The 72,089-nt window shown below is 41.4% G+C and overlaps 1 pseudogene; it reads left to right on the plus strand.

The window, feature by feature from the left end:
- Positions 1-32,686: 32,686 nt before the first annotated feature.
- LOC114389809 lies at positions 32,687-60,079 on the plus strand (annotated as a pseudogene).
- The last annotated feature ends 12,010 nt before the right edge of the window (positions 60,080-72,089 follow it).

The following is a 72,089-nucleotide window of genomic DNA, read 5'->3' on the forward strand; positions in this document are numbered from 1 at the left end:
CGGTGAGGGTAACTAGTACCCAAGGTGAGGGCGTGTAGCCCTCTCAAGGCGAGGACATGTAGTCCTCTAAAGGTGAGGGCGTGCAGCCCTCTGACGGTGAGGACGTGTAGTCCTCTCAAGGCGAGGAGGTGTAGTCCTCTCAACGGTGAGGGTAACTAGTACCCAAGGTGAGGGCGTGTAGCCCTCTCAAGGCGAGGACAGGTAGTCCTCTGGAGGTGAGGGCGTGCAGCCCTCTGATGGCGAGGACATGTAGTCCTCTCAATGGTGAGGGTAACTAGTACCCAAGGTGAGGGCGTGTAGCCCTCTCAAGGCGAGGACGTGTAGTCCTCTGAAGGTGAGGGCGTGCAGCCCTCTGATGGCGAGGACATGTAGTCCTCTCAATGGTGAGGGTAACTAGTACCCAAGGTGAGGGCGTGTAGCCCTCTCAAGGCGAGGACGTGTAGTCCTCTGAAGGTGAGGGCGTGCAGCCCTCTGATGGCGAGGACGTGTAGTCCTCTCACTGGTGAGGGTAACTAGTACCCAAGGTGAGGGCGTGTAGCCCTCTCAAGGCGAGGACATGTAGTCCTCTAGAGGTGAGGGCGTGCAGCCCTCTGATGGTGAGGACGTGTAGTCCTCTCAAGGCGAGGACGTGTAGTCCTCTCAACGGTGAGGGTAACTAGTACCCAAGGTGAGGGCGTGTAGCCCTCTCAAGGCGAGGACATGTAGTCCTCTAAAGGTGAGGGCGTGCAGCCCTCTGATGGTGAGGACGTGTAGCCCTCTCAAGGCGAGGACATGTAGTCCTCTGATGGTGAGGGTAATTAGTACCCAAGGTGAGGACGTGTAGCCCTCTCAAGGCGAGGACATGTAGTCCTCTGATGGTGAGGGCGTGCAGCCCTCTGATGGTGAGGACGTGTAGTCCTCTCAAGGCGAGGACGTGTAGTCCTCTCAACGGTGAGGGTAACTAGTACCCAAGGTGAGGGCGTGTAGCCCTCTCAAGGCGAGGACATGTAGTCCTCTAAAGGTGAGGGCGTGCAGCCCTCTGATGGTGAGGACATGTAGTCCTCTCAAGGCGAGGACGTGTAGTCCTCTCAACGGTGAGGGTAACTAGTACCCAAGGTGAGGGCGTGTAGCCCTCTCAAGGCGAGGACAGGTAGTCCTCTGGAGGTGAGGGCGTGCAGCCCTCTGATGGCGAGGACATGTAGTCCTCTCAATGGTGAGGGTAACTAGTACCCAAGGTGAGGGCGTGTAGCCCTCTCAAGGCGAGGACGTGTAGTCCTCTGAAGGTGAGGGCGTGCAGCCCTCTGATGGCGAGGACGTGTAGTCCTCTCAACGGTGAAGGTAACTAGTACCCAAGGTGAGGGCGTGTAGCCCTCTCAAGGCGAGGACAGGTAGTCCTCTGGAGGTGAGGGCGTGCAGCCCTCTGATGGCGAGGACATGTAGTCCTCTCAATGGTGAGGGTAACTAGTACCCAAGGTGAGGGCGTGTAGCCCTCTCAAGGCGAGGACGTGTAGTCCTCTGAAGGTGAGGGCGTGCAGCCCTCTGATGGCGAGGACGTGTAGTCCTCTCACTGGTGAGGGTAACTAGTACCCAAGGTGAGGGCGTGTAGCCCTCTCAAGGCGAGGACATGTAGTCCTCTAGAGGTGAGGGCGTGCAGCCCTCTGATGGTGAGGACGTGTAGTCCTCTCAAGGCGAGGACGTGTAGTCCTCTCAACGGTGAGGGTAACTAGTACCCAAGGTGAGGGCGTGTAGCCCTCTCAAGGCGAGGACATGTAGTCCTCTGGAGGTGAGGGCGTGCAGCCCTCTGATGGCGAGGACATGAAGTCCTCTGATGGCGAGGACATGTAGCCCTCTGAAGGTGAGGACATGTAGTCCTCTCAAGGCGAGGACGTGTAGTCCTCTAAAGGTGATAGGTACAAGTACCCAAGGGTCCACCCTTATGAGAAAGCAAGAGATCGACTCATCGAGAGGGCCGGTCATCCCAAATCCACAAGATTTGGACATTAGATGTAGGAAATCTATGCAGTTAACATAATTTTTGGGGATGCAGATGCATGCAACCTTTGTCGTGAAATTTTGGTAAATGCAGACTTCATATGAAACAATGCAATGTAATGGAAAGTTGTACAATGTTCATGACATTCTTTCCCTATTTTGTGATTTTGATTTTGATTTAATTTTTTTGGAAAACACAGATTGACTGTCCTTTTGAAAGAGGTGATAATTCATGCAACCTCATCCTATCTTTTTGCAAATCTCTCCGGGAACTCCCTCAGAGTGTATGTTCTTTTTGATTTAGTCACTTGACCATTTTGGAGTGACGGCAATGGAGTCGTTTGATGTTTAATCAATCCATTGAAATCCTAGGGTTTGTCCCCTTTTTTTTGTTAAAAACATCGATGGGTGAGAACTTTTGATCGGCCCCTATGTTCACTTGAGGCTCATGCACGGTGCCCCTCATTGCCCCAGTGTAAGGCTTTGAGGTACCAATCGTTGTCTTTCGTCATGACCTTGTAGCTGGGAACCTATTAAGTGAGAACTTCTAATCTGCCCCTAGGTTCGTTTGAGGTTTATGCATGGGGCCTTTCATTGCCCCAGTGTAGGGCTTAGAGGTACCAATTGTTTTCTTGTTTTCACAACCTCGTAGTGAGGAAGAATGAAAGACGCAATTGATTCTTGCAAAAAGAATTTTCCAAGGACGAGAAATAGTTGAAGGATTTTTCAGCTGATGGATTAAGTCAAATGACTCCTATGTAGAAGCAAGATGTTTTGATGTCTTGATGATGCTAAAGGATCAAGTGCTTCTAAGTTTTATTCAAGACAAGAATCCAAGAAAGTCAAGATATATGATCAAGTTGATTTCTAGAATCTTTTGGAAGAAGTTTCCAAATTGAAAAAACAAAAGGTTTGACCAAAGAATTCTATCATTTCAAATTGAGATTTGCTCTCTGGTAATCGATTACCAGTAGTTGAAAATGTTTTAATACAAATTTTTAAAACCTGTAATCGATTACATAAGTCTTGTAATTGATTACCAGAGGGGATTTTCAGAAAATAATTTCCAAGAGACATATCTATTCAAATGTTTTATGAACGGCCATTCAAATGTTTTAAAGAGAGTTTTCATTGCCCAAACAGTTTTATCCTCTCGAAAGATCAAGAGTTTTTCTGAACTGAAATGTCTTATCCTCTCAAAAAGATTCCTTGGTCAACCACTTGCTTATTCAATAAGGAATTTTTGATTGATCTTCATTTTACAATCTACCTCTTTTACGAGAGACCTCTTCTTCTCTTCTTCTTATTTCTGAAAAGGGATTAAGAGACCGTGGGTCTCTTGTTGTAGAGGATTCCTGAACACAAGGGAAGGGTTATCCCTGTGTGCATTGTTAATCCGAAAAGAGAGATTGATAGTTCAATTGGGGAATAGTCTTTGCATCTTAATTCAACCCCCCTTTTTCTTAAGGTAACTGAGGCCATTTGTCCAACATCCTATTCTTGATAACTCACTTCTCTCTAAAAAGACAAAATGAGGTCACATGAACGTCTATATTTTTACTTGAAAACACAGTCAATCAAATGCCTTTTTATTTTTTATTTTGAAACTTATTTGTTTTGAACTTTGCTCGTTGTTTTACGGCACCCCCACCAACGTGCAAGATGAGTAATCTCTGATTGAACGGTCTTGGAAGTCAACACTCAGGAGCGCAGGTTGCTTGAGCAAACAGACCAATGGCTTACACCCACATTCCGGTGAAAGTTGAATAAGCAAACATGCGTTTGTGAGAGGATGAGGGACAAAGATATCAACTTTATCCATTTCATTTAACATTGTAGCTGTGGTTTACAATAATGGCATAAACTTGGAAACCCTGATGAGTCATTAGGGACACCTAACAACAGCTTTCAAAATTGCCCCATGTGTGGCATCTCTTGTCAATGTCAGGATTTACACGCAATTCTCCTCAAATTTCAGCCAGCCCGTATCAATTAGACTTCACACTTTATGCTTCGGGGTCATACAATGCTCAATGGAATGCCCCAGGGCTCCTCCACGATAAGCACACGTTGCGTTCGAGTCGTATCCTCAGAAAAGTGGAGGTTGATGAACCTTGGCTAGGGTTATGGCTACCATTGAATTATCAAGTAGATATGGGAGCAAGTCAGCATAGGACACTGGAATTGGGGTGAATTCTACAGGCTTTCTCGCTGCAAAATTCACTTCTTGGTTGGTGTTTTTGGTTTGTGCTAAAGGTGGTGTTCGTCATTGGAAGTGCGGTAGACAGACTTTGTGGTAGATTTAGGGATGGCCTTTGTGGATACCTGGGTGGTGGGTAAGGAGAAGGTTTGTTATTGGCTGAGTAAAGATATTGTCGGGTTGGTGGGAAACTTGGTCGTACAGGAATGGCAGTCACAGCATGGGTTTCTCCTTTATCCTCACCCTCTTTATTTGCCCCAGTTTTCTCAGTCGTCCTAGTAGGATGATCAAATTTGCCTTTTTTTTCAGACCCACATCGATCCTTTCACTGGCGAAGACCAAATCTGCAAAGCTTTGAGGGTGCGCAGCCCACCATCTTTTCATAGTGGAGTACCGATAATGTGTCTACCATCACGATTATCGTCTCCATTTCCATTATTGGGGGTACCACCTGGGCCGCCAGATCCCTCCACCTTTTGGGCGTGTTCTTTGAAAGATCCGTCCCCCTTTTTGCACATGTTCTGTAGTTGCATCCTATTCAGAACCATATCAAAATTGTACTGATACTGCCTAACACAGGCAACCATTAGGTCCTTCCAAGAATGGACTCGGGAAGGTTCCAAGTTAGTGTACCAGGTAACAGCTACCCCAGTAAGACTTTCTTGGAAGGAATGTATCAGCAATTCCTCATCTTTTGCGTATTCCCCCATCTTCTGACAATACATCTTTAGATGGTTCTTGAGACAAGTAGTCCCCTTGTACTTGTCAAAGTCCAGCACCTTGAACTTGGGAATGACCATGTTTGGGTATTAGGAACAACTTTCCTAGGTTAGCAAAGGCATAATCTTCACCTCCTTCAATGGCCCTGAGCCTTTCCTTTAGATGATCCAACTTTCCCATTCCTGCCATAGTCATGAGGGTTTTTAACCGCTGTGGAATGCAAGAGGTGCAGTTGTGGGTGATACTGAGGGCCCTCCAAAGGGTTTTATAGGGTATACCACCAACTGCTTGCCCTTCAGTGGTATATCCGAGCCAAGGCTCGAAGTCGGCTAGATTGTGATGGGGAATTTCATGGGTCTCTTCCACGGTTTAAGAGACATGTGCATGATCAGTTTGGGGTTGCTGGCTTTCAATGGGTATAGGAGTGGAGTTATTGACATTCTTATTGGGAGTGTACGCCACATTGGGTGGTGTATAGTTGAGAGGCAAGCCATATGACGGGAAGGCGTGCTCGTTTTGAATTTGCACATCATGGGGGCCGCCCGTACTTCCTAAATCTTTGCCTACCATATTTGAGGTTGGATGATTCATTTGCTTGAGGCCGGATGGGGACGTCGGGTTCACCTTAGCAACAACGCTGGTAGCGGCAATTGCAACCGCATTGGCTTCCATTATCTTCTTCACGCTCATCATGGCCTCCATCATTGTGGCCATTTTCTCTTTAATGGCCTCCATGTCGGCCTTCATCTTCTCTTGTATCTCCTCTACTTCACCCATTACTCTAGCTCTAGCACGAGTTCGGTAAGGGCGTCGTAAAGCGTGTCCCTTTCTTTTTTATAACAATGATTAAGTTCATTTTATTTTATTTTTCAAGGAAAGAATGCAACGAGCAATGCAACCAATGAAAAGCATGGATGCATGCGAATGATGTACAGTTGAAGTATTGCGAATTTTTACGCAAGATATGGGGTTGAATCAATTTAGATTTTCAACATGGTCCATGACATCTTTGTCAAGGTGAAACTGGAAGTAACAAGGACATCAATAATCCTAAATATGTTTGGCAGTAGACGAAGCAGTGATGTGACTCGATTCATCTTTTGCCCCAATTTTGCAAGACGGTTACTTCCATATTTCAACTTGACTTGATGAACCTTTTTGTAAAAGCATGAGCTTGGTTCAACCCTATAATCCAAGGAATGGCAATTCTGATCGCCAATACTTCAACAACATCTCATAGGGATGAATGACTCGGGCATACTTTAAGCTTATGCATGGAAAATGTAATTATGAAATTGAGATGCCCGAAGAAACACCATTTCCTAGTTAACCATGCATTAGGTACCATGTTCAATTATTTTGTTTTTAAGTGAAACGGGTTTATGATCCCAACATAGTTGGCTCGTGGTGCCTAACACATGAAACTAAGAATGTAGTGTGAAGTTTCACGCTTCCCCCTTTTTTGTTTTTGTTTTGTAGAGGAAAACGCAAGGATGAGCAAACATGAAAACAAATGGTATGCAATTTTGCAGATCAAAAAGTTTGTTGAACGCATATGCATGATGATGCCATGACTCATGCAAAATGTGAGGCTGGAATATGATAACGGACAAATGCAGGATATGTCCATTATGATGTTATGAAGAGATGCTTATGCGATGCATGATATGAATGCATTTTACGGACACGAGAGCCCGGAAAATTATCTCTTCTTACTTGTGCATTTGGGGGCGCAGTGCCCCATGCGTACAATTAAGAAGGTGATATGGACTTTCCGGCTTCCCGTGACAAAGGACGAGACCAACATACAATGCATGCTAGAGATAAAATGCGGGAGTGACTTGATTCGCACTGATTTTTGGAGTAAAAACGTGGGATAAACTCATTTTATTCAAAAAGTTATAACTAGTCAAGATCTGAGCGACAATACAAACTTCCTAGCGGTTTCTAATCATATGGTCCATTAAGTCTATCATATGTTGACAATAGCTGAGAAGTCCGTGGATCTTCTTGGGGGCGGAGTAGGTGTCCGCCATTGCTTTGGCCTTGGCTAGCAATCGGGGAAGTTCTTGACTCCTGTTCAAAGTAAGAGCAAATCGGTCCGTCCACATTGTTGCCTCTTGGTGCCATGAATCAATTACCCTCTCCCTTGCTTCGCTTTCTGCTGATATCTTGGCGTACTCATCCTCTAGCCTTTGCTCGTGAGTCGCCGCTAGATTTAGCTTCTCTTTGCACTCATCGATGACGGCCCACATATTCCCTTCAGTCTCGCTTAACTGTTGGGACAAATTTCTTTTCGACCTAAGGCAAACCTTTAGCTCGTCCTTCAAGATCATGCCTTTGACCCGTGATGATTCCTTTCACCTCTTCGGAGCTTGAGCTCACTATTGCTGCCCTATAAAGCCCCTCAAAACTTTGCTTTGGTCGTGTTCTTCCTTTCGGGCCTTCTTGGTTTCTCATTCCAAGGCTTCATCGGTGGCCATATTGACATCCCTTAGTTCATCATACTCTTTTCAGACTTTGATGGCTATGGACTTGAACTTCTCTTCGACTACCCAGGCTCTTTCAAGCTCTGCCTTTAGGGCTTGTACCTCATCACTTTCTTCCGAAGCTTTAACCTAATCGTCTCTCACAGTCTTTAGATTTGGGAGCCAATCCAATCCTTGTGTCCGGACTCTCAGCCACTTATGATAGCCACCGATGATCCCATTACTGCTTCCCCTAAGCTCTCTGTCCTTTCTTCACGCCGCATCCCATGCCTTGCAAACTCCTTGGAGTACCCTCGCGTTGTGGTCACTAAAACCCCATGCGATGAAAGGCGTGATGCTTTCGTCTAATGGCGCTCCTCTCATGGGGTAGCCAAGCTGTCTTATGGCGAGAACGGGATTATAATTAATACAACCCCTTGTTCCCATCAAGGGAACATTTGGACATCCTTCGCATGAAGATAGAATCTTGATTCTTCCTTCCTTCTAGCGAGGGAACCAATTAACAGACGCCCCCCCATGCTAGCCAAGAGTTGGTCCCAATTCGCCTTTCCTTTTTCGACGCACGAGCGGTAACCTTGTAGCGGATAGACGGGCCTACCTTCTCGGAGAAAAAGGTGTGAAACCAGCCCCACATAGAGAGCTGGAGTACAGCAAACAATCCTTGCATTGCTTTCTTCACATCTTCGGTCGAAGGTGTCATATAGGTCGGCCAGCATAGCGACAACCGGACTTTCCTTGTGGTTATGATAGGTGAGAAAAACGTCGATCGCTTCCAGGTCCACCAACCCATCCACATTTGGAAAGAGGACTCCCTCGAAAATCAACAGTGTGAGAATATCTATGAATGGGGTCAACTCGCCTTTATCTGCCAAGATTCTTGCTTTTACCTCCAAATATTTTCTCGGTATTCCGACCACCCCATTTTCGACTTGCCTTTGGCGGTCTAATTCCTGCGCCGAGATTTGGATTTTTTAGAAATTCTGGCCAATGAGGGGTAGAACCCTGAGAAGAGGTATGGTTTCCTTCCCCCTAGAGGACATCCTAGGATCTCTTCAAATTCTTCCACCATTGGTGATAGCTGGAAGTCCCCAAAGATGAAGCACCTCAACGGCTGATCATAATACTGGGCGAGGGAGGCAATTGGTTCCATGGAGACTTCTACCCTAGCTAGGTCCCAAATGCTTACCATAGGCTTTGCGGAAGGCTTGCCGTTGAAGTTGACCCATTAATTGCCCCAACCTTCGTAAACTGGTGACCTCTAAGCTCTTGATTTTGACTTGATAAAACCTCTTTTTAAGCGAAGGCTTTTGACTTGATCCCATGTTTTACTAAAGTGAAATAAAATCTAGTGCGAATCAAAACTCTGACATCTATCATGGGTGGAATGGATGAATGCATGAAGGAATGCATATGACACGGATGCAATTTATGAATACGGGAGCTCGGGCAATTGTCTCCTTCTTAGATACAACGTCTTGGGGTAGCAAAGTGCCCAACGTATGTATTTAAGAAGGTGACACGGACCCTCCGTTGGTTTGCCCGAGAGAGGGGATTAAGACGGAACCCGCACATGATGCACATGTGAAAGGTACAATACGGGGATGTACATAGTATGATAATATTCACTGAACATAAGCAAACGGGTATATGATACTTATGCATGGCAGTGAGAAAAATGGCACGCAGCGTGTTTGCTCCGTGCCCCTATTTAAGGGACCTATAAGGGAGAGAACTAACTAGGCTTTTAGCAATAATCCCCAAGGTAGTCATATCTCTCTTGATGGTTTCTAGAGGTATCATCCCCTTCGAAGAACATATTGTAGCAGTAGGGACTACTAGCAACAATAAGTTTTTAAAGAGAAAAGCTCTAGATGAGGGTTCACTGTAATCAAGCAAGTCGGAGACCTAGCATGATCACAGATTCACCTCCACTCCTTATGTTCCCATGAACCCGGGTATAGGGCCCTTTTTCACTCACAGTGTGTGCAAATAGTGTTAGTGTTTGTGTGCATCAAATGAATAAATATTTACCTCATGCATACATTCTAAAACACACTAAAAGCAACAAAAAGTTTATATACACAAGAACATAAGACAAATAAAGGGAAACCAACAAAGGAGAAAGTCATGATAAAACATTGCACAAGATTAAATGGCCTAACTCTCTAAAAAACAGTCCCCAGTGGAGTCGCCAACTGTCGCAACCTACCCTTCGGCGGGAGGGCGACGCGTGACTCGCGGGATGCGTGTTCCACGAAAGGAATACGCGCGGAGTCGCCACCAACGTTTATTTGAGGAAAACGTCGGAAAAACCGGAAAAGACGCGATCTACGAACTTTTTAGTGAAAGGTTCGGGAGTTGTATTTACGCACGGGGAAGGTATTAGCACCCCACACGTCCGTCCCAAGGGACGGCAGCCTTTTTGAATGTGCAAACATGACTTTGATTTTTACGTTCCCTTTTATGTCCTTATATCCTTTTTATATTTTTTTCTTTTTTGTGGTCGACAAGGGTGTTTCCCTTTGCTCCTACGTATTCCTCAATTTGGGATGAGAAAATCAGACCTACGTAGTTCTTTTTTATCAAGTGATTCTTTTTTACTTTAAGAGGTGATCATTTTAAGGCGTTGGACCTTAAAAATGATCCATTTTACTTAGTGAGGAAATGAAATGACAAACTTCAAAAGCCTATTTTTTATGGACGAGCTTGACTAGGCGAATTGATTTTAGCCTTTAGTTTCACTTTAGTTATTAATCAATTCGATTAAGAATGAGAAATCCCAAAGAGAAAATGTCCACTTGATTTTTCGCTTTATTTTACTAAAAGATGTTTTTTTGATTATTATATTATTTTTTTACCTCTTTTTGATTTCCAATGTGGTTACGGCACGACCGAACGGTCGGAATTTATTTTAACCGAAGTTAATGGATAATACAATTCAAACGTTCGGTGGAAATTTATTTTATTTTTAAGTTAAGCGAGAAATGACTTAAGTAAAATGGCTTAAGCACGTCAACAGGGGGTATAAAAAGTAAACAAAACGAGAATAAAAATGCACGAAACACAATGTGGACCACTACGGGTACATAGAATGAATCGAAAAGCTTGGTTCGAGGTACTTACCCGTTGAAGATCGAAGAACGATGAAGAACGAATGAAGAACGTCGAAGAACGGTTGAAACCTTTGCGAAATTCTTCACGGAAAACGTTACGGAAACGTTTCGGAAGCGCTTCGGCTTAGATTTTCTTCACGGAAACGATTTTTCCAAGCAAATTCGAAAGAGAGAGAAGTGCCAAAGGGGCTGCACCCTTTCCTTCTTGCTTTCCTCCCCTATTTATAGCAAAATAGGGGAGGTGGTTGCCGCCCAGCTCGCCCAGGCGAGCTCAGCTCGCCCAGGCGAGCAGGGTTGCTTCCTCCAGAAGCAACCGCCTTCTGGAGGAATATTCCAGAGGGCCCAAGTGGGCCTGGGTGCTATTTGCACCCCCATTTTTACTAAGTACACCCCCCTCTGCTGTTTTTTGGTGATTCTTTTTTCGTAAAGTTACGGAAACTTACGAATTTCGTAACGATACTTGTTTTCTTTCCGTAATGTTACGGAACCTTGCGGATTACATAATCATCCCCTTTTTGACTTACGGAATGTTACGGAACCTCACTTAATTATGCAACGATGCTTCCATTTGATTTCCGGTGTGTCACGGAAACTTACGGATTGTGCATCAATATTTTTTTGGTTTTTCGGCATGTCCTGGAATTTCACAAATTGCCTAATGATGGGTGCCAAGCACCTCACGAGGACCAAAGAATGGTCGCACGTCATCGAGCAAAGGTCCCCGGACGAAATTAGGGTATGACAACTTGTTTTTATCCTGACCAAACAAAATAACCATAAATGCATACATATTAAATATAATTGAACCACGACGGCAACATCTTACCAACCTAACCATTGACTCAACCCTGTGTAAAAAATGGAAGACCATAGCAGGTGGCAAACTCAGCTGGAACTGAAAATAGGAAAAATTGAAAAAGGAAAGCAAACCGAGGAAACCATAAATGCATAGATATCCAAGTTAAATATAATTGAACCACGACAGTAACATCTTACCAACCTAACCATTGGCTCAACCCTGCGTATAAATGGAAGACCATAGCAGCTGGAAAACTCAGCTGGAACTGAAAACAAGAAAAATTAAGAGAAAAAAAAAAAGCAAACCGAGGAAGCAAAATAAGGAAAACAGAATTCAGCAGGTGGAGCAACCAACAAAAAATAAAGGCAACACAATAGTAAAATTACCAAAATAAAACTTCATTTAGGCATTTGGCCAAACACATAACTTAGAACCCATTTCACCAACAATCTACATGGCAGAAAACAAAAGCAAGCTAGCAAGCCAGTTGCAACATCATTTTCAGCCTCATTCAAGTACTCTAAGAATTGCAACCAATAATCATCCTACAGAGTGTGTCACAACCTACCCTTCGACGGGAGGGCGACGCGTGACTCGCGAGATGCGTGTTCCACGAAAGGAATACGCGCGGAGTCGCCACCAACGTTTATTTGAGGAAAACGTCGGAAAAACCGGAAAAGACGTGATCTACGAACTTGAAAGGTTCGGGAGTTGTATTTACGCACGGGGAAGGTATTAGCACCCTACACGCCCGTCCCAAGGGACGACAGCCTTTAATCGAATGTGCAAACATGACCTTGATTTTTATGTTCCCTTTTTATGTCTTTATATCCTTTATACCTTTTTTATATTTTTTTCTCTTTTTGTGGTCGACAAGGGTGTTTCCCTTTGCTCCTACGTATTCCTCAATTGCGATGAGGAAATCAGACCTACGTAGTTCTTTCTTATCAAGTGATTCCTTTTTTACTTAAAAGGTGATCATTTTAAGGCGTTGGACCTTGAAAATGATCCATTTTACTTAGTAAGAAATTGAAATGATAAACTTCAAAAACCTATTTTTTATGGACGAGCTTGACTAGGCGAGTTGATTTTAGCCTTAGTTTCACTTTAGTTATTAGTCAATTCAATTAAGAATGAGAAATCCCAAAGAGAAAACGTCCGATTGATTTTCCGCTTTATTTTACTAAAAGACGTTTTTTGATTATTATATTATTATTTTACCACTTTTTTGATTTCCAACGTGGTTACGGCACGACCGAAAGGTCGGAATTCATTTTAACCGAAGTTAACGGATAATACAATTCAAACGATCGGTGGAAATTTATTTTATTTTTAGGTTAAGCGAGAAATGACTTAAATAAAATGGCTTAAGCACGTCAAAAGGGGGTATAAAAAGTAAATGAAACGAGAATAAAAATACACGAAACACAATGTGGACCACCACGGGTACATAGAATGAATCGAAAAGCTTGGTTCGAGGTACTTACCCGTTGAAGATTGAAGAACGATGAAGAACGAATGAAGAACGTCGAAGAACGGTCAAAACCTTCGCGAAATTCCTCACGGAAACGTTACGGAAACATTTCGGAAGCGCCTCGGCTTGGATTTTCTTCACGGAAACAATTTTTCCAAGCAAATTCGAAAGAGAGAGAAGTGCCTAAGGGGCTGAACCCTTTTTCACTTCACTTCTCCCCCTATTTATAGAAAATTGGGGGAGAAGCTTGCCACCCAGCTCGCCTAGGTGTGCAGGGTTGCTTCCTCCAGAAGCAACAGCCTTCTGGAGGAATCTTCTGGAGGGCCCAAGTGGGCCTGGTTGCTATTTGCACTCCCATTTTTACTAAGTACACCCCCTGCCTTTTTTTTGTGATTCTTTTTTCGTAAAGTTACGGAAACTTACGAATTTCATAACGATACTTGTTTTCTTTCCGTAATGTTACGGAACCTTGTGGATTACATAATCATCCCCTTTTTGACTTACGGAATGTTACGGAACCTCACTAATTGTGCAACGATGCTTCCATTTGATTTCCGGTGTGTCACGGAACCTTACGGATTGTGCATCAATATTTTCTTTGGCTTTCCGGCATGTCCCGGAATTTCACAAATTGCCTAATGATGGGTGCCAAGCACCTCACAAGGACCAAACAAAAGTTGCATGTCATCAAGCAAAGGTCCCCGGACGAAATTAGGGTATGACAGTTGCCCCTCTTTACTTGTCTTTTATTGGAGATAAAAGGAAAGTAAAGATAAGACACTAATTTCGTTCCTCTCGGTTGACGAGAGTCGCGGGTGACCATAAAATTTCCGCATGCAAATGACTTGTTGTTCCCGGGGGAACAAAAGGTGCAGAAGACGATGTCAGTCTCTGCATGCTATCAAGCGTTCTGTCTTACAGATAGCAAAAGAATGTTTATACGGATAACCACTCGGGTATTTCCGCCCGTCAGCGTGACTCAAAAGTCAGTATGACAGATCTTGTAAGTGCGGAAGATGATGTAAATCTCCGCGTGTCAACGGGCTTGTCGGCCGCGATTGACGAAGGGTGCAGAATGACCATAATTTGTCTCTGCGTGCCATTGGACACGACTGTGTCTGAATGGCAAAAGGTGTGCGGAATGACCATAATTTGTCTCCGCATGTCATCGGGCCCGCCGCCTCTGGATGACAAAAGGGTGCAGAATGACCATAATTTGTCTCTGCGTGCCATTGGACACGACTGTGTCTGAATGGCAAAAGGTGTGCGGAATGACCATAATTTGTCTCCGCATGTCATCGGGCCCGCCGCCTCTGGATGACAAAAGGGTGCAGAATGACCATAATTTGTCTCTGCGTGCCATCGGACACGACTGTGTCTGAATGGCAAAAGGTGTGCGGAATGACCATAATTTGTCTCCGCATGTCATCGGGCCCGCCGCCTCTGGATGACAAAAGGGTGCAGAATGACCATAATTTGTCTCTGCGTGCCATCGGACACGACTGTGCCTGAATGGCAAAAGGTGTGCGGAATGACCATAATTTGTCTCCGCATGTCATCGGGCCCGCCGCCTCTGGATGACAAAAGGGTGCAGAATGACCATAATTTGTCTCTGCGTGCCATTGGACACGACTGTGTCTGAATGGCAAAAGGTGTGCGGAATGACCATAATTTGTCTCCGCATGTCATCGGGCCCACCGCCTCTGGATGACAAAAGGGTGCAGAATGACCATAATTTGTCTCTGCGTGCTATCGGACACGACTGTGTCTGAATGGCAAAAGGTGTGCGGAATGACCATAATTTGTCTCCGCATGTCATCGGGCCCGCCGCCTCTGGATGACAAAAGGGTGCAGAATGACCATAATTTGTCTCTGCGTGCCATCGGACACGACTGTGCCTGAATGGCAAAAGGTGTGCGGAATGACCATAATTTGTCTCCGCATGTCACATGACCTCAGGGTCAGTATGACAGAGATTGTGGGGTGGCCGACAAAAGCAAGGCTCTTGCTCCTACGTATCCTCCAATGAGGAACTCAGACCTACGTAGTTCTAGATAACTTGTGAGACTTGTAAAAGTCTCCACCGGAAGATGCTGACATCTCCGGAAAGGGCGCAGATGACCACATTGGCCTCTGCTCACCAATCACACTTGGGGTCACTGAATGACAAGATGCGGATAACCGTAAGGTGTCTCCGCGGGCTACCAGCTCTTGGGTCATGGTAACAAAAAGCGGTGTGGTCGACAAAAGCGAGGCTTTTGCTCCTACGTATCCTCAAATGAGGAACTCAGACCTACGTAGTTCTTGATAACTTGTGAGACTAGAAATAGTCTCGGTGTTTTCTTCGCTAAAATGCGAACGTGCTTTAGTAAAGAGATAAAACTTCCAACTAATCAGATCAACATATGCTTTTCAGACAAAAAACAATGTGTCTATCGGGGAAGGAGAATTTGCTGATGAAATTTTCTCATAACCACAAATGAGATTTTGGATGTTTAGCATTTCGTTTCTAAATGACCATTTAGAAGAAACACTGGGTTCGACAAAAATAGAAGAAAATCACTCAAAGTGTATCAATCTCGCACAGGTAAGTGTTTCATCCTAATTCCGAACCATAGATATGTCACGACTTGACTTTGCGAATTATTTCCTATCAAATCAAAAATTACATGTATGATCATGGATCAATAAGACTTCCCTTGGGAATGGTTTTTTTTTGGTGGGTTTTTTTCGGCTTTTGTGTGTTTTTGGCCTTTTCCTTTTCTGTTTCTGTTTTGCGTGAGGCGAACAAGTCACCAACGCACAAGATTTTGGTTGGTAATCAAAGGGAGAAGACCACTTTAGGTCATGGTTTCCTTTCCTTCTTTTCGTTCATTTGGTGACAATTCTGTATTGTTCAGATATTGTCCGGTCCAAAGACCTTTCTGCACATTTCTTCTATTTTCTTTCGATCCTTGATCTGGAGCTTTCTTTCCTTCTTCTTCTTCCCTTTTTTTTTTCTTTCTCCCATTCTTTGATTGGGAATTTCCTCTCTTTTCTTTTTGCTTTCTCCCACTCTTTGATTGGGAATTCCTTCTTTTCTTTCTCTTTGATTGGAAATTTTCCTTCTTTCCTTTTTTTTGCTTTCTCTTTGATTGGAAATTTTCTTCTTTCCTTTTTTTTTGCTTTCTTTGATTGGAAATTTTCCTTCTTTCCTTTTTTTTTTCCGAGGGTAAGGATTGACATTCTCACCCTGGGTCAAGGTTTATGGTGAGTCAGGATTTCGGCTCAAGACTTGTAGAATGGCTAGACATGATACATGTCAGGGTTTGGTTTGGTTCAAGGATAAAAGGGATGCCCCACATTATTTCCATGACACAAATGCAAAGATGATGATTTGGAAATTTTATGCAAAACTGGTCATGCATGCACCTATGTGGACACTCAAGTGTCAAATTTTTATGGTCATGTGATGCTAGGGCTCAGGATTCATTTCCTCTATTTTAGTCAACCCAATGTTTCCAAAATATGTTCTTTTATCAATTTGTGCATTCATTCGAGTCCATTTCGGGCGTCCGGGAAAATTTTCACAGCATTCACCCTTCAGGTGTACACACATTTTTTCAAAAACTAGTTATGATCAGTGATTTTTTTCAAAGAAAAGTTGGAAGTCATCTCTTTTCAAAAGCATGTCGGTTTTTCAGCTAAACAACTTATTTTCCTTTTCCTTTTTCCTCTCTTTTTTCTTACTTGCTCTCTTTTCCCTTACTTGCTCTCTTCTTTTCTTATTTGCTCTTTTTTTTTTATTTTTTTTTTTATTTTTTGTTTTTTGTTTGTTTTATTATTATTTTTTTTGGACGATGTTCCTAAACGAAGAACTCTACACGGTTCCAGAATTTCAAACATCATTGATAGTAATGATATAAACAATAACGCAACAATCCAAACAAAAATGTATGCGCTGTACAAATGACAATCGAAACAACAAAAACAAACATTAGTCTCTCAAGTCAAAACATAACATAAAAATGATAAAAGAAATATGAAAGAAAACATGAATCTGGGGATCTCCCAGTCATGTAGCTCCACTCCCTCCCAAGAAGTCAAGCAAATCGGCCATCTCCTCGTCCTCGTGGGCCTCCTCTCCATCGCCGGGAGCTTCTGGGGGCGCCTCTCCTGCTTGGGCCTCGGGCCAATCCCCGGGCCATGCGACCTCTGCCCTGAACTGGTCTGGAGTAGGGCATGAAAAAAAAGCGAAGCCCTGGCTCTGCATGCTGAGGCTCAGCTAGTACAGACAATCATGGGTCTGTACATGTGCCCGGTGGTTGGCCGCCTGCTGGCGAACCAAATGCCGTAAATACTGCTCCGTGTCAAATGACCCAGCCGGGCCAGCCTGATGAGGTGGTGGTGGCGCGCCCGCGGCCTGTGGAGCATCCCCCTGAGCCTGTCTCTGGGTGCAGTACTTCTCAATAAAAGCCCGGGTGATGGGCGGCCGAATCACCTTGGTAGGTGCCACGGGGACTCCGAACGACTGGCAGAGTCCTGTGATCAGCGCGGGAAATCCCAAGGCCCTGTTGGACTTATCTGGATCCAAAGGGTGCCTGGTAGGTGCCATACCTGCAAAAATATAGATGGCATCAGCGATTAACTGAGCCACATGGATGCTCATCCGCGTCAGGATGGCGTACACCAGCTGACACTTCGGCAGGGGGAGGTCAGAATTATGGTCGGTGGGCAGGATGTTGCTGAGCAGCAAAGTCATCCATATCTGAGTCAGGGTGGTCATGTTGGTGCGCATAATTCGCACTCGCCTCCCTGCAGCAGTCCGGGCAAAATCCTGCCTCGGTATACATAGCAACTGGGTGATGGCCTCCTCATCGAACCCATCAGACCGGTTCCTCCTCTGGCCATACTCGCACTCCTGGCCCTCTTCCAGCACCAACGGATATCCCAGGAGCAGGCCGATAGCATCTGCATCAAACGGGATCCACTAACCCCTCACCCAGGACCTCATGTCACGCACGCCCTCCTCTGTTGGCCAAGCATTGGCATAAAACTCAAGGACTACTTCTGGATCGAACTTGGCCATGGGGGTAACCAGTGATGCCCACCGCCGGCGACCTGTCTCCTCCTGGAAATCAGTATACTCGTCATCCCTGATGATATGAACCCTGATGGCACAAGGGCTGACTTAGGATCGTCTAGGATTAAACCTTGATGGAAAATGCGGAAATTGATTAAGGAAAGGATGGAAAATAAGGTGGTTAATTTCGTGGGTCTTAATAAGGTGGTTCTTGGAATAAAATGAATGAATGGGATGGTAAAACGTAGGTTAAGTGGTGGCTGGACAGAAATATAGAAATGGCAATAACTGAAGCTACAGGGATCCAAATGAGGTGATTCCAAAACGAGGTGAAAGGTCTCGTTTTGAAATTCAATTTAGCCTCAAGAATCACTTAATTTGAGTGCGTAAAATGGGAGTTATGGCCACTAGATAATTCTGGGCAGAGGTGGATTTTCTGGAATTGTGGTTTGAAAGAACAAGGGTGAAGATGAAAGGAAGGAAAGAATCACTCTTTCCAGCCTCAAGTTTCACTCTTCTTTTTTTCACTCTTTTTCCTCTCAAGTGTTTCCCTCTTTTTCTCACTCTCAAGTGTTTTGCTCACTTTTTCTTTTTCTCTTTTCTCTTGAAGAAGTTTTTCTCTCATTTTCTTTTGATCCTCACACACTTCTTGTGGACTCAATGGCTTGAGCACAATCTTTTTGTCTTGGTGCATGAAAGAGATCTTGTTGGTGTAACCGTCATGATTGGCTCTTTTATCAAATTGCCATGGTCTCCCCAAAAGTAAGTGACTGGCCTCCATAGGAACAACATCACAAAGTACCTTATCATTGTATTTCCCAATGGAAACGTCCACTTCCACTTGCTGCCTCACTTGCACCTCCCCATCCTTACTAAGCCATTGAAGTTTGTATGGCCTAGGATGTGGTTTAGTAGCTAAATATAGCTTTGACACTAATCTAGCACTAGCCACATTGGTGCAACTACCTCCATCAATGATCACCATGCACACCTTGCCATTGATTAAACATCTAGTGTGAAAGATGTTTTCTCTTTGGCTCTCCTCCTCATGCTTCAATTGACCACCAAGTAACCGCCTAATCATCAACAAATCTCCCTCCGGAGTCTCCTCTTCCTCTACGTACTCACTCTCCTCTTCCTCTTCAACATCAGATTCACTTATATATTCTCCATCTCTAAGAACCATGGACCTTTTGTTAGGGCACTCATAAGCATAGTGTCCTAGGCCTTGGCACTTGAAACACTTCACATCTCTACTCCTTTTAGAGGGTTCCTCTTGGGACTTTGAGCGAGTTTTTGATGGGATAGGTGTGGAACTACTAGAAGTAGCAGCCCCATCTTTCTTACCTTTATCTTTCCAACTAGAAGAACCAAAGTTGGTAAAACTCCTCTTAGCCACTCCTTTCCTTTTTAATTGTTGCTCTACTTGGATTGCTTTGTGAAGCAAATCATCCATTTCAACAAACTCCTGCAGCTCAACAATATCACGGATATCATTAGTCAAACCATTAAGAAATCGAGCCATAGTTACCTCCTCATCTTCTTCAATATTTGCTTGAATCATGAGCACATCCATTTCCTTGAAATACTCCTCAACCCCCTTGTTGCCTTGGGTTAGTTTTTGGAGCTTGAATTTCAAGTCCCTTGAGTAACTAGCCGGCACATATTGCTTCCTCATGATCTTTTTCATCTCCGTCCATGTATCAACCATTGGCTCTTCATTTCTTGCTCTCTCCTTTTGTAGCTTGTTCCACCACACAAGGGCATAGTCGGAAAATTCCGTGGCGGCAAGCTTCACCTTTTTGTCCTCCTCATAGTTGTTGCATGAGAATACATGCTCTATTTTCATCTCCCACTCCAAGTAGGCCTCCGGATCATTCTTTCCTTTAAATGGAGGAATGTTGAGTTTAATACCATCAATTCGGTTTTGTCTAGGAACACCATCATTCCCTCTTCTCCTCCTTTCTTCTTCATTATGATCTCTATTCTCCATTTGATCCAACCTCTCATGGAGTGCATCATCTCGTTGTTTCATTAACCTCTCCAAATGTTGCATCAAAGCTTGCATTTGGAATTGCGAAAGCCCCACTCCATCATTAGGATTAGTACCTGACATCTCAAACAAACAAATCAAACGTAACAAGACAATTATAGTTGCTGTTTGAATACCTCACCCACTCAAGTGTATCACACAATTATGGCTTTTCTCTAATGAAACACTCTTGCCTTTTACCACTCTAATTCCCCTTGAGTTCTTAGGCAATTCAAGAGATTATGGCCACAACAAAGAACAATTCACCAATATGTGTAAGGTAAGGCTAGAGAGACAAGGAAAAGGTTAACCAAGAAAAAGGCTAACAATGTTTTTAGGCACAAATGAAGGAAATAAAATTCAGAATTTAGGAATTCAAGTAACAATCCTTCATGCAACCAATATATTACCTTAAAGAGGTTTTTTGTTTTAAAGTTCTTCAAGCATGAACCATTCAGCCCAATTTTTTTTTTTAATTTTGCTTATACGAAATTCTGCTTCTTTTTTTTTTTTTTTTTTACAACAAAGAGATCAAAAGGCTTAACTTTTGCAATGGTTCAGCCTAAAAATATGAATAAGAAGGTAATATAAATGGCAAAGAGAATAAAGAAGGATGTTACCCAATATTTCCAGCAAAGGAAGTGTTGATCCTAGAACCGGAGCTCTGATACCAAATGATATGAACCCTGATGGCACAAGAGCTGACTTAGGATCGTCTAGGATTAAACCTTGATGGAAAATGCGGAAATTGATTAAGGAAAGGATGGAAAATAAGGTGGTTAATTTCGTGGGTCTTAATAAGGTGGTTCTTGGAATAAAATGAATGAATGGGATGGTAAAACGTAGGTTAAGTGGTGGCTGGACAGAAATATAGAAATGGCAATAACTGAAGCTACAGGGATCCAAATGAGGTGATTCCAAAACAAGGTGAAAGGTCTCGTTTTGAAATTCAATTTAGCCTCAAGAATCACTTAATTTGAGTGCGTAAAATGGGAGTTATGGCCACTAGATAATTCGGGGCAGAGGTGGATTTTCTGGAATTGTGGTTTGAAAGAACAAGGGTGAAGATGAAAGGAAGGAAAGAATCACTCTTTCCAGCGAGGGCAACACACAAAGGTTGTGAAAGTCCTTTGATACAGCCAGAGTGTTCTTGAATCACTCAAGAATTTAGGAGAATCACTCTCACTAAGATAAAAGAGATAAACTCTAATTTTCTGAATAAAACTCAACTTGTGTTTACTGATAAAATGGTTCAGCTTATATAGAAGCTTTACAGCAGATTTTAGTAATGACCCACTAACCTAGAATTAAAATAACTTAATGCCATTAACCTAGGGAATTAAAAAAAACTTAATGGCTGAGTGTAACTGAAATTGTGGCAACCAAAAGTCACCCCCAACAGCCAACAAGTCAGCCACCATTTGGTCTCCCAAAAGGCTGATGCCTAGGTTGCCAATTGGGCCCTTATTACAACTTGAACTAAACCTAACTAAAGCCCTTTTAGTTGATTAACCCAAAACATATTTTTGGTCAGCCAACTTTACAAGGATTGGGCCATTATTTAGACAAACTAAACACTCTAAAATTGAGACAAGGTGGTGTCATTTAGTCCTCCTCCATTTGGGCCATGATACAACTCACAACCTTGGACTTTTCTCCTTGAAACTTGGGCTTGTATTCAAATAGTATGGACAGCACTTGTTGAAGAGCTTCCTTGGCTTTCCTTGCTCTAGCCCTTGTCATAGGTCCTCCAAGTCCTTCAAGTGGATCCTTGCCCTTGCTCTTGGTCATGTCCTCATCACCTGAGCTGGACGCGTCGCTCCTGGAGAAATGACCATCCCTTGATGGCCTCGAAGCGCTGCTGGTGTACAGCGCTCCTAAAGCGGTGACTGTCATACTCAGGAGCGGAACTAGTTCCTTCGGCCGCCTTGTCCTTCCTGGACCTCTTTGAGGCAAGCTTCCTCGGGGCCATTTTCTGCGAAGGCAAACATTTGGAAAGTTAGTTTTACCAAGAAATGCTACTCTTAAAACAAAAATGGCATACAACCTCCTCCAATAAACACAAACATCAATGTAAATTTAGAGCAAACTCATGCACATACTTGCTTACGAACATTCACTCGCACAAGATATTCTTCTAACTAAAAAAAATGCACCCATGCACAATCAAGGCACCTTCGTTACCTAGATTATTTATATGTACTTCCAAGGTGTATTTGCTACCTACATCACATGCACTTCCTTGGCTAAATTTACATACATGCATACTCAAAGCATCTTGGCTACCAAAAATTGCACACGTGCACATTCTGGTATTTCTAATACCTATGCATATACAAACTTTGTGATGAATCTTGGCTATCTACACAATAAGGTGCTACATTTCATGCTTTATTCAAGTGTTTTTGCTACCTAAAGCCGCATGCAAATTCAAGTATATTTCCTTTTGCTGACTAAAATTGTATTCAAATTAAAAGGTATTTTTGTAAGGTATTTTCTTTACATAACATGCAACATATATATATTTTTTGTGAGACATTTTGACTACCAAAAATTACATGTACATACATCCAAGTATTTTGCTACCACACCCAAAGTGTAAATTGCCAAAGGTATTTTGCTACCTATTCTAAACCTACACATTTATGATGAGCAAAATTCCTAAACATCTAGGCGTAGGGAAATTATTGTAGCGTGGCTCATAGCTGATTGCTGGCCAAAAAGGGTAACTTTACCCAATATGCACCCCCTCTTGTGTTCTTTTGCATAAAAACTTTGGTTCCTAGGCCTAGGATATATGTGGGGCAATTACTCTAGCCCTTTCGGAACTGAATGCATGTCCCAAAAAATAGAAAATATGTGCAAACCAAAATGCCCCATGGGTTGTTTCCCTACGAAAATCACGCGCTAATGCCATTGAGGCATTTCACCGAACACTTGGTGGGCGCGCGTTTAGGCATCAATAGCAAGAGAACGGGGACAATGTGGCATGTCCCATTGCTTCAAAATGCATTATAGGCCTAGGGCCATCTCATACAAACCCCCAATTCAACCCAATCAAGCAAGAAAACAAACCAAAATTGCCCCACATATTTGAGCACATTCCCACAATTTAGAGCACCAAAAGGAGATCAAAATACACCAAGGAAAAGCTAGAAAGCTTAAGGATGGAATACTTACTTGTTGGTGATGAATAAAAGCGCAAAACGGAATCGAAGAATGCGAAAAGTAGAGATCCTAGGGCTGCAAACTCGTAAATTCCGTGGGTATGGCTTTTGAAGGGGGGAAAAGAAGTTTTTGAATGCAAAAACGTCCCCCCCTTTCGTCACTTTTATATTTTGGTGCAGGGGTTGCTCGCCCAGGCGAGCTAACCTACACTTTTTTTTTTTTGAGAGGAACATTAACCATGTCCCCTCCTTCCTTATGGGTTAGTGTTTTGCCTATTTGAGCCTACTCAAGTTAGAATTAGGCGTTAATTACTAAAAACTAACAATGGTAGTAAAATACTGCGAATCCAAAGGATACTGGGCTGCCTTGCGCGGCGTTCTCTGCTTGTTTAGCGCAGAGAAGGGGCAACAATCGGTCGGTTGTGACCCCATCCCCACTTGCATCCGTTCCTAAGTACCTGCAAGTAATAAACAACCAGGTATGGCCAATCTTGACCGCGTCGTTGTCTTACCTTGATTGGTTTCTGCTGTTCATGTTTTGTCCCCACCCCAGAAGGTAGCTCAAGATGATCCTGCCCCTGTTTTACCACAACAATATGCATGCGTATGCGTATGCATGAATGTTTTCAAACGCAGCAAATTTTAGTGAAAGTTGGTTTAGGTTCAATTTTAATTAAGCGCTTGGGGCATCCCATGAACTGAGCGGAAGGGCTCAGGTGATCACAAATTAGCGCAAGGTTTGAAACCAACGTGAGGACTAAAGCCTCGAATCCACGTTCATTTCTTTGAAAGATTGTAACGAGAGATACAGTAGACGGGGAATCCCTAGGGGAAATCCAGAAAACACATAAAGATAAAGAACATGCAACGACATCCTTAATTGCCCCAGATTCAAAGCATAATATCGCTTGACGACATCAGAATTCACGGGTGAAGGTAGCTCTTCGCCATCCATGTTGGTAAGCACCAGGGCTCCTCCGGAAAAAGCCCTCTTCACAACAAAAGGCCCTTCGTAGTTTGGGGCCCATTTTCCTCGATTGTCCTTGACAGCATGGGACATTTTCTTTAGCACAAGGTCTCCCTCATGGAACTTGCGCAAGCGTACCTTCTTGTCGAATGCACTCTTCATTCTTTGCTGGTACAAGCGCCCATGACTCATGGTCGTTAAGCGCTTACCCTCAATGAGGTTGAGCTGGTCATAGCGCGTTTGAGCCCACTTTGATTCCTTTAATCCGGATTCTGCCAAGATCCTTACTGACGGGACTTCTACCTCAAACGGTAGCACAGCCTCCATCCCATATACTAATGAGAACGGGGTTGCCCCAGTTGACGTTCGTACTGAAGTTCGATAACCGTGTAACGCGAATGGGAGCATTTCGTGGCAATCTCTGTATGACACGGTCATCTTTTGGATAATCATTTTGATATTCTTATTGGCCGCTTCCACGGCTCCATTCATCTTTGGCCGGTAGGGTGTGGAATTGTGATGCTGGATTTTAAACTCCTCGCACATTTCCCCCATCATCTTGTTATTCAGGTTGGTGCCGTTGTCCGTGATAATCTTCCTTGGCAAACCATATCGGCAGATGATCTCTTTCTTAATGAACCTGACCACCACACCCCTCGTTGACATTGGTATAGGAGGCCGCCTCGACCCACTTGGTAAAATAATCTATCGCTACGAGGATGAAGCGATGACCATTCGAGGCCTTGGGCTCAATGGCCCCGATGACATCTATTCCCCACATGGAGAAAGGCCAAGGGGCGGACATGACATTCATAGGATGTGGTGGAGCATTGACATTATCTGCGAACGCTTGACATTTGTGGCATTTCCTCACATGGACATAACAATCACTTTCCATGGTAAGCCAGTAATAACCTGCTCTTAGGATCTTCCTGGCCATAGCATGCCCGTTGGCGTGCGTTCCAAACGAGCCCTCATGGACTTCCTCGATCATGTGATTTGCCTCCCTGGCATCCACACACCGCAGGAGTGTCATGTCGTGATTTCTCTTATACAGTATGCTTCCGCTCATGAAGAAACCGGCTGCCAACCTTCTCAATGTCCTCTTATCATTGTCGGCAATCTCTGGCGGGTATTCTTTGCTTACGACATATCGCTTGATGTCGAAATACCAAGGCTTTCCGTCCTGTTCCTTTTCTACTTGGCAACAATGCGCGGGTTTGCCACGACACCAAAATTCAATGTAGGGTAGATCCCCGTGCGGCGTTAGCTGGAACATAGATGCCAAAGTAGCAAGCGCATCCTCCATTTGATTTTCCTCGCAGGGAACATGATGGAAGGAGATCTCATCAAAGGTCTTAGCCAATTCCTTGATATAGGCTTTGTAGGGTATCAGCATGGGATCTCTAGTTTCCCATTCCCCTCTCAGCTGATGGATTACCAACGCTGAGTCGCCGTACACCTTGAGTAGTTTGACATTGGAGTCAATCGCTGCCTGGACGGCCAGGGCACATGCTTCATATTCGGCCATGTTGTTGGTGCAGTCGAATCCTAGCCTGGCTGTGAAAGGTACACATTGATTGTCCGGAGAGACCAATACTGCCCCAACGCCATGGCCTAGAATGTTTGACGCTCCATCAAACCATACGGTCCATTTGTCCCGATCTTCGTCCAATTTTTCCTCAAACAAGGCCATGATGTCCTCATCCGGGAATTCAGGATGCATGGGCTGATAGTCGTTAAGAGGCTGTTGAGCCAAATAATCTACTAAGGCGCTTCCTTTTATCGCCTTTTGGGTGACGTAAACTATATCAAACTCGGATAGCAGGACTTGCCACCGGGCGATTCGTCCTGTGAGAGCTGGCTTTTCAAAGATGTACTTAACCGGGTCCATCTTGGATATCAACCAGGTAGTATGGCTCAGCATGTACTGCCTTAGGCGATGGGATGCCCATACTAAAGCACAACACGTTCTTTCGAGCAAGGAGTAATTCATTTCACAGGTCGTGAACTTCTTACTTAGGTAGTAAACAGCGCGCTCTTTCTTTCCGGATTCGTCATGTTGCCCCAGCACACACCCCATTGACTCGTCTAAGATTGTCATGTACAAGATGAGAGGCCTTCCAGGTACTGGTGGCATAAGCACGGGAGGATTCATAAGGCACTTCTTGATCCTTCCAAAAGCCTCTTGGCAATCCTCATTCCAGCGATCAGTTTGATTTTTGCGTAAGAGCTTGAACAACGGCTCACAAATGGCGGTGAGCTGCGATATGAATCTAGCAATATAATTCAAGCGTCCCAGGAAGCCCCGGACTTGCCTCTCAGTACGGGGTTCTGGCATCTCAAGGATGGCCTTCACCTTTTTGGGGTCTACCTCTATTCCTTTCTGGCTCACGATGAAACCAAGCAATTTCCCTGATTTGACCCCAAAGGTACACTTGGCGGGGTTCAACCTTAATTGATATTTCTTAAGCCTTTCGAACAACTTCCGCAGGTTGACAAGGTGCTCTTCCTCGGATTTAGATTTAGCAATTATGTCGTCCACGTAGACCTCGATCTCTTGATGCATCATATCATGGAACAAAGCTACCATGGCCCGTTGATAAGTTGCCCCGGCATTCTTGAGTCCAAAGGACATCACCTTGTAACAGAACGTCCCCCACAGGGTGACGAAGGTAGTCTTTTCCATATCCTCTGGCGCCATCTTTATCTGATTGTAACCGGAGAAACCGTCCATGAAGGAAAATAAAGAGAAATTGGTCGTGTTATCCACGAGGATATCGATGTGAAGCAAAGGAAAATTGTCCTTGGGACTGGCCCGATTCAGGTCCCGATAATCCACACACATTCGTACTTTCCCATCTTTCTTAGGGACCGGTACAATGTTGGCAACCCATTCTGGATACCGAGCGACGGCCAGAAAACCAGCGTCAAATTGCTTCTTCACTTCTTCTTTTATCTTCAAGGATGTTTCGGGCTTCATCCTTCTCAGTTTCTGCTTTACCGGGGAACACTCGGGATTTAGAGGTAATCGACGCTGTACAATGTCTGAACTCAAACCGGGCATATCTTGGTATGACCAAGCAAAGATGTCTTGGTAGTCCCTTAGCAGGATTATTAATTCTTCACGGATAGGTGCGATAATACCTGTGCCTATCTTTACTTCCCTTTTTCCACTGCCAATTCCCAAGTCTACTAATTCTGTTTCTTCTTGATGAGGCCCCATTTCTTGGTCCTCATGGGCGACCATCCTTTCTAATTCTAGGGGAAGTCCCACATCCTCGTTCCCTTCATCTTCCGTTTGATTCGTTTCTTGCTCGAAGTTGATAGGCGGGTCCCAGGTATTAGTACCTTCGGGGGACTCGTCATCGGATCTGCCGTTTCAGAAAAGAAGTAAACATGCAAATGGATGAGAATGGGTAGAGACGTAGGAACAGATGAAGAAAGATCCTTGTATTATAAATTTTAAAAACAAAATACACAAAGCCTTAACCAAAAGAAAAACTCTAAAGCCTAGGCCCAACTATAGAGCTTTTAAAACCGTAAAGGTTTACATTATGCTCGCTGCGTAAATGTCGGGGCGTTCCTCCACTCGCCAATTCCCCAGCTGGAAATCAGGAGGGCAAGGTCGTACCAAATCCAATGTACTCGGAACATCATCTTCGTATATTGCGACCACTTGACCTTCGTCTCCCAGACCCGCGCTTATAAAGCTTCTACTTATGTGGCAGGGCGGGCTTCCTTCACTTTCTTGTCTCAACCGCGAGCTTTGACCACCGCCCTTCCTTCCCGCGATGCTTCTCTTTACATCTGCCTGAGTGGGCTTATAGCCTAAACCATACTTCCCACGATTTCCTTTGGCATTTATCAGGCTAGTTATGCCGCCATTGTCTTTGCCTAAACCCATTCCGGGTTCGTAACCGTTCCCCAACATAACTCGGGCCATCATTACTGCTGCATCGGACAGGCAAGCTTGCCCAAAGAAGGAGTCCATGGAGGAAATGCTTACCACCTCAAAAGACTAGAAAGCGGTTTCTAATGACTCCTCTGCGGCTTCCACATAAGGCATAGAGGATGGGCAGCTCACCAAGATGTCTTCCTCGCCTGATACGATGACCAGATGCCCTTCCACTACGAATTTCAACTTTTGGTGGAGTGTAGAGGGAACAACTCCCACTGAGTGGATCCACGGGCGCCCCAACAGACAGCTGTAGGGGGGGTTAATATCCATTATTTGGAAAGTAACTTGACAGGTGTGAGGGCCTATCTGTACTGGGAGATCGATCTCTCCCCTAACCTCTCGGCGGGTGCCGTCGAAGGCACGAACCACCATTGAACTCGGCTTTAAGAAAGAGGCATTGAATGGTAATTTCTCCAAAGTGCTCTTAGGCATCACGTTTAAACTGGAACCATTATCGATGAGCACTTTGGCTACGATATGGTCCATACACTTGACTGATACGTGCAAAGCTTTATTATGCCCTCTCCCCTCGGCGGGGATTTCTTCTTCGGCGAAGGCGAGATAGTTGTTGGCAGTGATATTATTGACCAGCCCTCCGAAACCTTCTACCGAGATGTCTTGGGCCACATGGGCCTCGTTCAGAACTTTTATTAGCAGAGCCCGATGAGGCTCGGAGCTCATGAGTAACTCCAACAGCGAGACCCTGGCCGGAGTTTTGTTGAGCTGTTCGATAACCTTGAACTCGCTCTGCTGAATTATACGGAGGAACTCACTGGCTTCCTCTAGCGACACCTCCTTTTTACCATCCTTTTTCTCCGGAAAACCTTTCGCCGGAATATCTTTATTCGAAGCGTGGGGTGCTCCACCATCTTGTTCCTCCACCACTTTTCCTTTCCCCTTGACGTTCGCGGGTTGGAGTGGTAGGTCCGGAGGCGCAAACACACGACCGCTACGGGTCACACCACTCAGTCCCGTGATATTTGTTACCTTAGCCGACAACGAGCTAACATCGGTGGCTTCTTCTTCCTTCTCCCTTGGAGGTGTATATCTCCATGGGACTGCGTGGCTATTTTGGTATGGGAAAGGAGCAGGTTTAGCTGCTAAGGGGTGTCCGGGTTTTTGCGAAGCTGTGCCCTTGGTGAAGTATATCACCAAGGGTTTGGGCTTCGCAACACTGCTCCCATCCGTGGACTGCATGCATACATGCTGCTCTTCTCTTCCTTCACTGCCAACTTTCAGTCGACCTTGATCTATCATCCGCTGTAACAATTCCTCTACTCCCAAACACGTTTCCATGTCATGCAGCTCGCCGGAATGCAACAAACAGGAATCCTCCTTACGCCCACTATGGGGAATCACACCTCCCTTTTGTAGGGCCTCAAAGATAAACCTCCTAGGGGTTGCCACATCCTTTAAAGGTTTAGACCTGCGCGGCCTATCGGACTCAACGGCGTTAACCGCTCCCCCTCCATGATTGGCGAGCGGGTTGGTTCTCACATTGGGCCGATCCTCTTGGAAAGTCAGCCATCTAGCATCTATCAAATGTTGGACCTTGTATTTAAGGGCCAAGCATTTTTCAATGGAATGCCCCGGGACACCCCCATGGTACTTGCAAGTTGCGTTAGGGTCATACCACTTTGGGAAAGGGGGTTGGAGGACCTTTCCGGGAGTTACCACGGCCAAATGGTTGGCAATGAGGGACGGTAAGAGGTCTTCGTACGTCATTGGGAGTGGGGTGAATTCTTGAAATGGCCTCGGAGGGAAGTTCCTTGTTGCGTTGGAATTACCGGCCGAGCGAGTTGTGTTCAGAGTTGGAACTTGGGGAGCTTCCCTCTGGGTGGGTGCCTTAGGCTGCACAGGTGCTGAACTAGAGGCATTCCCTGATGCAATCCTACCCCGCAAGGGCATTGGCTAGAAGACTCCAAGTAGATTGGGCTAGAGATCCAAGGAAAGGCCCTAGGGTTCTCATGAGCCTTAGGGTAGATTTCGAGCCCATGGGCTAAGTATGAGCCCGCTTATCTTTGTAAATATTAGAATAGGTTTTTCCTTCGTCTAGGCCTTGTATTTTGGCCATTCTAGTAGTATAGGGTTTTAGCCTTGTATTTCGGGGCATTTTGAGTTGTCTTTGTAATAAGGACTTTTTTTTTGTTATTTTCATGTTTTTTCTCATGGGGGTGAGCTTAGCTATTTAGGGGGTGTGTAGCTAAGCTCTAGCTTCTCATCTGAAGGAGGTGAGCTTAGCTATTAGAGAGGTATGTGTAGCTAAGCTTTAGCTTCTTTAGGAATCTTCTTGATGGAAGCTTGCTTGTGGAGCTTCTATGGAGGCTGGATCTTTGAGCTTCAATGAGGTCCTTCAATGGTGATTTTTCACCATGGAGATGCAGCGGAAGACAAAGGAGAAGAGGTGAGAGGACTTGATGGAAGCTTGCTTGTGGAGCTTCTATGGAGGCTGGATCTTTGAGCTTCAATGAGGTCCTTCAATGGTGATTTTTCACCATGGAGATGCAGCGGAAGACAAAGGAGAAGAGGTGAGAGGAGGCGCCATCCATTAAGGAATAAGCCATGGAAAAAAAGAGCTTCACCACCAAGATGAGCCTTGGATAAGAAGCTTGGAAGGATGCTTCAATGGAGGAAAAGAAAGAGGGAGAGAAAGAGAGAGGGGGGAGCACGAAATTGAAGGAAGAAAAAGGGAGAGAAGTTGAACTTTGAGTTGTGTCTCACAAGACTCTCATTCATCAAAGTTACAACAAGTGTTACACATGCTTCTATTTATAGACTAGGTAGCTTCCTTGAGAAGCTTTCTTGAGAAAACTTCCTTGAGAAGCTTCTTTGAGAAAACTTTCTTGAGAAGCTAGAGCTTAGCTACACACACCCCTCTCATAACTAAGCTCACCTCCTTGAGAAGCTTCCTTAAGAAGATTCCTAAAGAAGCTAAAGCTTAGCTACACATACCTCTCTAATAGCTAAGCTCACCTCCTTGAGATGAGAAGCTAGAGCTTAGCTACACACCCCCTATAATAGCTAAGCTCACCCCCATGAGAAAAAACATGAAAATAACAAAAAAAAGTCCTTATTACAAAGACAACTCAAAATTCCCCGAAATACAAGGCTAAAACCCTATACTACTAGAATGGCCAAAATACAAGGCCTAGACGAAGGAAAAACCTATTCTAATATTTACAAAGATAAGCGGGCTCATACTTAGCCCATGGGCTCGAAATCTACCCTAAGGCTCATGAGAACCCTAGGGCCTTTCCTTGGATCTCTAGCCCAATCTACTTGGAGTCTTCTAGCCAATGCCCTTGCGGGGTAGGATTGCATCATTCCCGGTATGAGCCGAGAAGCTCGGGTGATGTTGCGCGTACTGATGGGTACCATGAGGTGTCTGCGGGGGTTTGACCCACGCGGGTGTTGAAGAGACGGCACGGGCATCTCCTTCCTTCCTTTTTGCCCCCGTTGTCCCGATTCTTTTGGCATTCGCACTCGTGGAGGAAACGTAATCGAACTTTCCTCTTTTCAACCCTACCTCGATTCTTTCCCCGGCGAACACTAGGTCCGCGAAGCTGGACGGCATGTAACCTACTAGCTTCTCATAGTAGAACACTGGCAGAGTGTCTACCATCATGGTGATCATCTCTCTTTCTACCATGGGAGGAGCCACGGTCATTTGGTACACTAATCTAGAAGCTTCCCGCATCCGTACTTGGAAGGATCTGATCACTGCTTTCCTTAGGCAATATCAGTACAATTCCGATATGGCTCCCAATCACACTTAGTTGCAGAACATGGTTAAGAAGGAATTTGAGACCTTTAAAGAGTACGCCCAGCGGTGGAGGGACCTGGCAGCACAAGTGGCCCCTCCCATGGTCGAAAGGAAGATGATTACCATGATGGTGGACACCTTGCCAGTGTTTTACTATGAGAAGTTGGTAGGCTACATGCCTTCCAGCTTCACGGACTTGGTATTCACCGGGGAGAGAATCGAAGTAGGTTTGAAGAGAGGGAAGTTCGATTACATCTCCTCCACAAGTATCAATGCTAGGAGGATCGGAACAACTGGGGCAAAAAGGAAGGAAGGAGATACCCATGCCGTCACTTCGGCGTTCGCATGGGTCAAGCCACCGCAGACCTCTCATGGTACCCATCAGTACGCGCAACATCACCCGAGCTTCTCAGCTCGTGCCAGGAACTCTTCCAATTCAACCACGACTCGCCCGGTCGACAATGCCCACTTTGGCGCCGGTTCCAACGCGATGAGGAACTTTCCCCCGAGGCCAATTCTAGAATTCACCCAGATCCCAATGATGTACGAAGACCTCTTGCCGTCCCTCATCGCCAATCAAATGGATATGATATCTCCTGGGAAGATCTACCAACCTCATTTCCCAAAGTGGTATGACCCTGACGCAACTTGCGCATACCATGGGAAAACCCCGGGCCACTCCACCGAAAAATGTCTGGCCCTTAAATACAAGGTCCAACATTTGATAGACGCCGGATGGCTGATGTTTCAAGAGAACCGGCCCAACGTGAAAATGAACCCACTCGCCAATCATGGAGGGGGAGCAGTTAATGCTGTCGAGTCGGGTAGGCCGTGCAGGTCCAAGCCTTTGAAGAACGTGACGACCCCCAGGAGGTTTATCTACAAGGCCCTAGAAAAGGGGGGGCGTAATTCCCCGCGGTGGGCATGAAGAGGATTCCTATTTGTTGCATCTTGGCGAGCTACATAACATGGAAACATGTTTAGCAGTGGAGGATCTTTTGCAACAGATGATAGATCGAGGCCAGCTAGAGGTCGGCGATGAGGGGAGTGAAGAGCAGTATATATGTATGCAATCCGTAGATGAGAGAAGTTTTGGAAGGCCTAAGCCTTTGGTGGTATATTTCACCAAAGACGCAGCTCCCCAAATGCCCCGACACCCCTCGGTAGTTAAACCTGTTCCGTTTCTGTACCGAAACAGCCACGCAGTTCCGTGGAGGTATGCGCCTCCAAGCAAAAGGAAGGAAGAGGCCACCGACATCAGCTCGTTGTTAGCCAAAGTGACCAATATCACGGGGCTAAGCGGCGTGACCCGCAGCGGTCGCGTGTTTGTACCCCCTGACCTGCCGACACAACCCGCAAACGATAAAGGGAAGGCAAAAATAACAGAAGGACAAAATGACAAAATGATCCCCACTTCGAGCAAGGATATTCCAGTGAAAGGTCTTCCGGAGAAAAAGGATGGCTACGGCAAGAAAGAAGTATCGCTAGAGGAGGCAGGCGAGTTCCTCCGCATTATTCAGTAAAGCGAGTTCAAGGTCATTGAGCAGCTCAACAAAACCCCGGCCAGGGTCTCTCTTTTGGAACTGGTCATGAGCTTTGAGCCTCATCGGGCTTTGCTAGTAAAGGTCTTGAACGAAGCTCATGTAGCCCAAGATATCTCTGTAGAAGGCTTTGGAGGACTCATCAATAACATCACTGCCAATAACTATCTCGCCTTCGCTGAAGAAGAAATCCCTGCCGAGGGGAGAGGGCATAATAGGGCTTTGCATGTATCAGTCAAATGCGTGGACCACGTTGTGGCCAAGGTGCTCATCGATAACGATTCCAGTTTAAACGTAATGCCCAAAAGCACGTTGGAGAAATTGTCGTTTAACGCTTCCCATCTAAGGCCAAGTTCCATGGTGGTCTGTGCCTTCGACGGCAGCCGCCGAGAGGTGAGGGGAGAGATCAACATCCCTGTATAGATAGGCCCCCATACTTGTTAGGTTACCTTCCAAGTAATGGATATTAACCCGATTTACAACTGTCTTTTGGGACGCCCGTGGATCCACTCGGTGGGAGTCGTTCCCTCTACACTCCACCAAAAACTGAAGTTCGTAGTAGAGGGACATTTGGTCATTGTGTCGGGGGAGGAAGAAATCTTGGTGAGTTGCCCGTCCTCTATGCCATATGTGGAAGCCGCGGAGGAGTCATTGGAAACAGCCTTCCAATCTTTTGAGGTAGTAAGCATTGCCTCTGTAGATTCCTTCTCTAGGCAACCTTGCCTGTCCGATACGGCAATGATGGTGGCCCGGGTGATGTTGGGGAATGGTTACGCGCCCGGAATAAGATTAGGCAAGAACAACGGCGGCAGAACCAGCCTGATAAGCACCAGAGGAAACCGTGGGAAGTTTGGGTTAGGCTATAAACCCACACAGGCGGACATAAGAAAAAGTGTTGCGGGAAGGAAGAGCGGAAGCCCAGGCTCGCAATTGGGACGAAAAGTCGAAGGGGGCCCGCCCTGCCGCATCAGTAGGAGCTTTATAAGTGCAGGTCTTGGACACGAAGGCCAAGTCGTTGCGATATGTGAGGATGACTCTCCGAGTGGGTCGGATTTGGTACGACCACGCCCTCTTGGTTTCCAACTAGGAAATTGGCGAGTGGAGGAGCGCCCGGACATTTACACGACAAGCATAATGAAACCCTTTGTGGCTTTTGAACTCTATGGTTGGGCCTAGGCTTTAGAGTTTCCTTTTGTTAAGGCATTATGTCTTTTGTTCCTGAATTTATAATATAAAGATCTTTCTTCATCTGTTCCTACGTCTCTACCCATTCTCATTCATTTGCATGTTTATTTCTTTACGTTTAAAACGCCAGATCCGACGATGAGTCCCTCAAAGGTACTAATACATGGGACCCGACCATTGATTTCAAGCAAGAAACATATCAGACGGAGGGTGAAAAGGTCGAAGATGTGGGACTCCCCCCAGAGTTGGAGAAGATAGTCGCCCATGAGGACCAAGAGATGGGGCCTCATCAAGAAGAGACAGAACTAGTGGACTTAGGAACCGGCAGTGGGAAAAAGGAAGTAAAGATAGGCATGGGTATGACCGCACCCATCCGTGAAGAATTGATAGCCCTAGTAAAAGACTACCAAGACATCTTTGCTTGGTCGTACCAAGATGTGCCCGGTTTGAGTTCTGACATCGTACAGCACAGATTACCTCTAAATCCTGAGTGTTCCCCGGTAAAACAAAAACTGAGGAGGATAAAGCACAAGACATCCTTGAAAATAAAAGAAGAGGTAAAGAAACAATTTGACGTTGGTTTTTTGGCTGTCGCTCGGTACCCAGAATGGGTTGCCAACATTGTACCAGTCCCTAAGAAGGATGGGAAGGTGCGAATGTGTGTGGATTATCGGGACCTGAATCGAGCCAGTCCCAAAGACAATTTTCCTCTGCCGCACATCGATATCCTCGTGGATAATACGGCCAATTTCGCTTTGTTTTCCTTCATGGATGGGTTCTCCGGTTATAATCAGATAAAGATGGCTCTGGAGGATATGGAAAAGACTACCTTTGTCACCCTGTGGGGGATGTTCTGTTATAAGGTGATGTCCTTTGGACTCAAGAACGCCGGGGCAACTTATCAACGGGCTATGGTGGTTTTGTTCCACGATATGATGCACCGAGAAATCAAGGTCTATGTGGACGACATAATTGTCAAGTCTAAGACCGAGGAGGAACACCTTGTCAACCTTCGGAAGTTGTTCGAAAGGCTTAGGAAATATCAACTGAGGTTAAACCCCGCTAAGTGCACCTTCGGGGTCAAATCAGGGAAATTGCTAGGTTTCATTGTGAGCCAGAAAGGGATAGAGGTGGACCCCAAAAAGGTGAAAGCCATCCTTGAGATGCCGGAACCCCATACCGAGAGGAAAGTCCGAGGTTTCCTGGGATGTTTGAATTATATTGCTAGATTCATATCACAGCTCACCGCTATTTGTGAGTCATTGTTCAAACTCTTACGCAAAAACCAATCTGTCTGTTGGAATGAGGATTGTCAAGAGGCATTTGGAAGGATCAAACAGTATCTCATGAACCCTCCCGTGCTTATGCCGCCGGTACCCGGAAGGCCTCTCATCTTGTATATGACAATTTTGGACGAATCGATGGGATGTATACTGGGGCAACATGACGAGTCCGGGAAGAGAGAACGCGCTGTCTACTATTTGAGTAAGAAGTTCACGGCCTATGAAATGAACTACTCCCTGCTCGAAAGAACGTGTTGTGCTTTAGTCTGGGTGTCCCACCGTCTAAGACAATACATGTTGAGCCATACCACCTGGTTGATATCCAAGATGGACCCGGTTAAGTACATCTTTGAAAAGCCTGCTCTCACAGGGCGGATCGCCCGGTGGCAGGTTTTGCTATCTGAGTTCGACATAGTCTACGTCACCCAAAAGGCGATAAAAGGAAGCGCCTTGGCAGATTATTTGGCTCAGTAGCCTCTCAACGACTATCAACCCATGCATCCCGAATTCCCGGATGAGGACATCATGGCCTTGTTTGAGGAAAAGCTAGACGAGGACCGGGACAAGTGGATCGTGTGGTTTGATGGAGCGTCAAACGCTCTAGGCCATGGCATTGGAGCAATATTGGTCTCTCCGGACAATCAATGTATACCTTTCACTGCCAGGCTGGGGTTTGATTGCACCAACAACATGGCTGAGTATGAAGTGTGTGCCCTGGCCGTTCAGGCGGCAATTGACTCCAATGTCAAGCTACTCAAGGTGTACGGGGACTCAACACTGGTGATCCACCAGCTGAGAGGGGAATGGGAAACTAGAGAGCCCAAGTTGATACCTTACCAAGCCTGTATCAAGGAATTGGCTGGTTCCTTTGATGAGATCTCCTTCCATCACGTTCCTCGAGAGGAAAATCAAATGGTGGATGCGCTCCGGGACCTACCGTACATTGAGTTCTGGTGTCGTGGCAGACCCGCGCATTGTTGTCAGGTGGAAGAAGAACGGGATGGTAAGCCTTGGTATTTTGATATCAAGCGATACGTTGAAAGCAAAGAGTACCCACCGGAGGCTTCCGACAATGACAAAAGGACATTGAGGAGATTGGCAGCTGGTTTCTTCATGAGCGGAAGCATACTATACAAGAGAAACCATGACATGACCCTCCTGTGATGCGTGGATGCCAAAGAGGCGAACCACATGATCGAGGAAGTTCACGAGGGTTCGTTTGGAACGCACACCAATGGGCATGCTATGGCCAGGAAGATCCTTAGAGTAGGTTATTACTGGCTCACCACGGAAAGCGATTGCTGCACCCATGTAAGGAAATGCCATAAATGTCAAGCGTTCGCGGACAATGTCAATGTTCCGCCACATCCTCTGAATGTCATGTCCACCCCTTGGCCTTTTTCCATGTGGGGGATAGACGTCATAGGGGCCATCGAACCCAAGGCTTCGAAAGGTCATCGCTTCATTCTCGTGGCGATAGATCATTTCACCAAATGGGTCGAAGCGACTTCCTACACCAATGTCCGAGGAGTGTGGTGGTCAGATTCATAAAGAGGGAGCTGATATGTCGGTACGGACTCCCTAGGAAGATCATCACTGACAATGGCACCAATCTGAATAACAAGATGATGGGGGAAATGTGCGAGGAGTTTAAAATCCAACATCACAATTCCACGCCCTACCAACCAAAGATGAACAAAACCGTGGAAGCAGCCAATAAGAATATTAAGAAAATTATTCAGAAGATGACAGTGTCGTACAAAGATTGGCATGAGATGTTTCCTTTTGCCCTGCATGGGTACCGAACCTCGGTACGAACTTCTACTGGGGCAACACCGTACTCCTTGGTTTATGGGATGGAAGCGGTACTCTCGTTTGAGGTAGAGGTCCCTTCCCAGAAGATACTAGCGGAATCGGGCCTAGAAGAGTCAGAGTGGGCTCAAACACGCCACGACCAACTCAACCTTATTGAAGGTAAGCGTTTAACGGCCATGAGCCATGGGCACCTGTATCAACAAAGGATGAAGAACGCGTTCGACAAGAAGGTGCGCCCGCGCAAGTTCCATGAGGGGGACCTTGTGCTGAAAAAGGTGTCCCACAATGTTAAAGATAGTCGAGGGAAGTGGGCCCCGAACTACGAAGGACCTTTTGTTGTAAAAAGGGCTTTCTCCAAAGGAGCCCTAGTGCTCACAAACATGGATGGCGAGGAGCTACCTTCACCTGTGAACTCCGATCTTGTCAAGCGATACTACGCTTAGGATCTGGGGCAATTGAGGAAGTCGCTGCATGTTCTTTTATTTTTGTGTATATCCTTCTTAGTTTCCCCCAGGGATTCCTGTCCGCTGTAATTTCTCGTTACAGTCTTTTAAAAGAAGAGAACATGAGATTGAGGCTTCAGTCCTCACTTTGTGCTTTAAACCATGTGCAGGTTTTGATAACCTGAGCCTTTTCGCTCAGTCCATGGGATGCCCCAAGTGCTTAATTAAAACTGAACCTGATCAGCTTTCACTAAAAGGATTATTGCATTTGAAAATGCTCATGCATACGCATACGCATGCATATTTTGTTATCTTATGACAGGAGCAGAATCGTCTTAGGCAGTGGTCAAATGCCAGGATGGATCTAAAGGCAGAAACCAATCAAGGTAAAACGGTAACACAGCCACAGTTTCCTGCTCGATGTTGTTTCCTACTTTCAGGTACTTAGGGATGGACATAAGCAGATGCTAGGACCACGATCAATAGATCGTCATTTCATGCCCAGCACTGGACCAGTGGAAAGCGCAGCTGGGGGACAGCCTAGTATCCTTTAAACTCCTAGTAATTATTACTGTTGTCTTTAAGTAAATATCGGATGCCTCATCTACCTAAAATGGGGTTCGAGTAAGCGAACACCGACCCGTACAGAGCGCATACTTGTGTCTTCTCTAATATATATATATATATATATACAAGTTAGCTCACCTGGGCGAGCTGAGCTCGCCTGGGCGAGCACCCCCTGCACGAGATAGGTTAAAAGAGAGGGAGGGGTACGCTTTCTTCACCCAAAACTCCCCCCCCCCCCCCCACTTTCAAAAACACCAAAGCTACGGGACTTGCCATTTTTGCGCCCCCAAGCCACCTTTTGTTGCATTTTGCTTTTGTTTTTGATACTCCTACTCACTCCAACAAGAAATGGCTCCGGAAAAGCTTTCCACGAAGAGGTCTAGGAGAGACGCCATGGCGGAAGGGTCCAGTGCCGCCCCTGAGTTTGATAGCCACCGTTTTCGGAGCGCCGAGCACCAGTAGCGCTTCGAGGCCATCAAAGGATGGTCGTTCCACAGAGAGAGGCGCGTCCAGCTCAAGGAGGATGAGTATACAGATTTTCAGGAGGAGATAGCTCACAGGCATTGGACGTCGCTGGTGACTCCCATGGCTAAGTTTGACCTTGAGGTAGTCCTGGAGTTTTATGCTAATGCTTGGCCCACATAGGAGGGAGTGTGAGACATGCGTTCATGGGTGAGAGGTTAGTGGATTCCCTTTGACGCAGATGCCCTCAGCCAGTTCCTGGGTGACCCGCTAGTTTTGGAGGAAGGCCAGTAGTGCGAGTTCAGCCAGAGGAGGAACAAGGCCGACGGGTTTGACGAGGAGGCCATTGCCCAGCTGTTATGCACACCGGGGAAGGATTTTTCCCCGACCGCTACATGGAGGCGGGTGCGGATCATGCGCACCAGCATGACCACCTTGACCCAGACGTGGATGACATTGCTGCTCAGCAATGTCTTGCCTAGCGATCATAACTCCGATCTCCCTCTGCCGAAGTGTCAGTTGGTGTATGCCATCCTGACACAAATGAGCATCCATGTGGCCCAGGTGATTGCTGATGCCATCTATTTGTTTGCAGGTATGCCACCCACCAGGCACCCTCTAGACCCGAATAAGTCTAACAGGGCCCTGGGGTTTCCAGCATTGATCACGAGCCTCTGCCAGTCATTCGGGGTTCCCGTCGCCCCCAGTAAGGTGATCCGACCGCCAATCACTCGGGCCTTCATCAAGAAGTACTGCATGCCTAGGCAGGCGCAGGGTGAGGCACATCAGGCCACAGATGCTCAGCCACTACCTCATCAGGCCGATCCCGCTGGATCACTAGGCATGGAGCGTTATCTACAGCACTTGGTTCGCCAGCAGGCGGCCAACCACCGTGGGCAGGTGCAGATACATGAGTGTCTCTACCGGTTCAGCCTCAGTCAGCAGGGGCAGGGTTCCGCTCCTTTTGCATGCCCTACTCCCGAGGCCCAGGAAGGGGAGGAGCCTGCAGGATCCCCCAATGAGGCAGAGGAGGCACGTATGGATGAAGATATGACTGACTTGCTCAGTTTCTTAGGAGGAAGCGGAGCCACGTGACCGAGGTCACTGCACTTTTGTTATTGACATTATTGTTTTCTGTTATTGTCTATATTGCTATTAACATTACTATTTTCTGTTTTTGTCTATATGGTTACTAACATTACTTTTTGTTTCTGTTAGAATTTTGCGTTATGACTCTCAGTTATTTCGTCACCATTTTTTACGACTTATCATTTCACGCGGGTTTTTTTTCATTTACCTTGTGGTTAGATGTAAGTAGGTAGTGTGCGCCCTCGTCCGCACAACCTTTTCAGAGAGAAAAAGAAAAAGGAGAGAGAGAAAATGAACAAATGATAATAACTAAAAAGAAGAAAAAGAAAAAGAGAAAAAAATAATAATAAGTTGTCTAGCTAAAAAGCCAACATGCTTCTAAAAAGAGATAACTTCCAGCTTTTCTTTGAAAAAATTCATGATCATAAGCAGTTTTTGAAAAATGTGTATACACCTGAAGGGTGAATGCTGTGAAAATTTTCCCGAACACCTAAAATAGACTCGGATGAATGCACGAATTGATAAAAGAACATGTTTTGGAAACACTGGGTCGACTTAAATAGGAAAAATGAATCCTGAGCCCTAGTGTCACGTGACCATAAAAACTTGATGCTTGAGTGTCCACATGGGTGCATGCATGACCAGTTTTGCATAAAATTTCCTAATCATCATTGTTGCATGTGTGTCATGGAAATAATGTGGGACATCCCCTTTATCCCCGAACCACTGGCCAGATCAACACCCTGACATATATCATGTCCAGCCATTCTACAAAGCCTTGAGCCAAAATCCCAACTTACCATAATCCTTGCCCTCAGAAGAAAACAAAAAAGAGAAAAGGAGAAAATTCCCGATCAAAAGAATCAGAAGAAAGCAAAAAATGAAAATTCCCAATCAAAGAGTGCGAGAAAGCAAAAAAGGAAAGAAAATTCCCGATCAGGGATCGGAAGAAAAACAGAAGAAACATCCAGAAAGGTCTTTGGACCAGACAATATCTGAACAATACAGGATTGTCACCAAGTAAACAAGAAAAGAAAGGAAAAGGCCAAGAACACTCAAAGCCAAATTTCCCAAAGAAACAAACCATTCCCAAGAAAAAGTCCTATTGATCCATGATCACGCATGTAATCTTTGATTTGATAGGAAATGATTTGCAAAACCAAGTCATGACATATATGTGGTTCGGAATTAGGATGAAACACTTACTTGTGCGAGATTGATACACTTTGAGTGATTTTCTTCTATTTTTGTTGAACCCAGTGTTTCCTCTAAATGGTCATTTAGAAGCGAAATGCTAAACATCCAAAATCTCATTTATGGTTATGAGAAAATTTCATCAACATGCTCTCCTTCCCTAGTAGACACATTGTTTTTCATCCAAAAAGCATATGTTACTCTGATCAGTGGGAAGTTTTGTCTCTTTACTAAAGCATGTTCGCATTTTAGTGAAGAAAACACCGAGACTATTTTGGTCTCACAAGTTATCCAGAACTACGTAGGTCTTAGTTCCTCATTGAGGATACGTAGGAGCAAGAGCATCGCTTTTGTCGGCTGCCCCACAATCTTTGTCATACTGACCCTGAGGTCGTGTGACATGCTGAGACAAATTATGGTCATTCCGCACACCTTTTCGCCATTCAGACACAATCGGGTCCGATGGCATGCAGAGACAAATTATGGTCATTCTGTGCCCTTTTGTCATCCAGAGCCGATCGTGCCCGATGACATGCGGAAACAAATTATGGTCATTCCGCCATCCAGACACAGTCGTGTCCGATGGCACGTAGAGGCAAATTATGGTCATTTTGCGCCTTTTTGTCATCCAAAGGCGGCGAGCCTGATGACATGCGGAGACAAATTATGGTCATTCCGCACCTTTTGCCATCCAGATACGATCGTGTCCGATGGCACACAGAGACAAATTATGGTCATTCTGCGCCCTTTTGTCATCCAGAGGCGATCATGCTCGATGACATGCGGAGACAAATTATGGTTATTTCGCACACCTTTTCGCCATCCAGACACAGTCGTGTCTGATGGCACACAGAGACAAATTATGGTCATTATGCGCCCTTTTGTCATCCAGAGGCGATCGTGCCCGATGACATGCGAAGACAAATTATGGTCATCCGCACGTTTTGCTATCTGTAAGACTCGATGCCTGATAAACGCACAGAGACAAATTATGGTCATTCTGCGCCCTTTGTCATTCAGGAGCAGCGAGTCGAGTGATAAACGCGCAGAGACAAATTATGGTCATTCTGCGCCCTTTGTCATTCAGGAGTAGCAAGTCGAGTGATAAACGCGTAGAGACAAATTATGGTCATTCTGCCCCCTTTGTCATTTAGGGGCAGTGAGTCGAGTGGTGGGCGGAGACAAATTATGGTCATTCCGCACACCTTTTCGCCATCGAGAGGCGATCGTATCCGATGGCACACAGAGACAAATTATGGTCATTTTGCGCCTTTCCATCCAGGCTCGATCGTGTCCAATGGCACGCAGAGACAAATTATGGTCATTCTGCGCCTTATGTCAACCAAGGGAAACGAATTCGGAAGTATCAGGATGATGTTGGTCATTCGGTGTTGATCATTTTCAAATTTTTTGCAGGTTCCGCTGGAGGGGAGATTGACCGGCCAAATGGTGTTTCGCTCGAACAAAATTAGTGTCTTATCTTTACTTCCCTTTTATCTCCAATAAAAGACAAGTAAAGAGGGGCAACTGTCATACCCTAATTTCGTCCAGGGACCACCTGTTTGTTGGGATGCGACCCTCGCTTGACCACTTTGAGGTACTTAACACCCATCGATAGGCAATCCGTGAAGTTCTGTGACATGTCGGGAGTTGAAAGAACGTGTTAAGACGCAATCCGTAAAGTTTCGTAACATTCCGGAAGCCAAAGAAGGGATGATTGTGTAATCCGTAAGGTTTTGTGACATTACGGAAAGAAAACAAGTATTGTTACGTAATTCGTAAAGTTCCGTAACGTTATGGAAAAAGAATCAGCAAAAAAGGGGACAGGGGGTGTATTTAGTAAATAGGGGGGTACAAATAAAAATCAGGCCCACTTGGGCCTTCTAGGGTCTTCCACCAGAAGGCGGTGCCTTCTGGTGGAAGCAACCCAGCTCGCCTGGGTGAGTTGGGCGGCAACCACCACCCTCTTTTCCCCTATAAATAGGGGGAGGAGGGCAGAACAAAAATGTTCAACCCTCCCAGTATCTAAGAATCACTTAAAATTAGTGAGAAAAATTGTTTCCGTGAAGAAAATCTAAGCCGAGGTGCTTCCGTAACGCTTCTAAGACGTTTTCGTGGGCGATTTCGCGAAGGTTTTCCATCGTTCTTCGTTCATTTTTCGTCGTTCTTTGGTCTTCAACCGGTAAGTTCCCGAAATCAAACTTTTCAATTCATTCTATGTGCCCTTAGTGGTCCCCACTTATTCCGCGCGCTTTTATTTTCATTTCATTTACTTTCCGTACCCCCTTTTGACATGCTTTAGTCATTTATTTAAGTCATTTTCTCGCCTAATCAAAAAATAAAATAAATTTCCACCGTTCATTTGAATCGTAACATCTTTTAATTTCTGTTAAAATGAAATCTGACCGTTTTGTCATGCTGTAACCACGTTTAAAACCAAAAAAGAGGCAAAATAATAATATAATAATAAAAAAATATCTTTTAATAAAATAATCAAAAAAATCAATCGGACGTTTCTCTTTGGGATTTTTCTTTCTTAATCGAATTGACTAATAACCCAAGTGAAATTAAGGCTAAAATCAATTCATAAATCAAACTCTTGTCATCACCTAAAAAAGCCATTTTTAAGGTCCAACGCCTTAAAATGGTCTTTTCCACTTTTATTGGTTAAACGTGGATTTTTTTAAAAGCCTATAATCAAGACGTAGTTTTGTCACTTCTTTAAAAAAAAAACCAAGAAATCATTAATGGCCCAATGCCTTAATGTTTTCTCTCCTTTCAAAAGAATCGAAAGATCGTTTAATGGTCCAACGCCTTAAATGACCTTTTATTCAATCAAAATATATCTTGCAAAAAAGATAAAAACAACTTAACTAATGTTTAGTTCTCAAAGAACTACGTAGGTCTGATTTCCTTACCACAATTAAGGAATACGTAGGAGCAAGGGAAACACCCTTGTCGACCACAAAAAGATAAAAAATACAAAAAGGCATAAAAACGTAAAAGGGAAAATAAAACAAATTGAAGTCATGTTTGCACACTTGATTAAAGGCTGTCGTCCCTTGTGACGGACGCGTGGGGTGCTAATACCTTCCCCATTCGTAAATACAACTCCCGAACCTTTCACTTAAGATTCGTAGACCATGCCTTTTCCGATTTTTTCAACGTTTTCCTCGAATAAATGTTGGTGGCGACTCCGCGCGTATATCTTTCTTGGAAGACGCACCCGCGAGCCCTGCGTCGCCCTTTCACCGAAGAGTAGGTTGCGACAACTAATAATGAATTGATAGGACAAAAAATATTGAGTTGTATCAAACTTGATGTAAAACTTGAATGGTAGAGGCATACGTGACCGTGACATAGTACTTATAACTTTGAAAAGTTAGTGGAACTTGACGGTTTTCCAAGAACCAAGTATAATCTCATTGGTGGAGACAAACTAATATAAGTTCAATGTTTATCTTTTTCTAGTTCTTCTTATCTCTAAATTGACCTAGGATTGGAATTGTTTTTGTTTGAAAACCTTTTTGTTTTGCAAAGTTTTTTCTCATCATCAGAAAGGATTTAGTGAAAATCTCTTTTATATATATATATATATATATATATATATATATATATATATATATATATATATATATATATTATAAAGTTATGTTTTAGATAATAACTTTATTTTTCATGAAAAATACTTCAAAAGTTTTTAAAACTACAATTCGAACAACTTTCTTGTAATATTTGTCTTTACTATATATATATATAGCAAAGTTCACTTGATGAAATGTTAGCCATAGATCATTTTTTTAACATTTGCATTTAATAAAAAAATAAATTGTTCAAGTTAATGTTGTCAAATATACAATTTTTATATTTAAAATTTAATATTAATATATTTATATTAAGTAATAACATTTAATTTTGATATATTTAGGCAATTTTAAAGTAACATTTAAAATAAAATTAATGATAAATTATATATATAAATTTATTTTTGTTAGAGAATTACACAATTTATGTTATTAGTTATTAGATATTTTTTATAATCATAAATTAATAAAAAGAATAATAAACTGAGTTCTCTTAAATTAATGTATAAAATTCAATTTTAATATTATATTTTTTATAAAATAATAATAATAATAATAATAATAATAATAATAATAATAATAATAATAATAATAATAATAATAATAATAATAATAATAAAGTCATAAGGGTTAAGTGTAAGACATTATAATTTTATAATAAATATAAAGTAGTCGTAAAGTATGCAAGTATAATTTTATTAGTAATAATTTTATCTTCTTGAATTTAGTGAAAGAAAAAGAAATAGTAACATGAAAATAACATGTAATAATATTTTTAAAAAAAAAGTAATACATACCATAAATATTTCTTAACCAATTCAAAACTTAAAAAAAAAAAAGCCATATAGTTAAAACCAATATATTTAAAATGATTAAAATATTATTTTAAAATAAATTCTATATTATTACAACAAAACCATGTAACAATTATTAATTATAAACATACAAAATTCAAGTACATGTAAACATAAACATAGTAATATTTACAATAAAGAAACAAATACTCAAATTTAAATATTTATAAATTTATACATTTTATATAAGCATTATATGATTATTATTACTTGAAAAAGAACAAAATAAAATAAATTTTAATAGAAATAATATCTTTTAAGACAACATCTATTCAATTAAAAATATAATTAATTATATTTATCAATTTTAATATAATTATAATTAATATGCTATTAAATATTTCAAAAATCAATTTTATTAATATATATATATATATATATATATATATATATATATATATATATATATATATATATATTATAGATACTATATAAAAATATAAAATTATATAATTTAATTAAAGTCGTGCATCGTTTAAAAATATAGTCTAGTTGTATTTTAATGTTAAAAAGACATTTTGCATTAAGGATTTTATTTGATTATTTATATAATTTGGTTAAATTTTAGATTCTGAAGCGCATGAGAAGTACTACTATAGTAGACATTTTCATTTGAGCAAGAAGTAACCTCACATATCTATTTTTTTGCTTACTTGCTTGGGCAATAAGGCTCAAGGTAGAATTATATATTACTCAAAATAGAGGGATTAACATTTGTATCCATTCTCATGAAAGCTACTGCAAAATCAAATAAACTATCATAGAAACATACATCTCCATCAATGGTTGAATCAATTTTTGCAAAAAAAACTTGTCATATTATTTGTTTGGTATAGTACATGAACAATGGAACAAGAAGTAAACTTTCCTTGGTCTTCGCAATCTTAGAGGCAAGATCTACAAATCGGCCTTCATGATATTTGGGATCCTCCACAAGCTTGACAACTTCAGTACAATCAGTCTCAACAATAATTGTTCTATAACTCAAATCATAGGCCATATTCATACCAAATAAAATGGCTCAAAGTTCAGCTTCCAGAAAAGTACAATGCAAGTCTCCTTGAAAATGCTTTCAGAAAATCACCTTTATCATTTCAGAGCACAACACCATAAGCGGCAAGAGCCATCGAGGCAAGGTAAGAGCCACCACAATTAATTTTTGATGTACCCTACGAGGCTTCTTCCAACTTCTAGAAGTATCATAGTTGCCATTATCATTATTTGGTGCTAATATCATATAAGTGAGTTTCCTTCTACTTATATCACATACATCACTCCAAACACTCAACACCAAACCTAGAGTATTTGTCCACTTATTCCTGAAGATGACTTCATTCCTTCTCAACCAAATACGATCAACAATAGTTCCAAACATAGTGCTCCACTTCACCTCTCTCTTTGTTCTCGTGTTGCAAACATTCATGGTATGTCAATTAGGCATATCACAGTTAAAGAACACAAATCCAACATTCATATTAAATTTCCACCATATTGGTTGCACCCATTTATAGTCTCTATGCGCGCACATCACATCTTCTACCTTATCTTTACACGACATACAAATGATATCATTTGTCATATGCCATTGAAACTCAACTCATTCGTGGGCAACACTCCAAGACCAATTTTCCATAAATGAAATCTAATCCATTTCGAGCCATCCCAACACCAAATGATTTTAAACAACATAGATTCTTGAAGAGTATGAACATTAGACAATTCGAGATAAACATCTTTAATTGAACAACAGTCATCAACAACATTATTCTACTCCAAATAATTTGTTTTACCACCCATGCAAGGTGGCTTCAACGTCTTTATAGTTTCAACAACATTCATTGGTAAATCAAGAACAATTTTCTCCAAATTCCAATCTCCTTTAGCATTGACATAAAAACATACCGGAATGTTCACCCCTTGACTAGTTTGTTCATTCCAGTATTGATCTAGCTACCCATGATTTGAGACCTAATTATCTTTCCAAAACCGCACTACTCTACCGTTGCCCACTGTCCAGGTCATATTTGGCAATTACTTATCGCATTACTTCATGATCCCCCTCCATGGAACTAACCTCACATATATTCATCCCTAGATTTATATACATTTTCTATTTATATAACTAATATTGATAGGAAATTTTTATTAGTCGAAATTGAAGATTGTCTAACATAAGATATTTTACAATAATTCACACTCTATTCGACTAATTGAAATCCTTGACTTCAAATATGCATATAACTGCAACAGTAACCAACAAATTGTTTCTTATTATACTAAATTGTCTCTTATTATTAGTCGTTAAAGTTCGTTGTCACTTTATTTTTTTTATTACTAAATATTAATTTGTTAGGATATTAGTTTTTATTAGACGATTAAATATATGACATTTTTTCTCTTTCTTTTTTCCTTAACCATCTCTAACTCATCTTATATCTTCTACTATACTTATGTAAAAAGAAACAAGTGTATTGACAAATTATTTTACTAATATAATTCTTTTTAAAATTTCTTATTAAAATATAAATTATTTATATATCTGGTCTCTTATTATAAATTAAAATACATAATTCAAAAAGTAAGTAATTTTTATTTGTTTATATTCTTTTCTCCTTTTCCTTTTTCTTTAGAAGTGTATTTCCTCCACAATTGACGAAAAAATTTCCTTTTTGATCATCTTAAACTACTATATTTTTATTTAATCTTCTTAATTACCTAATATTTTCAATTTACTTCTTTTCTCTTTCTGACTAATTAAATTATCCTTCTTAAAAAATATTAATAGTTTTTTATATATTAAAAATACTTATTCGTTATAAATTTGAGTTATATAAATAAATGTTTATCTTTCAGATTAAAACACATTGTAATAAAATCTAAACGTTTTTAAAATATTTCATCATAATTTTTAATTAAAATATTTATTTATAAATAATTTTTTCTATTCTATTATTATATATTTTAAAATAAAAAATTTAAATATGTTTTTAACAATGTATTTTATTTTTAAATTGTAAATAATTTAATATATCACAATTTTTCAAAAATAAAATTGAGACAAAATACAAACAAATATTTAAGCGACTACATAAAGCTGTACCAAAAAAATGACTACATAAACAATTTTTATATTTTAAATAAATTATATATTTAATTTTAACATATGAAATAACATGAAAATATAAAATTAATATAATAATAAATAGTGATTTTTAAAAAAATTAAAACATATTGTAATAAAATCTAAACATTTTAAAATATTTCATCATAATTATTAATTAATATTTATGTATATACTAATTTTTATGCTCTATATTATCATTTTATATCTTTTAAAATAAAAATGTTAATATTTTAAAAATTAATTTTATTTTTAAATTGTTTATAATTTAATATATCATAAGTTTTCAAAAACAAAATTGATGCAATGCAAACAAATATTTAAGCGACTACATAAAGTTGAACCAAAAAAAAAACTGACTACATAAACAATTTTTCAATTTTCAAATAAATTATAATATTTAATTTTTCACATATGAAATAACATGAAAGTAGCAACTTAATTAATATAATAATTTATAATGTTTTTAAAATTAATATTTATAAGAATAAAAAAATTTATATGAATATAAATATAAATATAGATATGGTACATTTTAATTAATGAGTGAGTGATTCTTTTATTTAAAAATTAAAAATTGTATAGCAAAAACAAACAAATTAAAATAAACGAAAAAGTGGTGATTTCAAAATTTAAAAGGATTGATATTGAAATCACATGGGTGATTCTGTAATGAAAGACAAGGCTGTCATAATAAGTCAACAGACGTAAAGCTTGACATTTTGTTCCCTCGTGAGAAGAGAAATGAGATTATGAAGCTCAGGCTTAGATACGTGTCAAACTTTGCTGCCTTCCCATGTTCATAAGTCATAACCTATGTAGCCTTGTCATGTATTCACCATGTCTAAACATTGAACCTTATCATAAATTTTAAGTTAAATGATCAACTTTTTTATTAATTTAGTTATTTATTTTTAAAATTTTTTTTTTTCAAAATGATCTTTTTGTCTTTTAAAGAATTTGTTTTCATCATTTATTTTATTTAAAAAAATTCAAAATGATCATTTATCTTAGTGTTACTAGAAAATAATGTTTTTTTTTAAAAAGAAATATAAATTTATATTTCAAAAAACTATGAAGTACAGAACGACCCCTACGGTCCAGTTTAAAAGAAACAAAGAAAACCAAAACTATATTATAAGGAGGTGATCAATTTGCTCTCTATAATTCCTTTTCATCCATAATCGATGCACTACTGTACCTATAATTTCATCAGCTATATTTGTCGTGTCAACTTTTTCATGAATTTTATTATTTCTATACTTCCAACATCTATACACCGTCTCCGCAAAAGCTGTTTTTAGGAAACGACTCTTCCAATTCTTTCCTTTGCTCGTATCCTCTATCCAATCTAACTCTTGCAACCACCCTGCGGGTTCATGATCAACATTTAACCTATCCAGCACCTTTTTCCAAATAGCATACATTTCCCCGCATTCAAACAGAAGATGTTGAACCGTTTCAACCTCTTCACAGAATGCACACCGGGCATCATTCACAATACCAAACCTATACAACTTTTCTTTCGTGGCCAATCTGTTATGACAAGCTAGCCATAGAATAAACAAGGCTCTAGGCCGAGCTTCATTGTTAAAAAATGTATGCTATTTGGAAAATAATGTTGATTATATTTAAATAGTTAAATCATTAATTTGAACATTTTAAATAAGATAAGATATTATTATTGTAGCTAGATTGTAGTTTAAAGAAAATATACTCACTTCAAGAATATTTAAGTGTAAAGTATAATCTGACATGTTTAGGTTGAGTACTCGGATTATGTGGACGTACATCGTATCTAAATGACCTTGATATCCTCGGGATGATTCATTGTATCTTTCCTAGTTGTGGTCACAAGATTCCCAAACACATACCACAAAATGGTTATGATCAAGATGTGATTTGGGGCTTATAGTCGATTGGGTGCTAGGAGGAACATGTTGGACAAGTGGCCTCAATGACTTAAGAGGGGGGAGGGTGAATTAAGTTTCAAAATTTTCTCACTAACAAACTTTAACTCCATTTTTAAATGATATATGATAGGTTTGGAATGCAGAAGAAGAGACAATCAATTTAATATTGTTCTTTTAACTGTGCAAAACAAAGTAATCTGCAATAAAATAAAATAATTGAGATAAGGGAAGAGAAAAATGCAAACTCAATTTATACTAATTTGGCCACTTCCCGTGCCTACATCCAGTCCACTTCAGATTTTTCACTATCTCTTTAAATCCTTTACAAACTTTGAACACACCTTGGGATCTCTTTCCCTTGTGTTCATGATCCTCACAAGGCAAGAGACAAACAATCTCTTGATCACAACAATATTTTAGAATGTACAGAAGAATTTCTCTCTTTTAGAGATGATAATACAAATTGAAGATCTTAGAAGAATACTCAACTGATTTGCATGGGTTTGGTCAATAGTTGTTTAAAGAGCATTCGAAAATTAAGTTTTCTTTTAAAATCTTTCTCTTACTTTTCAAAGTCAGACACATATATATAGGGACATTGTGCCTTTTCAAAATGCTTTGAAGAGATGTGTCTTTTTTAAAAAAATTCGGAAGTTTTCTTACTGGTAATTGATTACAGGATTTTGGTAATCGATTACATAGTTATATTTCTGAAGAGTCATGATTTTTCAAAGGTTTTTTGAAATCTCTTCATTGGTAATTGATTACAAGATTCTGATAATCGATTACACAAATTAAAATTCAAATAGTTTTGTTCCATTAGTAAAAAATATCTTTACAAACTCTATGGTAATCGACTACAGAGTTTAGTAATTGATTACCAGTTCAAAAATATTTTTTTGAACTGATTTAGCCTTTGATAAAAGAGTGTTTAATACTAAAGATGTTGAGGCCAAATTAAAGCAATCAAATTGAGATTCTTTAAACAAATATACTAAGTTCTTATCTTAGATTTACTTGATCTTGTTCTTTTGATTTGATTCAATCTATGCTTATCAAGTAACCATTTTGACATCATCAAAACAGGCATGATATTCATTCATGTTCTCCTCCTTTTTGATGATGACAACCATCTTTAGGTAATACTTTGACATCATCAAAACTTGCATGATATACACTCAAAGAACACAAATCAATGTCCAACCGAAGGGGACTATACAAGTATCAAAGTAAATTTTTTAAAAGATAAAAAATTATTTTGAACCTTTTAGGTAAGATAAAGGATCAAAGTGAACTTCTAAAAAGATAAAAAAATTATTTTGAACAAAATAAATAAGATAAATGACCAGAAGGATTAGTTGACCTACATTTTAATGTTTTTACTCTCAAATTAGTGTTTATTTGATTTACCTTTTGAATCAAAATTTGTATTTTTTAAATTTGTTAAATGATTTTAGGAAAAACTAAAAATAATATTTTATGAATTTGAAGATTAAAAAAATATAAGATAAAAAATCTTCTAACCTGACAACCCATTGACTTAAAAAAAAACTCAATATTATAATACTACTATGTTAGTAATTTGGTGGTCAATATTTTTTTAGTAATAGTCAACATTTTGAAATTCACTGTTGGATCAAGTGGCCTCGGAATAATTAAGAAGTGGGGATTGAATTAATTATGACCGTGTCTGGACTAATTAAAAAAATTTGTCCTTCTTAATGTTACTAGATTCAATTAGGCTATACTACTAAGTTATGTAATTTAAACAAAAGTAAAGCGTAAAAGAAAAGTACATAGCGGAAATTAAAGAGTGTAGGAAAGAAGAAGACAAACAAAAAATTTATACTGGTTCGGCCACAAACCGTGCCTACATCCAGTCCCCAAGCAACCTGCGGTTCTTGAGATTTCTTTCAACCTTGTAAAATCCTTTACAAGCCAAAGATCCACAAGAGATGTACCCTCCCTTGTTCTCTTTGAAAACCCAAGTGGATGTACCCTCCACTTGAACTGATCCACAAGAGATGTACTCTCTCTTGTTCTCAGTATAACAATCCCCAAGTAGATGTACCCTCTACTTGTACCACAAAGGATGTACCCTCCAATGTGTTGGAACAAAGAATTCTCAGGTGGTTAGTCCTTTGAATCTTTGTAAGGGGAAACAAAAGATATCTCAGGCGGTTAGTCCTTTGAAATCTTTTTCTTAAGGGAAGGGGAAGAACCAAAAGAATTCTCAGGTGATTAGTCCTTTGAATCTTTTGTAAGGGAGAAGAGAGACACAAAAGAATTCAAGCGGTTAGTCCTTCGTTCTTTTGGCAAAGGGAGAAGAGAATGAAAAAGATGAATAACACAAGTTTTTGAACAAAGAACTTTTCTTGGAAGAGAAAGTTTTGAACAAAAACTTTTAGAAAGATGAAAAGAAAAAGAATCAGAAAATTCTGTAGAAAGAGTTGAAAGATATTGAATGATGTTTGAGAGAAGATTGAGAGATAGACTGAAAGATAGATGATTGATCTCTTCTTAAAATTCATGCCATGGTCACATATTTATAATCTTTTGATGACTCAAGTCAAAGCTTGTGACTCTTGGCAATTTCTTTAAAAAACTAGTGACTTAAAAAGTTGTGACTTTTGATAAAATCTTCAGAAACAAGTCACTTGAAGAATTGTGACTTTTGGAAATGTATTTTTCGAAATCAGTCACTAGTAATCGATTACCATTAAGGTGTAATCGATTACACATCAACAGATTTAACTCTTCATTTTGTATTTTGAAAATTTTAACGTTTTAAAACACTGGTAATCGATTACTACCTTCTGGTAATCGATTACCAGAGAGTAAAACTCTTTGGTAATGATTTTGTGAAAACTTCTTGTGCTACTCAATATTTTGAAAAACTTTTTTAATACTTATCTTGATTGAGTCTTCTCTTGATTCTTGAATCTTGATTATTCTTGAATCTTGAAACTTGATTCTTGAATCTTTGCTTAACTCTTGATTCTTTGGCATCATCAAAATAACCTTGGAAGACATTCTTTCCACATTCACAACTCAACCAAAATTTTGGATTTGAAGAATTGTTTTTACCAAAATCTGGAACCATGGCACGTGGCTGAGTGGGATCCCAAACTTTACATGTCGGCTTAGAGAAGTATCTTTGACAGGAGGGGGAACCTACAAAATAAAGGACTTTGAATCTCAAGTAGAATGTTTAAGGAGAGTAAAGCAAGTATATGTTGTAAGGGAGCTCGTATGAGCGAAATAGAGAGAGGCACATGATAGTTGCCGTGTGCTGAGTGTGTAAGCAAGTTGTGAATGACTGTCATGTAGAGAGGTTCGATGGAACTTGTATTTATAGTAGTTTGAACATGGTTGTTGGTCGTTGCTTGTAGGGGTTGTTGTAGTCTTGTAGATAATTCTTGGCTTACAGATAATAACCGAGAGCTTAGAGATAATGTTAGAGATAAACATTTAAATTATAGATAAATGTAGAAGATAATCGCCTTATAGATAATGTGGTATTATAGATAATTTAATACCTGCCAATAGATAATATATTCAAATATATTTAAATATTAGTTAGGTTAGAGATAACTTGTTTGTTAGGGAGCCCGACTGATAAGGGCCAAGTGTCTGAGCTCTTATAGCAGGGTTGACATGGAGGGTTGACACGTGTCTATAAGTGCCAAGTAGGATGCCATATAGACTTTGTGGGTCCTAGACAATACATAAGCCAACCAAGCTCTAAGCCAACTTGTGGGCGAAAGAGGTTGTCCAGTGTCGAAGTATATTGTCCCTCTCGAGGGAGTCTGTTTGATTTATGGGGTAGTAATCTTGACAAGCAAAAGGTGACAAGTTTGTCAAGCCCCCAAATATGGATGACTGTTGTTCGATGTCGGGCGTGTTAGCCTTGACGAATGTGAGAGTTGCATGTCAATGTGGCTTGTCAAGCCCCTGAGCCTAGACATGTGTTGTCCGGACTGCTTCTGTCAAGTTGTTCATGATGGACGTGTCTTTGTAAGTCACCGAATTTGACAACCCTGTTAGGTAAGGTAAGTCATCAGGCGTGTGCGATGTTGGACAAGTGACCTCAATAACTTAAGAGTGGTAATTGATTTTCGTAGACAAGTCACATATTTATAGGCCCTTGATGGCTTTTCAAAAAATCTTTGAAGAGATATGACTTTTCAGAATATATTTCAAAAATTATCTTACTGGTAATCGATTAGAGCCTCTTGGTAATCGAGTACACAGTTACATATTGAGGGTTCATGACTTTTCAATTTGAATTTATGAAGTTTCGTTACTGGTAATCGATTACAAGAAAGTGGTAATCGATTACAACATTTAAACTTCAAATTTTCAAACTTCTTTTTGAAAAGTTTCTATAGTAATATATCTCTAGTAATCGATTACAATGTCTACTAATCGATTACTAGTGGAAAAAACCCTTACCATGTGTTTGGATGAGGGATTTAAAAATTTCTAGAAAATTCAAATACACAACATTTTGATTGCCTTGATTTAAATTCCTTTCATTTTGTAAATATTTTGTTTGGATGAGGCAATTGAATTTTTTGTATTTTAATTTCCTTATTTGGATAAAGTAATTCAATTTCAATGAAATTCAAATTTTTATTTTTAAATATTTATTTAAAATAAAATTTTAATATTGAATGAAAATAAATATTGGTCATTTTTAAATAGTTAAATATTCAAAATAAATTTAATGCTTAATATTTAAATTTTTTTTTAATATTTAATAATTAAATAATTTTAATGTTGAACAATTTTGAATCTTACATAATATTCTTGTAGTAACACACAAAAAAACTTGGATTAAATAATACTGCAAAATTAAAGATGAATGATATGTAATTACTTGTTCAATCTAATTCCTTGTTAAAAATAATTCAATTACATAGTTTCACAATAATTTAAAAAAAAACATATTGAAATTAAACAATTACGTAATTTAAGGACAATTATCTCATACAATATTCAAATATTGATATTAAGTTCATTGTTCGTAAGAGAAGAAAATACTTCAATCCATATCAAGACCTAAAATCATATATCATCGACATTTATGTCACTTCGCTTATAATACTCAATCATTTACGAATTATTTTACAAATTAGAGGGTCCAAAACAAACAACATAATCAAACAATTTTAGAATAACCAACTTTTTTTCTTGCTTTGGAAGAATGAAATTCCTCTCTATTCCTTGTTCACAATAACCTGACATAGAAGAAACAAAATAATACAAGTCACAACAAGAAATACAAATAACTATAGTGAAAATATCACTTCAACTAGGCATAAAAAAGACACAGTTTTATAATTTGAAAGTTGAAATTGAAAATGTAGACAAAAGGTTACTCACCAAGTTTCATTTTGCAAGATGTGTTAATACATAATTTGTCTTTTTGTGAATCAGAATGACTTTCACAATAGCTAACTGCTTTTGGATCGTCACTAACCATTTAATAGCTTTAGCCCATTGTTGTCTATTAAGATCTAGTAGCAAAGCTGCCTCACGTAACACTTCTTGAGTATCTTCATCATCGACTTTACCATCCATTTTTTTCTACCATTCAGTCAAAAGAGTTGACCATTTTATCTGGAAGCTGTCATTCCTTCTTTTTCTCCAATCTTTCTCTTGTGAGAATGTGTGCCAGAAGAAATTAAACCTTGTGTTTTTTCTTTTGTATTAGAGCTTGGTTCTTCTAAGTCTATAGTAGCAGTAGCACCTAAACCCATGAATTCCACTTCATTTGTTTGAGCTCCATGACCAATGGCTCTATCTTTAGCACACAAATCCACTATATCATCCCAGTTTTGAAGCACCTTGAATCGAAATGGTTTAGCCGATTTATGCAACTAGAAAAAAGAAAAATTCAAATCCAATCTACTTTGAATAACAAATAGCAATACATTAAAGAACACTTGCAATATTCATTCCAAGCATTTTCATGGCCAAGGGTGTCACTTACAATACCATACCATGATCTCCATAATTTGATACGGTTTTTTGACATTGTCTGATGTGACATTAACATTGAAGTTTGTAGACAACACTACAGCTGCAACATTCAATGCTGACATTTTCCAACCTCTGTCACCCTTGTTGCCCAAATTCTTTTGATCTATCAGTACATCATCCAATACATGTTTCATCTCCAAATTTCATGTGAAATAAATTCTTGTTTCCTCATTATTTTTTTCCTAAAAATTTTATTTTTTCCCATCATTTTTTCATTAGATGACTCCATTGAAGTTAATGTCACTTATTTAACTTGCACATAACAAATATTAGATACAAGCTACTTTATTCATTTGATTAGTCCACTGCACAATCATAGAAAATATTTCAAGCAAATTTTTTATGCAATAGCAAAGTACATAAAAGTCTATTTTCAATAGCAAAGTACAATAGTAACAAAGCACAAAAAGTTTGTCGGCAATAGCAAATTACATTTAAAAAAGAACTATCCTTAAGAAATATTGTCAAACATATTCATAGCTAATGTATCTCGAGAAATATTGTCCATTCCTCAGTAGCTGGAATAGTTGTGATATCATCTATGACATTATTTTGAACTCCTTCCCTTGATTGATGGACTCTTCATCAACAACAGATAAGAATTCTAAGTCTTGAACTTCTACAAGTTGATTAGTTTGTTGTTCGTCTCTTATGAAATTGTGTAACACAAAACAAATATTGATAATTCTTATTTGTGTCTTTATATCAAAAAATGAAGGAGTTCTTAATATACTCCATCTTTTTTTCAAGATCTCAAATGACCTTTCTATTGCATTTCGGGCGCTTGCATGACGAAACGAAGATTAAATAACTCCTTGTAACTTTGAAGGGTGTTTCCAATTCACTCATTGAGATGATATCTAGTCCATTGATATGGTGCTAAAAATCCCAAACCATTGGTATATCCCGCATCCACAAGAAATTACTTACCTACAATGTTTAAAATAAAAATCATAGGCTTAAACTAGACAAAAAAAGAAAAAAAAAACTATTTCTAAGAAATATTACTAGTTGGAATTTCAAGTTTGTTTTGACGATGTAATGCATCTCGTAATACTCGAGAATCTCCTACAGACCCTTCCTACCCAGGTAACACATAAATAAACCTTAAATATGGACCACAAGCGGCTAACACATTTGTAGAGACATCACCCTTTCTATCATGATATCTAGGTCTCTCATCAGGAGAAATTGCAACAGGAATATGAGTCTCATTCTGTGCTCCAATACATCTCTACAAACAAGACAATTTTTAAAGATTCTAAGAAAATTTTATAATTAACTAATCTCTCCTAACAATTGATAAACTTACCTCAAACCATCTCCACTTGTTTACTTCTGCACCTTCTAAAGTACAGTGTTGAAAATTCAAATAGTTTTTGCTCACTTTCATTACCTCTCTCAAGACATCGTTGAATTGCCTACTTATGGTTTCTTTAGATCTACAATAACTAAATTAAACTACCCTATAATTTAGGTTGTGAGCAAGGATATGTAAAATCATTGCTACTGCTTCAGTTGTTGGAACATTTCTTGTTCTTACTCATCCACCCTTTTCTTGTAAAATTCTATAAAGGTTAAAAATGCATTTTTACTAAGCCTCAATTGTTCGATGCAATCTTTCTTTGTCCCTCTATAAAGATGATTAAGGAAGCTATGATGTTCTAGTTCCCAATTATGGGTTGATTGCTTAACAAAATAATTATTATGATACCATGTCACTACACCAATGACCATATGAATAACACAAGCAGCAACTAATAAGATTATCTTCTTACACTCTTCTCTTTTACTTTTTCTTGAAGTAATTGCAGTGTCAACTACGCTAGGATCCATTTCTTCTCAATCCAAACTGCATGATAATGATATAAGATAATATATGCATATACTATTTTGAGATTTAAAACAAATATCTAGGTAAAAGATGTAAAACAATGATACTAGTGCAATTTAAAGTATAAACAAAGATGATCAACTAGAAAAAAAACTAACAAAATTTCATATATTAGGATCAAGAAAATAATAGTAGACGTAGATGTTGGATAGCATTGCAGAAAATGCTGCGATTTTTTTTTTGGCCTATGAATGATTTGTACATTATTATCCTATCACACCTTTTTTATTGATTATGATATATATTTTGAAAACATACTATCTTCTAATTTTCAGAATAATAAGTTAAAGGAAAAGGAATGTAGTGACATACTACCTTCTATTTATTTCATCCAATCCTTGACAACAGGTACTATTATATTTTGTTTTCAAAGTTGTTGCCAGTTTAGTTCTCCTTTTCGCCATTTAGATTAATTGTTGTCACTACAAGTATTTTCGCTATTACTGTGTCTCTTGAGGCTGTCAGTAAAACATGTTCTTTGTTTCATGGTTTTGTATATGTGTTTTTGATGGTTGTATCAGGTGGTCACGGATTGCAGCTCAGTTATCAGGAAGAACTGATAATGAGATAAAGAATCTATGGAATTCCTTCCTAAAGAAGAAGCATAGGCAAAGAGGCATTCACCCTAACACACACCAACCCCTCTCTGAGATTGAGAATGACAAGGACAAGCCTATAACAGCTAACAAAAGCAACCAGAAAGCCTCCAATGAGGTGATGAGTCTTGTTGAGCCACCAAAACCAAAGCCAATAGCTACTACTGCAACTACTTCTATGCCTATGGATAGATATTCCCTTGAAGTTTCTTCCACCTCCAAGATCAGCAGTGGCAACAACAACAACACCCTAGACAGGTTTGACAACTCTATGACTAGTTCTGATATGATGGGAATGTGATATCTTCCTTTCCAGCACCTCAACTATGGACCAAACTTGGGACTCGCTATTACTCCCAACAACACTCCACTTTGATTCATACCAAGTTCCACTTATTCTCAAATGATGTCAGAGCTGAATTCTACCATGTTCCATTCTATGTTTCCAACACATGTAAAACCCCTTGTTAGTCTTCACTCTAACAACAACAACAAAAACAACAACCCTTCTTCAATATCCTCTGATGGTGTTCAGAACTGGGAAGAAGGTACCATCAATAACAACAACAACAACAACAACAACAACAACAATGCAAGCAAAAGCAATGAGAGCAGTAGCTACATCATCCAATTACAAAGCAGTATCACAATAACACGGGGGCTGCAACAAGCAGAATCTGCCACCAAGGCAGAACAAAAAGACATTAAATGGTCTAAATATCTCAACAACACCTCTTTCTATCTTGATATGCCTCCTCTCAACTCTGCTTGATATGCCTCCTCTCAACTCTCAATTGAAGTACAGGTTGAGACTTATTCAATTTTAATATCATGATTTATGTGATGCCTTTGTCTTTTAGCTTAGTGATTATGTGAACTAACAAAGTAACAATACAATTAGTACACGTACTGTACCATAAGGATATGCGAGGGCATGTGCCAGACACATTGCTTTTGTGTCTGGGCCTTTTGTTTTGTAATTGTTTTGTTTTCCTTTGGGCAGGACCATCACAACTACCACCTATGATAACTGCTAAATAATTGTGCTTAGATAAGAGAAAATAAAGCAAAATTATGTTTAAAAATTAATTATTTAGCAGTTATTTGTGTTAATTTGATAAGAATTGATGTTTTGTTAAATCCTGGTTGCAGATATAAAAACTTGAGTGGCAAAAAGCAAAAAGGCAGAAAAATAACGAGGAAAAGAAGAAAGGCCCAACTCAATGTCGTGCTGAGCGCGCAGTGCTGAGCGCGTCGAGAGACATAAGCGTTAAGCGAGGTAACAAGCACGAGAATTAGTAGTCGCGCTTAGCGCGCAATGCCAGAATAACATGCGCTAAGCGAGAGGAGCTCGCTAAGCGCACACTAAGTGAGCATACGAAGGCCCAAGTCCACTTCAGCAACTATAAATAGAGAGTCAGGCCAAGGGAAAAGACACAACGAGTCTCAAAGCACTCTCACTACTACCTAAAGCCTGAGAACTCTTTCTCTTTCCCCTTTTATCATTTTCTCCTATTCCTTCTTTCACCCCTCTCATTGTAAAGCCTTCATGGCCTTGAGTGGTTAATCCCCTAGTTAGGGGGTGATAGGCCAAAAAAGTCAAGCGATGTATGGTGTACTTCAGATTTATCAATGGAAAAGGATTCATTTCCAGGTTTTTCTATTCTATTACCTTTTTTGTTTTTATCTTGTATTAGTCATCTTTACATTCTTTTAGGGGCTAGGAGCTCGGAAGAGGGTAACGTCTAATTAAGATTTAAAGAGAATATGCATGCATCCGTTTTAGGGGTTAGATGCTCAGAAGAGGATAACTTCTAATAAAACTAAAAGAAATGATATCTTAATAAAATCATTGCTAGACATAGAGTGATTGCATTATGCCCATGCATCAAAGCAAACATCTAGAATTAGAAATTCATGCATTTTATTTATTGAATCTTTTCAAAGGCATTTAGGAGATAGGTAAATAAAATAGGCTTGTCATCGAGAGGCATCAGGGGCAAGTAAATGGATATATGTGGGTAGAATAGATCCAATTAAATTGATAAAGAAAAACCATAAATTCATACATCCTAGGCAATCAAGGCAAGCTAGGTCCTAACATTCTCATTCCATTGAATTTCTTCTTAATTACCCTGCTTCTAATTCTCTTGTTTTCATTACTTGTAATTTCCTGTTCCTATTATTTCTTCTATTCCTTTATCTATTATTTCCCTTATAAATTCAAAAGTATCTAAAATAAGTACAACACAAAATCCCTGTTGAATTCGACATTCGGACTGCCGACATTTTATTACCTGGACAAATTGGTACACTTGCCAAACCCATAACAACCTGCAGGTGACAGTGACATTTTCACGCATAAAAAAACACACCTTTTTCTGTTCTGCAAAGAATGCCCTCTCTCAAGCACATACTCAATTCTTTGATCCTGCAATCCCTGGATGGTCCAGGTAACACTAGCTAGCTAGCCAAGACTGCACAAATGTTATTCTACGACCTTGTTCTTGTTGGACCAGCGACCTCAATAACTTAAGAGGGATAGGCTCAGAATGCAGAAGAAGCATCAATCAATTTAATAATGTTCTTTAAACATGAAAGATAAAATTGATTGCAACAAAATAAATAAGATAAGGGAAGAGAGAAAGCAAACACAATTTTTATATTGGTTCGGCAAAGTCCGTGCCTACGTCCAGTACTCAAGCAACCCACTTGAGATTTTCCACTTCCTTTGTAAAAATCCATTTACAAAGTTTGAACCACACAGGGACAATCCATCCCTTATGTTCAGGAATCCTTACAACTTAAGAGACCCTCAATCCCTTAATCAATCTCTTTGAATGAGAAGAAAGAAAGAAGAATTCTCTCTTGAAGAGAAGGATATTACAATTGAAGTCCATGGAGAAACTCTTAATGGATTTGCAAGTGTTTGCCCAAGAGTTTCTTTTAAGAGAGCATTTGGCAATGGAGTTCTCTTGGAATATCTCTCTCATACATTTTGTGCCTCAAGTCACCTATTTATAGGCCTTTGATGACCATTCAAAAATCTCTTGAACAGATGTGACTCTCAGGAGTTATTTTCTGAAGAGTTATGACTCTTGGGAGTTATTTTCTGAATTTCTGAATTCTTGACTTGGATAAAACTTAAGAAGCGCTTATCTTTGGCATCATCAAAATCATGTATACATACTGTCGCAACCTACCCTTCGGCGGGAGGGCGACGCGAGACTCGCGGGATGCGTGTTCCACGAAAGGAATCCGCGCGGAGTCGCCACCAACGTTTATTTGAGGAAAACGTCGGAAAAACCGGAAAAGACGCGGTCTACGAACTTTTTAGTGAAAGGTTCGGGAGTTGTATTTACGCACGGGGAAGGTATTAGCACCCCACGCGTCCGCCCCAAGGGACGGCAGCCTTTAATCGAATGTGCAAACATGACTTTGATTTTTTATGTTCCCTTTTTATGTCTCTATATCCTTTATACCCTTTTTATATTTTCTCTTTTTGTGGTCGACAAGGGTGTTTCCCTTTGCTCCTACGTATTCCTCAATTTGGGATGAGAAAATCAGACCTACGTAGTTCTTTTTTTATCAAGTGATTCTTTTTTACTTTAAGAGGTGATCATTTTAAGGCGTTGGACCTTAAAAATGATCCATTTTACTTAGTTAGAAAATGAAATGACAAACTTCAAAAGCCTATTTTTATGGACGAGCTTGACTAGGCGAATTGATTTTTAGCCTTTAGTTTCACTTTAGTTATTAATCAATTCGATTAAGAATGAGAAATCCCAAAGAGAAAACGTCCGATTGATTTTCCGCTTTATTTTACTAAAAGATGTCTTTTTGATTATTATATTATTTTTTACCTTTTTTTTTATTTCCAACGTGGTTACGGCACGACCGAACGGTCGGAATTTATTTTAACCGAAGTTAATGGATAATACAATTCAAACGTTCGGTGGAAATTTATTTTATTTTTAAGTTAAGCGAGAAATGACTTAAGTAAAATGGCTTAAGCACGTCAACAGGGGGTATAAAAAGTAAACAAAACGAGAATAAAAATGCACGAAACACAATGTGGACCACTACGGGTACATAGAATGAATCGAAAAGCTTGGTTCGAGGTACTTACCCGTTGAAGATCGAAGAACGATGAAGAACGAATGAAGAACGTCGAAGAACGGTTGAAACCCTTGCGAAATTCTTCACGGAAAACGTTACGGAAACGTTTCGGAAGCGCCTCGGCTTAGATTTTCTTCACGGAAACGATTTTTCCAAGCAAATTCGAAAGAGAGAGAAGTGCCAAAGGGGCTGAACCCTTTTCTTCTTCACTTCCTCCCCTATTTATAGCAAAATAGGGGAGGTGGTTGCCGCCCAGCTCGCCCAGGCGAGCCAGGTTGCTTCCTCCAGAAGCAACCGCCTTCTGGAGGAATATTCTGGAGGGCCCAAGTGGGCCTGGGTGCTATTTGCACCCCCATTTTTACTAAGTACACCCCCCTCTGCTGTTTTTTGGTGATTCTTTTTTTCGTAAAGTTACGGAAACTTACGAATTTCGTAACGATACTTGTTTTCTTTCCGTAATGTTACGGAACCTTGCGGATTACATAATCATCCCCTTTTTAACTTACGGAATGTTACGGAACCTCACTTAATTATGCAACGATGCTTCCATTTGATTTCCGGTGTGTCACGGAAACTTACGGATTCTGCATCAATATTTTTTTGGTTTATCGGCATGTCCTGGAATTTCACAAATCGCCTAATGATGGGTGCCAAGCACCTCACGAGGACCAAAGAATGGTCGCATGTCATCAAGCAAAGGTCCCCGGACGAAATTAGGGTATGACAGTTGCCCCTCTTTACTTGTCTTTTATTGGAGATAAAAGGAAAGTAAAGATAAGACACTAATTTCGTTCCTCTCGATTTAACGAGAGTTGCAGGTGACCATAAAATCTCCACATGCAAATGACTTGTTGTTCCCAAAATTTCACAAATTGCTTAATGATGGGTGCCAAGCACCTCACAAGGACCAAAGAATGGTCGCATGTCATCAAGCAAAGGTCCCCGGATGAAAATCAGTGTATGACACTAATTTCGCTCCTCTCGGTTGACGAGAGTCGCGGGTGACCATGACTTGTCGCTCCTAGAATTTCACAAATTGCCTAATGATGGATGCCAAGCACCTCACAAGGACCAAAGAATGGTCGCATGTCATCAAGCAAAGGTCCCCGGACGAAAACCAGTGTATGACACTAATTTCGCTTCTCTCGGTTGACGAGAGTCGCGGGTGACCATGAAATTTCCGCATGTAAATGACTTATTGTTCCCGGAGGAACAAAAGGTGCAGAAGACTGTGTCAGCCTCTGCATGCTATCAAGCGTTCTGTCTTACAGATAGCAAAAGAATGTTTATACGGATAACCACTCGGGTATTTCCGCGTATCATCGGGCCCGCCACCTCTGGATGATACAAGGGTGCAGAATGACCAAACTTGGTCTCTGCTTGTCATCGGGCCCGCCGCCTCTGGATGACAAAAGGGTGCGGATAACCGTAAGGTATCTCCGCGTATCATCGGGCCTGCCGCCTCTGGATGATACAAGGGTGCACGTCACATGACCTCAGGGTCAGTATGACAAAGATTATGGTGCGGCCGACAAAAGCAAGGCTCTTGCTCCTACGTATCCTCCAATGAGGAATTCAGACCTACGTAGTTCTTGATAACTTGTGAGACTTGAAAAGTCTCCATCGGAAAATGCTGACATCTCCGGAAAGGGCGCAGATGACCACATTGGCCTCCGCTCGTCAATCACACTTGGGGTCACTGAATGACGAGGTGCGGATAACCGTAAGGTGTCTCCGCGGGCTACCAGCTCTTGGGTCATGGCAACAAAAGGCGGTGTGGTCGACAAAAGCGAGGCTCTTGCTCCTACGTATCCTCCAATGAGGAACTCAGACCTACGTAGTTCTGGATAACTTGTGAGACTTGAAAAAGTCTCGTTGTTTTCTCCACTAAAATGCAAACATGCTTTAGCAAAGAGACAAATATTCCAACTGATTTAGAGCAGCATATGCTTTTTTGAGTGAAAAACAATGCGTCTACCGGGGAAGGAGAGTCTGCTGATGGGATCCCCCATAACCATAAATGAGATTTTGGATGTTAGCATTTCGTTTCTAAATGACCATTTAGAGGAAACACTGGGTTCGACAATAGAAGAAAATCACTCAAAGTGTATCAATCTCGCACAGGTAAGTGTTTCATCCTAATTCCGAACCATAGATATGTCATGACTTGACTTTGCAAATTATTTCCTATCAAATCAAAAATTACATGCGTGATCATGGATCAATAGGGCTTCCCTTGGGAATGGATTCTTTTGGTGGGTTTTTCGGCTTTTGTGTGTTTTTGGCTTTTGATTTTTTCTGTTTTGGTTTTGTGCGAGGCGAACAAGTCATCGACGCACAGGATTTTGGTTGGTAATCAAAGGGAGAAGACCACTTTCAGGTCGTGGTTTCCTTTCCCCCTTTTTTTTGTTCATTTGGTGACAATTCTGTATTGTTCAGATATTGTCTGGTCAAAAAGACCTCTCTGCACATTTCTTCTAGTTTCTATGATCAGGAACTTTCTTTCCTTCCTCTTTTACTTTCTCCCATTCTTTGGTTGGGAATTTTCTTTCTTTTCTTTTTTTCTTTCTCCCACTCTTGATTGGGAATTTCCTTTCCTCTCTTCTTTTTTTTTTCTTTCTCTTTGATTGGAAATTTCCTTTCCTTCTTTTTTGCTTCTGAAGGGAAGGATTGACATTCTCACCTTGGGTCAAGGTTTATGGTGAGTTAGGATTTTGGCTCAAGGCTTGTAGAATGGCTAGACATGATACATGTCAGGGTTTGGTTTGGTCCAAAATATGTTCTTTTATCAAATTGTGCATTCATCCGGGTCCATTTCGGGCGTCCGGGGAAATTTCACAGCATTCACCCTTCAGGTGTAGACACGTTTTTATTCTCTTCAAAAATTGGTTATGATCAATGAATTTTTTTTCGAAGAAGAGTTGGAAATCATCTCTTTTCAAAAGCATGTCGGTTTTTAGCTAGACAACTTATTTTCTCTTTTCCCACCTTTTTCCTTACTTGCCTTCTCTCCCTTTTTTTTTCTTATCTGCTTTCCTTTCTATTTCATTTTCTTTTCTTTTCTATTTTTATTTTTATCATGATTTTTTTTTGTTTATTTTACATATATACTTTTGGACGATGTTCCTAAACGAAGAACTCTACACGGTTCCAGAATTTCAAACATCATCGATAGTAATGATATACTAACGCAACAATCTAAACAAAAATGCATGCGCTGTACAAATGACAATCGAAACAACAAAAACAAACATTAGTCTCTCAAGTCAAAACAATAACATAGAATAAAAATGACAAAAGAAATATGAAAGAAAACATGAATCTGGGGATCTCCCAGTCACGTATCTCCACTCCCTCCCAAGAAGTCAAGCAAATCGGCCATCTCCTCATCCTCGTGGGCCTCTTCTCCGTCGCCGGGAGCTTCTGGGGGTGCCTCTCCTGCTTGGGCCTCGGGCCAATCTCCGGGCCATGCAACCTCTGCCCTGAACTGGTCTGGAGTAGGGCATGAAAAAGAAGCGAAGCCCTGGCTCTGCATGCTAAGGCTCATCTGGTACAGACAATCATGGGTCCGTACATGTGCTCGGTGGTTGGCCGCCTGCTGGCGAACCAAATGCCGTAAATACTGCTCCATGTCAAATGCCCCAGCCTGGCCAGCCTGATGAGGTGGTGGGGGCGCGCCTGCGGCCTGTGGAGCATCACCCTGAGCCTGTCTCTGGGTACAGTATTTCTCAATAAAAGCCCGGGTGATGGGCGGTCGAATCACCTTGGTAGGTGCAACGGGGACTCCGAACGACTGGCAGAGTCCTGTGATCAGTGCGGGGAATCCCAGGGCCCTGTTGGACTTATCTGGGTCCAAAGGGTGCCTAGTGGGCGCCATACCTGCAAAAATATAGATGGCATCAGCGATCAACTGAGCCACATGGATGCTCATCCGTGTCAGGATGGCGTACACCAGCTGGCACTTAGGCATGGGGAGGTCGGAATTATGATCGGTGGGCAGGATGTTGCTGAGGAGCAACGTCATCCATATCTGGGTCAGGGTGGTCATGTTGGTGCGCATGATTCGCACTCGCCTCCCTGCAGCAGTCCGGGCAAAATCCTGCCCCGGTATACATAGCAGCTGGGCGATGGCCTCCTCATCGAACCCATCAGACCGGTTCCTCCTCTGGCCATACTCGCATTCCTGGCCCTCTTCCAACACCATCGGATATCCCAGGAGCTGGCTGATAGCGTCGGCATCGAACGGGATCCACTGACCCCTAACCCAGGATCTCATGTCACGCACGCCCTCCTCTGTTGGCCAAGCATTGGCATAAAACTCAAGGACTATTTCTGGATCAAACTTGGCCATAGGAGTAACCAGTGGTGCCCATCGCCGGCGCCCTATTTCCTCCTGAAAATCAGTATACTCGTCGTCCCTGAGCTGGACGCGTCGCTCCCGGAGAAACGACCATCCCTTGATGGCTTCGAAGCGCTGCTGGTGTACAGCGCTCCTAAAGCGGTGACTGTCGTACTCCGGAGCGGAACTAGTTCCTTCGGCCGCCTTGTCCTTCCTGGACCTCTTTGAGGCAAGCTTCCTCGGGGCCATTCCTGCGAAGGCAAACATTTGGAAAGTTAATTTTACCAGTGGGACACTACTCTTAAAGCAAAAATGGCATATAACCTCCTCCCATAAATACAAACATCAATGTAAATTTAGAGCAAGCTTATGCGCATATTTCCTTACGAACGTTCTCTTGCACAAGACATTCTATTAACTAAGAAAAATGCACCCATATACAATCAAGGCAGCTTCGTTACCTAGATTATTTACACGTACTTCCAAGGTGTATTTGTTACTTACATCACACACATCGCCTTGGCTAAATTTACATACATGCATACTCAAAGCATTTTGGGGTACCAAAAATTGCACATGTGCACATCTTGGTATTTCTAATACCTATACATACACAAACTTCATGATGAATCTTGACTATCTACACAATAAGGTGCTACATTTCATGCTCTTTTCAAGTTTTTTTTTTTTTTTTTTTTTTTTTTTTTTTTTTTTTTTTGAGGGGAACATTAACCATGTCCCCTCCCTTCTCATGGATTAGCATCTTGCCTAACTTGAACTTACTTAGGTTAGAATTAGGCGTTGATTACTTATTTTATTATTATATATTTTTTTTTCTTTTTGAAACAAACAAATAGTAAAAGAAAGCTGCAAAATACAAAGGATACGGGGCTGCCTTGCAGCGACATTCTCTGCTTGTTTCGCACAGAGAAGGGCAACGATCGGTCGGTCGTGACCCCATCCCCGCCCGCGTTCGTCCTTAAGTACCTGCAAGTAATAAACAACCAGGTATGGCCAATCTTGACCGCGCCATTACCCTACCTTGATTGGTTTCTGCCGTTCATGTTTTGTCTCTACTCCAGAAGGTAGCCCAAGGTGATCCTGCCCCTGTTTTACCACAACAATATACATGCGTATGCGTATGCGTATGCATGAATGTTTTCAAACGCAGAAAATTTAGGGAAAGTTGGTTCAGGTTCAATTCTAATTAAGCGCTTGGGGGATCCCATGAACTGAGCGGAAGGGCTCAGGCGTTCACAGATTAACGCAAGGTGTGAAACTAACGTGAGGACTAAAAGCCTTGAATCCATGTTCATTTCTTTGAAAGATTGTAACGAGAGATACAACAGACAGGAAATCCCTGGGGGAAATCCAGAAAACGCATAAAGATAAAGAACATGCAGCGACATCCTTAATTGCCCCAGCTTCTAAGCATAATATTGTTTGACGACATCAGAGTTCACGGGTGAAGGTAGCTCTTTGCCATCCATGTTGGTAAGCACCAGGGCTCCTCCGGAAAAAGCCCTCTTCACAACAAAAGGCCCTTCGTAGTTCGGGGCCCATTTCCCTCGATGGTCCTTGACAGCATGGGACATTTTCTTTAGCACAAGGTCTCCCTCATGGAACTTGCGTAAGCGTACTTTCTTGTCGAATGCACTCTTCATTCTTTGCTGGTATAAGCGCCCATGACTCATGGCCGTTAAGCGCTTACCCTCAATGAGGTTGAGCTGATCGTAGCGTGTTTGAGCCCACTCTGATTCCTTTAATCCGGATTCTGCCAAGATCCTTAATGACGGGACTTCTACCTCAAACGGTAACACCGCCTCCATCCCATATACCAATGAGAACGGCGTTGCCCCAGTTGACGTTCGCACTGAAGTCCGGTAACCGTGTAACGCGAATGGGAGCATCTCGTGCCAATCCTTGTATGACACAGTCATCTTTTGGATAATCTTTTTGATATTCTTATTGGCTGCTTCCACGGCTCCATTCATCTTTGGCCGGTAGGGTGTGGAATTGTGATGCTGGATTTTAAACTCCTCGCACATTTCCCCCATCATCTTGTTATTCAGGTTGGTGCCGTTGTCCGTGATAATCTTCCTTGGCAAACCATATCGGCAGATGATCTCCTTCTTAATGAACCTGACCACCACATTCCTCGTGACATTGGTGTAGGAAGCCGCCTCGACCCACTTGGTGAAATAATCTATCGCTACGAGGATGAAGCGATGACCATTCGAGGCCTTGGGCTCAATGGCCCCGATGACATCTATTCCCCACATGGAGAAGGGCCAAGGGGCAGACATGACATTCAGAGGATGTGGTGGGGCATTGACATTATCTGCGAATGCTTGACATTTGTGGCACTTCCTCACATGGACACAACAATCACTTTCCATGGTAAGCCAGTAATAACCTGCTCTTAAGATCTTCCTGGCCATAGCATGCCCGTTGGCGTGCGTTCCAAACGAGCCCTCATGGACTTCCTCGATCATGTGATTTGCCTCCTTGGCATCCACACACCGCAGGAGTGTCATGTCGTGATTTCTCTTATACAGTGTGCTTCCGCTCATGAAGAAACTGGCTGCCAACCTCCTCAATGTCCTTTTATCGTTGTCGGCAATCTCTGGCGGGTATTCTTTGCTTACGACATATCGCTTGACGTCGTAATACCAAGGCTTTCCGTCCTGTTCCTCTTCCACTTGGCAACAATGTGCGGGTTTGCCACGACACTGAAATTCAATGTAGGGTAGGTCCCCGTGCGGTGTTAGCTGGAACATAGATGCCAACGTAGCAAGTGCATCCGCCATTTGATTTTCCTCGCGGGGAACATGATGGAAAGAGATCTCATCGAAAGTCTTAGCCAATTCCTTGATATAGGCTTTGTAGGGTATCAGCTTGGGATCTCTAGTTTCCCATTCCCCTCTCAGCTGATGGATTACCAACGCTGAGTCGCCGTACACCTTGAGTAGTTTGACATTGGAGTCAATTGCTGCCTGGACGGCTAGGGCACATGCTTCATATTCGGCCATGTTGTTGGTGCAGTCGAATCCTAACCTGGCTGTGAAAGGTACACATTGATTGTCCGGAGAGACCAACACTGCCCCAACGCCATGACCTAGAATGTTTGACGCTCCGTCAAACCATACGGTCCATTTGTCCCGATCTTCGTCCAACTTTTCCTCGAACAAGGCCATGATGTCCTCATCCGGGAATTCCGGATGCATGGGCTGGTAGTCGTTAAGAGGCTGTTGAGCCAAATAATCTGCCAAAGCGCTTCCTTTTATCGCCTTTTGGGTGACGTAGACTATATCAAACTCAGATAGCAAGACTTGCCACCGGGCGATTCGTCCTGTGAGGGCTGGCTTTTCAAAGATGTACTTAACCGGGTCCATTTTGGATATCAACCAGGTAGTATGGCTCAGCATGTACTGCCTTAGGCGATGGGATGCCCATACTAAAGCACAACACGTTCTTTCGAGCAAGGAGTAATTCATCTCACAGGTCGTGAACTTCTTACTTAGGTAGTAAACAGCGCGCTCTTTCTTCCCGGATTCGTCATGTTGCCCCAGCATACACCCCATTGACTCGTCCAAGATTGTCATGTACAAAATGAGAGGCCTTCCAGGTACTGGTGGCATAAGCACGGGAGGATTCATTAGGCACTTTTTGATCCTTCCAAAAGCCTCTTGGCAATCCTCATTCCACCGATCAGTTTGGTTTTTTGCGCAAGAGTTTAAACAACGGCTCACAAATGGCGGTGAGCTGCGATATGAATCTGGCAATATAATTCAAGCGCCCCAGGAAACCTCGGACTTGCCTCTCTGTACGGGGTTCTGGCATCTCAAGGATAGCCTTCACTTTTTCGGGGTCTACCTCTATCCCTTTCTGGCTTACAATGAAACCAAGCAATTTCCCTGATTTGACCCCAAAGGTACACTTAGCGGGGTTCAACTTTAATTGATATTTCTTAAGCCTTTCGAACAATTTCCGCAGGTTGACAAGGTGTTCTTCCTCGGATTTAGATTTAGCAATTATGTCGTCCATGTAGACCTCGATCTCTTGATGCATCATATCATGGAACAAAGCTACCATGGCCCGTTGATAAATTGCCCCGGCATTCTTGAGCCCAAAGGACATCACCTTGTAACAAAACGTTCCCCACAGGGTGACGAAAGTAGTCTTTTCCATATCCTCGGGCGCCATCTTTATCTGATTGTAACCAGAGAAACCGTCCATGAAGGAAAATAAAGCGAAATTGGCCGTGTTATCTACGAGGATATCGATGTGCGGTAAAGGAAAATTGTCCTTGGGACTGGCCCGA

The sequence above is a fragment of the Glycine soja genome, chromosome 16 (genome assembly GCF_004193775.1).
Source record: "Glycine soja cultivar W05 chromosome 16, ASM419377v2, whole genome shotgun sequence".
Taxonomy (NCBI): domain Eukaryota; kingdom Viridiplantae; phylum Streptophyta; class Magnoliopsida; order Fabales; family Fabaceae; genus Glycine; species Glycine soja.